The sequence below is a fragment of the Crinia signifera genome, chromosome 1 (genome assembly GCF_055691185.1).
Source record: "Crinia signifera chromosome 1, ASM5569118v1, whole genome shotgun sequence".
Classification (NCBI taxonomy): Eukaryota; Metazoa; Chordata; class Amphibia; order Anura; family Myobatrachidae; genus Crinia; species Crinia signifera.
The window spans coordinates 329,346,528-329,417,201 of NC_139217.1; the positions used below are offsets into that span (position 1 = coordinate 329,346,528).

At 43.4% G+C, this 70,674-nt stretch overlaps 2 protein-coding genes across 5 annotated transcripts; one reads left to right on the forward strand and one right to left on the reverse strand.

The window, feature by feature from the left end:
* Nucleotides 1–6,240: 6,240 nt before the first annotated feature.
* On the reverse strand, nt 6,241–49,906 carry TOX4 (TOX high mobility group box family member 4). 3 transcript variants are annotated; one of them, XM_083144853.1, is made up of 10 exons: nt 49,778–49,796; nt 37,109–37,342; nt 36,662–36,730; nt 24,243–24,485; nt 23,872–24,132; nt 22,418–22,645; nt 21,426–21,506; nt 9,079–9,780; nt 8,098–8,264; nt 6,241–7,942 (listed from the first exon to the last, which is right to left on the reverse strand). In XM_083144853.1, exons 2-10 carry the CDS (start codon nt 37,271–37,273, stop codon nt 7,882–7,884), a joined length of 1,977 nt encoding a protein of 658 aa, XP_083000979.1. In that variant the 5' UTR covers nt 37,274–37,342; nt 49,778–49,796; the 3' UTR covers nt 6,241–7,881. The 3 variants fall into 3 exon arrangements, with proteins under 3 accessions (XP_083000979.1, XP_083000987.1, XP_083000969.1); XM_083144861.1 differs by lacking the exon at nt 37,109–37,342 and having other exon boundaries at nt 49,778–49,906; XM_083144843.1 differs by lacking the exon at nt 49,778–49,796 and having other exon boundaries at nt 37,109–37,950.
* On the forward strand, nt 37,892–60,718 carry RAB2B (RAB2B, member RAS oncogene family). 2 transcript variants are annotated; one of them, XM_083144883.1, is made up of 10 exons: nt 37,892–38,012; nt 40,978–41,167; nt 42,142–42,233; nt 56,262–56,333; nt 56,614–56,681; nt 57,699–57,781; nt 58,540–58,632; nt 59,262–59,373; nt 60,310–60,378; nt 60,471–60,718. In XM_083144883.1, the coding sequence occupies exons 3-10, from the start codon at nt 42,194–42,196 to the stop codon at nt 60,570–60,572; spliced, it is 639 nt and encodes a 212-aa protein (XP_083001009.1). In that variant the 5' UTR covers nt 37,892–38,012; nt 40,978–41,167; nt 42,142–42,193; the 3' UTR covers nt 60,573–60,718. The 2 variants fall into 2 exon arrangements, with proteins under 2 accessions (XP_083001009.1, XP_083000999.1); XM_083144873.1 differs by lacking the exons at nt 37,892–38,012; nt 40,978–41,167; nt 42,142–42,233 and adding an exon at nt 49,924–50,188.
* Nucleotides 60,719–70,674: the final 9,956 nt, after the last annotated feature.

The window sequence follows — 70,674 nt, forward strand, 5'->3', positions numbered from 1 at the left end:
GAATCTGGATGTCTGCTTTGCTGAGGGAGCCGGCAGAAATGTACTCTTGCCGCCCGTGGCCTGTTTTATAATGTCCTCTAATTCAGTACCAAAAAGTAACTTTCCCTTGAAAGCTAACGTTTCTAGGGCCTTCTTGGACTCATTGTCCGCTTCCCAGGCCTTAAGCCAGAGCACTCTCCTGGCATTAATAGAGACTGTGGACACTCTGGTCGCCATTTTAAGAGCTTCCTCCTCTGCTTCCACCGTATACTCTGCAGCAGCCTTAATTTTTTCTGCTAGCAGCATTGCACCAGGGTCAGCCTGCAGCATTGTGCATAATTCACCAGCCCACTCTATCATGGCCTTAGAGACCCAGGCTGAAGCAATAAGGGGGCGTAGGGTGAATCCCACCCCTTCAAAAATAGCCTTGAGGTTTCCCTCCAGCTTTTTATCCACAGCATCTTTAAAAGCTGCACCGCCCTGTACTGGCAATACCGTGACCTTGGATAAACGTGCCACTGAAGCATCCACAACAGGCACCTTTTCCCAAAGCTCCGCATGAGACTCAGGCATGGGGTACAGACTAAGGAATCTCTTAGGCATCTGTAGCCTCTTATCAGGGGTTTTCCAAGCCCCTTCCAACAATTCCTGTAACCCCTCATCTGAAGGAAAAGTAACAGCCTCCTTCCGCTGTCGCTTAAAAACACCTTTAACAGGAGTCTTATCCTCCACAGACAGTTTTAAAGCCTGTTTCACAGCTACAATAAGATCCTCTATACCAGCAGAAGAGGTCTCTTCAAAATCATCACCCTGATCCCAGGGGATGTCAGTATACGCTCCCTCCTCCTCATCTACCACAGTAGGCATAGCATAAGACCTTTTAGGGGTCCCTGCAACATCAACATCCATTTTGTCTAGTATTTCACTAAACCTGTTGATCCCCTTAGCAGTATCCTGCATCACCTGAATAAGAGCAGGATCTGCCTGGGTAAGAGGCAAGGAGCCAGAAGACTGCTGAGATGATGGCATAGGTCTCTGTGATTCTACAAACACATCACTCTGCCTGTCCAGAAGCTGCACCAAAGCGTTTACTGACCTGCCTAGGGCACTGGCCCACGCGGGTTCAATCTGCTCTGCCCTATGGGGTTCACTCCCCATGGGTCTCACATCAGCGCAAGTAATACATAAGCCCCCCTTGGCCATCTGCTCAGGGACAAATTTCTGTGTGCAAACATTGCACGCGCTCAGTGCACTAAGGGCTCCCTCCCCCAAAACCACAGCCTGATGCTCAGACATGATGCAAGTGAAAATATATATATATACAGTGCAAACAATGTTTACAAAAAAGAGATACCAGTAGGCGCCTCTTGCACACAAGTATACAATTTATTTAGTAAACATATCATACAACCATTATTTGCATTAATCAAATTAATAAACACAGGATATAAAAATACAAATATAAATAAAAAATAAAAATAAAAATAAATATAAAAAAAGGTTAGAAAAGCAAGTACAGAAATATATATATAAAAACGGTAATCTTAAAAAGCATGTGCAATATTAGCAATTGATTGGAGTGCAGTATATAGTTACCAAGTCCTGGTCATTTAGTTTCCTTTCATATGCGCATATGAAGCCAGGTAACTGTGTCCCGATTGGGGGGTAAGTTATCCAACACTCCGGGAAGATAAAGGAAGGCTGTAGACTGACCCAGCTGGGTATTTGTAATCCACAACGTTGCTTTTCCAAAAGCTTTAAAATAGCAGCAAAAGGAATAATGTGGCACTTTAGTCGACACTGGTGTCGATGAAGGCGGCAGCTCCAGATCTTATGTAGCGGTGAATACTCTGCAGTAGATCTTGGTGAGGAAAATAGACCGTGCCGAGTGCCCTGCGTACTGTGTCAGATGTTGACAGAGCGGCTGTGCCGGCCAGACAGCCAAACACGCGCCGCTGGACACTGACGCGGGCAGGGGCTATTTGCAAGTACCGGTCTCCTGCGCTCCACTGTAAACACGGCAGCTGAGTGCTGCAGAGAGTTCAAATGGCTGCTGTCGTCTTCAGCCAAACGCCGCTGCTGCGCCTATGGATGATGACCAGGGACCGAGGTGGGGTAGATGTAATAAGATTCAGTAATTGAAGTTTACCTCCAGGTCCACTGGTTCGAGAGGCGGCAGCGGGGCTCCTATTCAAGGTTGTATGATATGTTTACTAAATAAATTGTATACTTGTGTGCAAGAGGCGCCTACTGGTATCTCTTTTTTGTAAACTCCTGTCTTTTGGGGGCGGCAACCCCCTCCTAGAGGGCAGCCATTTGCACACAGCACACACACACTAACCCATAGCGCTCAGAATCTTTTGCTGTTTTGCAAACAATGTACCAGCGTTTATACAGAGTCAATGCACCCAATCACTTAGCTGTCTGTTGGTTTCAGATGCGGGGAAACGATGCCCAGGAAATCCAAGTCACTCTGCCAGGATCAGTAAGCCAGCTCAGCCCCGCTGCAAGCGTTCTGAAAGGCGCCAAAGTCAGAGTGAGGGAAGAGACCAAAAGCCCCTGCTGCTGCGGGGTCCGTGACTTTTGGCGCCAACCACCCCCAGTCAGCCGCTCCCTAGATAGGATTTCCTAGTTCCAGTGTCTCCCCCTCGACTGGGGACCACTTGGAACATGCCTGTCACAACGCTGCTGTCCTCTCATATAGGAGCTCAGTGTGTAAGCTCTGCATAAAATGGCCGCCGCCATCACGGAGCGCCTGTCCCCCATGATCCCCACCTAAACGTGGAGCCGGTTTCAGGGTACTCCGGAGCGCAGGCAGCCTCTTAATAGAGGCTGTAAGCGCTGCACAGGGAGGCCAGACAGCGTCTCCCCTGTGCACAGTGAGCTGACAGGACGCGATTCTGTCAGCTCCTGCTGCGCTAGCAGTGTGAGGATTCACTATGAGAATCCTCACACTGTGCCTACCTAGCTAGGGTGAAAGTTAATAAAACAATAAAAATTCCCTAACTACTCTAATTCTTCGGCTGCTCCTGCAGCCCTTTTGAATAGCACCCACTCCAGTGGGCACCTAACACGAACTGAAGAGTCCGGGATGCAGTAGGGGAGGAGCCTACCCTCTAAAGCTTTAGGATAGGTGCCTGGCTCCTTCGGACCCTCCTACATCCCAGTGTTGAGCTGTGTCACCAGGACCATTGAAAGAGAAATGTATCACTTCTATTCAAGGTATCATCTACCCGGGACGGCAGGGATAGACGCTTTCTCTCTGAAGTGGGTCTTCGACCTGGGATACGTGTTTCCACCTTTCCTGGACTCTAAAGAAGATCATGGAGGAACAAGCCACAGTTTTAGCAATTTTCCCCTTCTGTCCGAGAAGGGGGTGGTTTCCCACAGCATTAAGGATGTCAACACAGAAACCCTGGAAATTGAGCAGTCAATTCTGATTAGAAAAGGAGTCTCTGACCAAGTGCCACAGTTTCTGTTGAAAGCGAGATAAAAGGTTTCTTCTAATATCTACTACAGAATTTGGCATTGTTTTCTCTCCGGACACTAAAAGGTTCAAGGTTCCTTGTGTTTTGCCATATGCACAGGAAGGCTTTGAGAAGGGTCTGGTAGCCTCAACTCTTACGTTCAAATCTCGGCATTGAGCATTCTATTAGATAAGTTGCCTGAATATAATCTGATTAGAAGATTTTGCCAGGTGCTTAAAAGAGAACGACCAATAATTAAATCACTGTTAGCTCAATGGGATTTAAATTTGATTCTGAATGCGTTTATGGTTCAACCATTTGAATGAGGTACCATTGAAATTTGTCACTTGGAAAAGTGGTTTTATTGACTGTCATAACCTCAGCTAAGAGGGTTGATGAGTTATAGGCAGAGGAACCCTACTTTTTTCCTGATAAAGCAATACTTAGAACCAATCCGAGTCTCCTACCAAAAGTGGTTTCCAAGTTCCACCTAAACCAAGAAGTAGGGTTACCTGGTTTCTTCACTGATACAAAAGATGAGAATGAAGAGAAATTGCACATGCTAGATGTTCTTCAGGCAATTTCCATTTTTCTAGAAAGAGTAAAGAAATTACATAAGACTAAACAATTATTTACTCTACATTCCGGTGCGAAGAAGGGTGAGGCTCCTTCTAAACTTATTATCTCATGGTGGATAAAATAATCAAATTACTTTAGTCTACGAGAAGAGTGGTCTGGAGGTCTGAGTAGCTAAAGGCACATTCCACCAGGGCCATTCCTACCTCGAGGACAAGGAAGGTATAAGTATCTGTGAGGGATATCTGTGCTGCAGCAACATGGTCTTCTATCCATACCTTTACCAGTTATTATAATATTGATGTTTCTGCCACCCACTTTGGGAAAGTTGTACTTGAACAGGTAGTGTTATAATAAAGTACTGGGCAAGCATTGGAGCACTTCATTTGTTGCTCTGATCGGGTGCCCATTATAGGTGACGCACGCAAATGCACTGTTAAGTTTAGCAAATTGGTTAAACCAGTTTAATGTCCTGGTTACTGCATCTAAAGAAGACTTCTTGCAAGTTATTTTTTCTCAACTTTCTCAGAGGCAGCAAGAAGTAATGTATCTGCCGCAGCTCAAAATGGGTGCTTACCTCCACCTCAGCTATTGTGTATTTTCCATACTCCGTGGTATGGGTTGTTGTTTTTTAAAGACTGTGGGCCAGATTCTCTAAGCTTCAAAAGTGATCAAATGGAGAGTGATAAACAGCCAGCCAATCAGCTCCTGTCTGACATTTTTCAAACAGTCTGTGACATGGCAGGTAGGAGCTGATTGGCTAGCTGTTTATCACTCTCCATTTTATCACTTTTGAAGCTTAGAGAATCTAGCCCAGACTTCCTTAAATAAAAACTTAAGCATAAGAATCAAGACTTCAAGCTATATTTTATCAGAAAAATGTTCTTCTTTCCAACAATGGCACTTTGCCCCCCTCGTGCAGAAGACAGTGTATTAGTCATTTTATACCACTATGGTAGGCTGGTACTGTGGTTCTCTATGGCCTAGCTTCATGATGAAGGATCAACCCTGAGATTTTCCTATTCTTTCTTAACTATGACACACTGGACTACCAAGACTGTAATGATAGTCCAAAGACCTGTTCCACTAAGAGTGGATCTGGACTATATAACTAACTGTGAGCGGCTTCAAATAAATTGCATAGCTTTAATACTCGATACTATCTCCCTGAACTTAAAGCAAAGAGCAACTAATAATTTCTTGATGAGTGTTCAGAGACTTCTTCCGTCTTTAGATTGGGAAGCTTCCCATTCCTCTGTAAAGGCCCATATAGACTATAAAATTATCTTTCCAATCTGGCTGGTTGCGATAAAAATCTGGACATTTCTGAGAGCAAATAACAATTCAGTTTGCTCACAAAAACATGGAAAACAGACAAAAGTGGTAATTCAGATAAATTGGTTAAATCTATTTATGCAGGTTTTTCTCCACCTTTTGGCAGCAAATGGTTGATTGTAATTTGTTCCCAGAAATTTCCAGATTTTCTTTCCAACCAGCCAGATTGGAAAGATAGTGTATATAGGCATTTAGAAAGGCTCTTGAAACTATGGACCCATAAAATTCATATGATGGCCTGAAACAAGGAACAACGCCTTCAGTCCAACTGTGGGAGTCTTATGGGGCTTACATGCATAGCGATGTCAGACGATTTTCTGAGCGATATTACTTCATTTAACTCCATCACTCTGTGTGTAGGGTGATAGCGATGCGCAGCCCTGCACAACGCTATCGCCCCAGCAATCAATATCCAGCATGCTGGATATAACTTTATCACCGGGTAGGGCTAGTGTGGGGTAGGGCTCAGTACACAGCGCTGGCACATCGCTGTGTGCTAAGTGATCTTGCTCAGTGTTCTGAGCAACCTAGCATCACTCAGAATAATTACTGCTTGTAGGCCCCGTAAGTCTTAACAGTTATCTGAAACTGGGTCATAAGGAGAGATGCAGATCTGTCTTTTTATTAGACGAAAAAAAAAAAAAAAGAGAGTACCACCAGCATAAAAAAAAAGTTGTTATGAGCAGTACTATGCACCTGAGACGTTTTGTGATTTGCTGATTTTAGGAAACTTAAGTTTAAAATTGTTGATATCCAAACACTGTTAAAGTATAACAAAGCATTTAGTCTTAAATTCTTACTGAAAACATGCACGTTTAGATCATTTTTTCAAAAAGAAATATCGGCATGACCAAAGTATCAATTTTACCACCTAGAAATAACAATCATTCAAAATAATTTATTGTTACCCAATATTTCACAGCTCTTGATGTCCTTAAAATACCCCATGTTAAATATGTCATAAAACAAACAAGAGTGTAAAATCTCTACAAGGCAAGTGATTTCTCTTCAGATAAGTATCCGTAACATTTGTCAAACTATTTATACAATAGGTGACATTGATCATTATAACAGTCAGATAGAATGCCAGACCTGAATTCTGACACTTTAAAGTTGTTTTTCAAGAGCCTGTTAAATGAGTTCATAGAATTCACATTTTCTCTTGTATGTTTCAAATCAGATTGGATTTAATAGTTGAAGAAGTTGGGAGAAAATACTCTTGCTAAAGTGGAAGGGGAAAAAAATACTGCTATTCAAAACAATATAGAGCACATTCTCCCCTTGCAGAATGGCCATCTGATAAAAGCATTGAACAGGCTGAACACAGTATTTCTAATAAATACGAGCTTGGCTTTAATAGTGTGCCCAGAATTATTATTCAAACTCTGCCTAACCCATGCTGGGAACATTCATTACCAATCTGTCCCCAAGTAATAGACAAAATACATTGTTACTTTGGAAAAAATAAAAAGGTGGAAAATACATCACAAATGTATTCCAGATATATACAACAATGGACATATACTGCCTTGTAGAGATATATTGGTGCATGGACAAAATGTAGCTCTTGTTCTGAGACTTTCCGACCCAGTCCTTCACTTCCGTTATTATCTAACTTGCCTATTGAAACAATGGACTGGATGCATTTCCGTCAAGTAAATAGCTGAATGAGCCCTTGTATAGGAAGAGGTGGACTGACTAATTTGTACTGTCCCTGTAAGATCACAGAACCAGCCTTCTTTTAAACATGAATATTGCCATTAAAACAAAGGCCAATGGTAAAATAAAAATAATTTTGATCTGAAAAAGTCAATAATTTGCACAGGCATCTCGAGCTCAACATAAAACTGCCCGTTTACCATATTAAATAACGTTTACTAGGCCTCTTGTGAATTAGGCATATAAAAGGCTAACTAAGACACAAACAATTTTGCCATACCTTCAAATACCCTAATATAAATCACAGACAAGACATTTTAAATCGTAAACATACATAATCAGTGTATCTGCAATGTTAACTACTTCGCTAGCCATTTAGTTGTTGGTGAGAATGCATTCTTAGAAAGTTCAGACATGAACAAGTCAGCCCCAAGCAAACAATAAACAAGACTAAGATTGTGTCCTTCACCCTTGGTTGTTTCACTGATAAATGTAGGTTAGAAAATAAGCAAAGAAACAAAAAATGATGTTCGTAAATAATTTGCTTTTCCAGTAGGCCAATAAAGCCTTTTTCTTGGTCTGTACAACTACACAAACTCCATACAACAATCCACTGCAAGATAGGGTCAGAGAGGAAAATAGAATTTGGTTCCAAAACGCAGATACAAGGCTGTTCGCTTTTGCTTCGTAATGCATCGATGACCAGGAGAGAAGTGGTTAAAGCTTGCCCCATCCTATGAAGTCCTTGCTCACATAATATTTACAAAGTAGTCAATAAAAATCTGTCTCTGGCTATTGGCATTTTCCTTGTGAGTTATCAGCCTCTCAGTTTTCCACAAAACACCCCTACTGGGGAGAACAAGGGTTATTTCACAGATGCAAGTGTCCCCTGATTTCGTGCAGCAACCCAAGCCAGGAAGGTATCTCTGAAATAGAAAATATTTCTGGTTAGAATGCAAAAACAAGAACATTAAAAAGCCTAGTTAATTGTTTTCTTCATTAGTAGGCACAATATAAATTGAAACCTCTTAATCTATTATAAAGAAACTAGCATATGTAAGGCACAGTGCAACGTACTCACCTGCAGTGTTTCACTACACACTCATTGCTGCAATACTCATTGTCCCAATCCTTGCTCTCTATTGGGGGATTCTCACATCCAGAACGTACACATTGAGGCTGGGGAGAAGGGCTGCGAGCAGGAGAACCACTCACCAGTTCCACATCCATCTGTGTTGGAGGTGACACCTAGAGAGCATAATCAGTAAAACAAAAAAAGTAATATTCTGGAATGGGTGATGGCAATCAAAAATAACCATTCAAACAGCAGAAATGGGTTTGGAAGAAGGTAGATTTGTGGCAGTTGTTGCAGACTTAATAATGCAGACATTTAAACACCTTGTTATGACGTGTGAATATGACGGAGCTCTGTTTGAGACAATGCACCACCCACCATACACTGCCCCTATATACACTGCACCACCCCCATCCTCTTTCATTTTCTGCACACCCAATCATACACTTCCCCCTATAAAACACGCTGAACCCCCCCCCCATACCCCTCAATATAGTGCCCCCCTATATACAGGGCAACCCTCTCCACCATATACCATTCTGCTACCCCAGGACTAAGCAACAACTAGCAGCATTAACCAGGAAACTGATGCAGGAACCACCAGACGGTCTGCAGAGGGGAGAAGGTGAATCTGGCCAGCAGGAAAGAGAGAGACCCTGTGAAATGTAAGCATTGCTGCCATTTGTATAACATGCAAGATGTCATCAGTGGATGAAATATGTAAATGCTTTCAGCATAAATCAGAAAATTAATTCAAATGAGAATTTTTAATTAGGTTCCACTGCCCTTAAACAATTGTTTAAAGATCTATTCTATATTGTTCCTTGTCAATAGATTATCAGAATATAGCACAAATCGATTTGGAAGCTATAACATACTTCTAAGAAGCCATATTGTAACTTCAAGCAATGAAGATACTTAATCAAATACAGGAAATAGCCAGTTATGCACAATTTCTATTTGATTAGAAAGGTATTTAAAACTTACCTCTTGCACTACTTCTGTCAATAGTTCCAGGTGTTCAGGAGAGGAAGGTGCTTCTGGCGAGGTGGGTACACTGATGATTGGAATGGTTTGTGCTTGGACTTGAACAGTCTGAGGTTGGGGCTGAAGAGGAGGGGGTATAATCTTTATCTGTAATGGGGGAGGCTGATGCAAACTGAGTCGCACTTTCTGCATTGACTGTAAAGGTGGAGGGGACTGTAGGATGGTGATTGAAGGTTGCTGGGCAGGAGCCATCTGCTGTAGCCGAGGGGGTTGCTGCATCTGCTGTAATGGAGGAGGCTGTAGGCGCGGTGGAAGTTGCATTGCTGCCTGTAACACTGATCGTGTAATTCGTGCCTGTGGACTAGGCTGCAATTGGTGAAGGGGTAAACCTCTGGACGTCACCACAGTGGCTGGGATTACGGTCACCATACCACCTTGTGACATTGCAATGGATGTAGGGATCTGCCCAGCTTGTAGCATCTGCTTGGAAATTATTATTTTAGCAATGCTTGGCTGAGGAGCAATTGTTTGAGGCTGTTGGGTGGGAGCAGGAGTTTGCATTGGCGCCTGAGTAATAGTTGGCGCAGGAGGTGATGTAACACATTGTTGAATGCTGGGGGCTGTCACTAAAGTGGGTGAATGAATTGGAGATTCCGACAGTACAGCAGCAGGAGGGTCCAAATCCAATGTCTCAACAACAACCTGTTTAGAATATGCAATACACAGATCTTTAGTAATGTACAAATAACCACACAATATCTAAATACATTTATAAATGACTTCCCATGCTCCTAGTATCTCCATATAGTGACCATAGGTTATTTAAATCAGCTATCTTTATCATGGAGAGACTTTTTCACTTCTCTAAATGAAATTTTAACTTATGTTAATGTCTTTTTCCTGAATTCATTGGACACTGAAAAAGAGCAGGCTCAGGTAGTAGTTTTGTAATCTGACAACTCTGAACATCTAACAACATTTTAAGACCAAAAGACTCTGAAAACAGACATAAAAGCTATTGCCCAGTCCCAAAAGGTGAAGGGGATGACCTTGGTGCAGAATGTCAGCCACCAGAGAAACAATGGTCATGTCCTTGAGACAGTGCAATGGACTAACTAGTTGGGTGATGGTCTGATTTGCTTTTAAACAGACTGTTTTCTATTGAGGCATCTAGAACACAACCATCAACCTGAGTAATAATCCCTACAATGAGATAATTATATCTTCTGGCATGCATAGCCTACTTCTGCCTGGTCATACAGAAGCCCTCTTTTACTAGGTTAGATTTCTGGGGCTAAATTTAATAGGGTCTACGTTGCCAAATGTGTGAATTCAGTGGTAAACTTTTGTCAACTCAATCAATGTAATAGGAGGCGGGAACATGCAAACTCCCTTGTTTCCTGCAATCCTAAAACTCACAATGGCAAAACTACCATCCAGATGTTTTGCCATTGTACACTTATCTGAACCCCCCCCCCCCCCCCCCAAATTGAAGAAAATAAAAAGTCACACACCCCAAAATCTTTGTCTGGAGCAACGGTTCTAACCATTCAAGTTAAATCACTTACGTATTTAAGAGTCAGCCTTGCTAAAGATATTGACATATTGGAATGTAACTATAATGGATTAAAGTCAAGAATTTTGCAAGATTAATGAGTCTAGACAAGGAATAATGGTGTCAATGCCTAATTTTTCCCAGCATATAATTTCCATAATTATAATTATAACCATGCCCATAACATTAATATAGTCAGGGATAAATAATCATTTTATCTCATAGGCCAGGAAATATTGCATATCAAGTTACACATTCCAGCATACATGTCATGTTTAGTCTCTAAATGTGTAGAATTATATTGGCTGTCAGATGACAGTTATTAGAATTTCATATCATATTGCACTCACATGTTATAACAAATTATAAGTTCACACTAGATTAAGGTACAGTAACAAAGGGGCGTGTCTATAGGCTATTGATAGAGTGTGATGAATGGTCCCGGGGAAAGACAAAGGGATTCACCTGAGCCAGTCACAGGATACCGTAAACAAATGTGAATGAATGGATTCTCCCCTCCCCCGAGAGTTCTCTTGGAAAGCAAGGGAAAATCAAATGGTTCAGTGTGTGTTTGTAGCAGCAGACGGAAGGAGCTATGGGACTGAATTCGCCAGGACATGTTTGAGGGATAAGTATCAAATGTTTATTTACTGTGTATCAGGCATGGCTCGGAATATTGATAAGGGATAGAGCTTATTCATGAGAGTATGGTTCAGGTATGGAGTGTTAAAGGTCTGAGAAGGTCAAATGATTGGAAGGTATGTGAAACGTGACTGTAAGAGATAAAGAAAGGATTGGAATCTGATATATATATGGGTATGTGTAGCTGTTATGATTTGTGAGCAAGGATATGCTTAAATTGGTAGAGATAGCTGTGTACGTTTACATGTGGATAAAGTGTAGGCCTATCGGCTGTGTGCCATGTGCTCAGCCATGTGCTATCATCATGGATTGTATTGTGTTTCACAATAGCTACATATAGCAGCGGTTGGTAGATTATGGATAAACATATAGATTGGTATTTGAAAGGATAAGCTGTAGTGATTAAACTGATTTGAACATGGTGGATGCTATTACTATGTAAGCAGAATGAGGCCTGGAATCAATTGTAGACATGTGCTCAGGCCCCGGCCTGCAATGTGTCCTTTGTGTAGGTAAACGGTTAACATTGGTGTTTGGACTGGCCCTTTTGTGTCCTAGTGTGGTTGCAAAGGAGTTCTGTAGTATATTGTATGGACTCTTTGTTTGCAAGTGAGTGTGTTTGCTAAAAGGGAAGCATGTATTTGAAAGCATGTGTAAGGCTATGCGTGAGCATGAATGGACGCTTTGTATTGAAGAGTGGGAATGCTTTGTGTAATATCCAGTAAGAATATCTAGATAAACTGGCGGAATAAACCAACCTATATGTAACAGGTGTTGTTAGCATGATGCTCGGATTGTGTGTGTGTAATGGCATGTGATGTGATTATGGTATGATTAGTCCTTAGATTGTATAGTGCCATTTAAGTGGTCTGTACAGAAGTACATTGTAGCTTAATGATATTCAGATAGTGTATGCTGCAGGGATAGTGTGTTTGATGAATGTGCACGTTATATTCAGGATTGTGAGTATCGCATGATGCTGGTTAGAGGTAATTTGGAGTAAATGTTGTGGGCAGAATATATGAATGTACAGGCAGTTTATGTGTGATTGCCAGGCAGCTGTTTAAGCCTGTAGATTGTTTAGGTTCTTTTGTGTGCCATGTGGAGGAATCTAAGATGGCGGAATGCCATGCGGCAGACCAACATGTGTTCTGGCTAAGATGGCCGACAATTAGTTATTCCAAAATGGCGGCTGCCTCATTGCCACGCCCCCCCCCAGCTCTGTATTCACATTCATATATATACATCACTGAGGTTAGCTTTATTTAACCCCTTCCCGACATTTGACGTACATTTACGTCATGGTCGGGAAGCACTTCCCGACACATGGCGTAAATGTACGTCATGGATTTAAACTGTCACCTCGTCTATAGACGCGGTGACAGTTTCAACATGTCTGCTGTCCCTGACAGCAGACATGTCCGTGCATGCCCAGGGGGGGCTGCGATGCCGTCCCCCCGTCGGCGATCGCTGTGATTGGCTGTTCAGTGTGAACAGCCATTCACAGCGTTTTCCTGTGTCACCGGCGAATAACGTTCGCCGGTGACACGGGATCAGAGGTGATTGGTGCTGTAAAGTACAGCACCAATCACCGCGGGGTGTAAGGGTGACACTGGTGTCACCCCACCTCACCCCGCCCGCCCCCAAAGGCCGTGATTGGTCCGTCGGACCGACGGACCAATCACAGCCAAGGAGGGGGATTTAAACTAACGGTGACTGCACTGCAGACGCCATTCCGGTCTGGAATAGCGTGCAGTGCGGTCACCGTGCCCACCTGCCGCCATATACTGACCAGAACCTTGCTCCATACTTACCTGATCGCTGCTTCATCACTGCTTGATCACTGCTTGATCTGTGCTTGTAGTGTGCTGGATGCTTCCTGGATCCTGTTGCTACTTGTGCCTTCCTGTGCTGTGAAATTGTGCTGCTGCAGTGTAATAGCTAGATAGAGAGATAGATAGAGAGAGATAGAGAGAGATAGAGAGAGATAGAGAGAGATAGAGAGAGATAGAGAGAGAGATAGTGTCAGAGAGTGCTATATTTTGTGCTGCTGCAGTGTGATATAGTTATAGAGAGAGAGATAGAGAGATAGAGAGAGATAGAGAGAGAGAGATAGATAGAGAGGCCTAGTGACAGAGTGCTATATTTTGTGCTGCTGCAGTGTGATAGTTATAGAGAGATAGAGAGAGATAGAGAGAGAGAGATAGAGAGAGATAGTGACAGATTGTGCTATATATTTTTTATATAACTGACTGCTGCCCCCTCCTTTTGTGCTGATCAGTATAAATTAACTGATCAGCAACTTTTTGGGGGCGCAGGTTTTTTTTTATATATAGATATACCTGTCAGTGCTGCTGCTGCAGTGTCATAGAGTGATAGATAGTGAGAGATAGAGAGATAGAGAGAGATAGTGACAGAGAGTGATAGAGAGTGCTAAATTTTGTGTCTGCTGCCCCCGCCTTTTGTGCTGATCACTATATCTGAGGTGATCAGCAACTTTTTTGGGGGTACAGAGGTTTTTTTTTTTTTATATATATACCTGTCAGTTGCACTGTCAGTTGCACCAAAGGTTGTGCACCTGCTGCACCTCACTGGTAATCAGTGTCGCATCACTGATCACCTTTTTTTTTTGTGTGTGTGCTGTGGGGTCTTTTTTTAATTTTTTTTTTACACACACTGTGATTTTGTGGGTGTCCTGTGGCCGCTGTGCGCTGATCAGTGACGTACATCACTGATCATCTTTTTCGGCACAGGGTTGATCTATTTTTTTTGATCAAATTCCTGTTGCCTTTGAGCGCTGTTCAGTGACAGACGTTACTGACCAACATCTGTGCTCAATTTTTGGCGCAGGACCTTTTTTTTTTTTTTTTTTTTTAACCCCTTCAATTTTTTATTTTTAACCCCTTCATTTTTTTTTTTTTTATTGGTATAAAGTATTTTTTTTTTTTCTGCACTACATACACACTACACACTACATACCCCCCGGGTTGAAATAAAGTTTGTACCCCCCCCTACACTATACACGTGTTGAAACATTTCACTACCAGTAACACAAAAATAAAAATGGCATCCCAAATGTCCTCCCAAATGTCCTCCCAGTCATCCAGGAGAATGTATTCAGTGGAGGAGGCATATGCCATGCTTGCCTCTGACTCAGACACAGCCAGTGATGCAAGCGGGGAATTTGAAGGATTCGTCTTAAGCTCCTCTTCCTCCTCTGGTGATGAGGGACCCCCTCAAAGACGCCCCCGTAGAGCAGCTGAGACCCCCCCCCAACAATTGATCTCGTATGGACCCCACCACCAGACAATTTTGAGCCCCAGGTTCCTGAGTTTTTGGCCATGCCAGGAATCCAATTTGATTCCACAGGTCTCAGAGAAATTGACTTTTTCAAATTATTTTTTTCTGATGATTTTATAAATTTAATGGTGGACCAAACTAATTTATATGCCCAGCAGTTTATTGCTCAAAACCCCACGTCATCATTTGCTAGGTGGACCCCTGTAGATGCAGTAGAGATGATGACGTTTTGGGGTCTGGTGTTTCATATGGGCATAGTAAAAAAGCCAGAAATTAGGCAATATTGGAGTACAGATGTTCTGTACAGTACTCCATTTTACCGTATGGCCATGACCCGGACTCGATTTGAGACAATTCTTAAATTTATACATTACACCGATAATGCACAGTGCCCACCCAGAGATGATCCCACCTTTGACCGGCTATTCAAAGTCAGGCCGGTCATTGATCATTTCAGTGCCAAATTTGAAGAGGTGTACATCCCTGAAAAATTTATTTGTATCGACGAGTCCCTTATACATTTTAAAGGAAGGGTTAAATTCCGCCAGTACCTTCCCAGTAAGAGGGCAAGGTATGGCATAAAAATGTATAAACTGTGTGAAAGCACCTCAGGGTACACCCACAGGTTTAGGGTTTATGAAGGGAAGGATTCAAGAATTGAACCGCCAGAATGCCCCCCCTCCCTCGTAGGTGTTAGTGGGAAAATTGTCTGGGATTTAGTGCACCCCTTCCTGGATAAAGGTTATCACCTCTATGTGGATAACTTTTACACTAGCATCCCCCTGTTTAAGGCCCTTGGTTCAAGAGGTACAGCAGCTTGCGGTACTGTGCGCAAGAACCAAAGAGGCCTCCCAAAAACGCACATTGCCCAAGTAATGAGAAGAGGTGAAAGCAGGGGAATATGCAACGAAAATATGTTGTTGGTCAAATATAAGGACAAGAGGGATGTCCTTATACTGACAACAATTCACGGAGACAGTACCACCTCCGTCCCTGTACGAGGTACCAGTACCCACACCTCCAAACCTAATTGTATCCTGGATTACAATAGGTACATGGGCGGAGTGGATCTTTCAGATCAGGTACTGAAGCCGTACAGTGCCCTGCGGAAAACAAAAATCTGGTACAAGAAGGTGGCCGTGTATATCATCCAGATGGCACTGTATAACGCTTACGTGCTATTCCGTTCTACCGGCCAGAGGGGGACATTTATGCACTTTCAAGAGGAAGTCATAAAGGGCCTATTATTTGGGAACCAGCAGGCAGAGGGCCCCAGTACTTCTAGTACTGGCCCCCGTATTGTACCAGGGCAGCATTTTCCTGATGAAATCCCCTCCACTGGAAAAAAGGGCAGGACACAAAAAAGGTGCAAAGTTTGCTATAAAAAGGGAATAAGAAAGCAAACTATTTTCCAGTGTGACACTTGCCCCGACAAACCCGGCCTATGTATAAAGGAGTGTTTTAAAATATACCACACATCTATGGAATATTAGGTTCATAATTTCACCGTGCCTTGGGGGTCTTGCTAATGCCACATAGCACCCACCATTCATTCCACCAGAATCTGAGCCGCAAAATCCAAAAATCACTCCTTCCCTTCTGAGTCCTGCCATGCACCCAACTGGTATTTTTTGGTCACATGTGAGGCATTGCCGTACTTGGGAGATATTGGGGCACAGATTTTGGGGTGCTTTTTCTCCTTCATTCCTTGTGAAAATGAAAAATTTTGAGCCAGAACTGCATTTTTGTGTAAAAAAATGTAATTTTTCATGTTCACTGCCCAGTTTTATCAAAATTGGTGAAACCCCTTGGGGTTTGAAATGTACACTATACCCCTAGATGAATTCCCTGAGGGGTGTAGTTTGCAAAATGGGGTCACTTGTGGGGGGGTTCCACTGTATTGGTGCTTTGGGGGTCTTGCTAATGCGACATAGCACCCACCATCATTCCACCAGAATTTGTGCTGCAAACTCCAAATATCACTCCTTCCCTTCTGAGTCCTGCCACTTTTTGGTCACACATGAGGCATTGCCGTACTCGGGAGAAATTGGGGCACAGATTTTGGGGTGCTTTGTCTCCTTCATTCCTTCTGAAAATGAAAAATTTTGAGCCAGAACTGCATTTTTGTGTAAAAAAATGTAATTTTTCATTTTCACTGCCCACTTGTATCAAAATTGGTGAAACCCCTGGGGGTTTGAAATGTACACTATACCCCTAGATGAATTCCCTGAGGGGTGTACTTCGCAAAATGGGGTGACTTGTGGGGGGGTTCCACTGTATTGGTGCAACATAGCACCCACCATTCATTCCACCAAAATCTGTGCTGCAAAATCCAAAAATCACTCCTTCCCTTCTGAGTCCTGCCATGCACCCAACTGGTATTTTTTGTTCACATGTGAGGCATTGCCGTACTCTGGAGAAATTGGGGCACAGATTTTGGGGTGCTTTTTCTCCTTCATACCTTCTGAAAATGAAAAATTTTGAGCCAGAACTGCATTTTTGTGTAAAAAAATGTAATTTTTCATGTTCACTGCCCACTTGTATCAAAATTGGTGAAACCCCTGGGGGTTTGAAATGTACACTATACCCCTAGATGAATTCCCTGAGGGGTGTAGTTTGCAAAATGGGGTCACTTGTGGGGGGGTTCCACTGTATTGGTGCTTTGGGGGTCTTGCTAATGCGACATAGCACCCACCAAAATTCCACCAGAATCTGAGCTGCAAAATCCAAAAATCACTCCTTCCCTTCTGAGTCCTGCCATGCACCCAACTGGTATTTTTTGGTCACATGTGAGGCATTGCCGTACTCGGGAGAAATTGGGGCACAGATTTTGGGGTGCTTTTTCTCCTTCATACCTTCTGAAAATGAAAAATTTTGAGCCAGAACTGCATTTTTGTGTAAAAAAATGTAATTTTTCATGTTCACTGCCCACTTGTATCAAAATTGGTGAAACCCCTGGGGGTTTGAAATGTACACTATACCCCTAGATGAATTCCCTGAGGGGTGTAGTTTGCAAAATGGGGTCACTTGTGGGGGGGTTCCACTGTCTTGGTGCTTGGGGGGTCTTGCAAATGCGACATAGCACCCACCAAAATTCCACCAGAATCTGAGCTGCAAAATCCAAAAATCACTCCTTCCCTTCTGAGTCCTGCCATGCACCCAACTGGTATTTTTTGGTCACATGTGAGGCATTGCCGTACTCGGGAGAAATTGGGGCACAGATTTTGGGGTGCTTTTTCTCCTTCATACCTTCTGAAAATGAAAAATTTTGAGCCAGAACTGCATTTTTGTGTAAAAAAATGTAATTTTTCATGTTCACTGCCCACTTGTATCAAAATTGGTGAAACCCCTGGGGGTTTGAAATGTACACTATACCCCTAGATGAATTCCCTGAGGGGTGTACTTTGCAAAATGGGGTGACTTGTGGGGGGGTTCCACTGTATTGGTGCAACATAGCACCCACCATTCATTCCACCAAAATCTGTGCTGCAAAATCCAAAAATCACTCCTTCCCTTCTGAGTCCTGCCATGCACCCAACTGGTATTTTTTGTTCACATGTGAGGCATTGCCGTACTCGGGAGAAATTGGGGCACAGATTTTGGGGTGCTTTTTCTCCTTCATACCTTCTGAAAATTAAAAATTTTGAGCCAGAACTGCATTTTTGTGTAAAAAATGTAATTTTTCATTTTCACTGCCCAGTTGTACCACAATTGGTGAAACCCCTGGGGGTTTGAAATGTACACTATACCCCTAGATGAATTCCCTGAGGGGTGTAGTTTGCAAAATGGGGTAACTTGTGGGGGGGTTCCTAAATTTTAGCATCTTATGGTGCCTAGAAACCTACATGGTGCCTAAAAAATAATCTCATAAAAAGGAGGCTCCAAAATCAAGTAGGTGCTCCTTCTATTATGAAGCCTGTGGTTTGGTCAACGTGCACACTAGGGCCACATATAGGATATTTTTGAAAACAAAAGAATTGGGGGAATCAATTTTTAGTCACATTTCTCTAGTAAAATGTACTGTGTTCCTTAGAAAAATGTATTAAAATTGCAAATCTGCAAAAAAAATGAAATTTTGAAATTTCACCTACACTTTGTTTTAATTCCTGTGAAACACCTAAAGGGTTAACAAACTTCCAAAATGCTGTTTTTCCATTTTTTCACGACATTTTGGTATTTTTCACAAAAAAACACAGACTGTATCGACCCAAATTTACCACTAATTTGAAGTACAATGTGTCACGAAAAAACAATCTCAAAATCACTGGGATAAGTAAAAGCAAAAAAAAGTTATCCCCACTTAAGTGAGACATGTCAGATTTGAAAAAAATGGCTCTGTCAGGAACGCAAAAACTAGCTCTGTCAGGAAGGGGTTAAGGATGCTGGAGTAATAATCGTCTATAAGTATAATACCTGTATTGTTATATTTATTATCCATGATACAGTTTCATCTGGTTACACTTATAAATAATATTCATTGATTATAAATCTGGACATTCGCTTATTGGTTGCGTGCGACATGAATAAATTAGATAGACTTTGCATATATAAATAAATGGACTTTCTTAATGGTCTTTCAACTGGACATCAAAAGACTGTTCACACATGTCATAACATTTGTTAACATCCTTGATATTGTAGCCAGAGAAAGTAAAAAAAAAAATTAAATAAATAAATGCGGGACTCTCGACTAGGGATGCCAATCCCGAGGCATTTTTTTCAATCCCGAGAATCGGGATTGAAAAAAAATGCTCAATCCCGGGATCGGCATCCCTAATAAGAAAACCACCCCACTCTCCCCCACATTGTCTTACTCTGAGCGGTGCAGGCGGCAGTGGAATGGACGGAGGCTGCTGGTGTGACACCGGAGGTACGGTAGGTTAGTCAGTGACACACTGGACTGTGCAGCCGGGAGAAGTCGGGCGGCAAGCGGGTTCAGTGCTGCGGCCTGCGCAGCGTGACCCATAGGTCACGCTGCGCAGGCCGCAGCTCTCCACCTCCGGAGTCACAACAACTCGCTCGCCGCCTGACCTCTCCCAGCCGCATAGTCACACCTGGTCACAGTGGAAGGAGGTGACATCTCAGTGAAGACTGGAGCTCTGGGACCAGTAGTACAGAGCAGCGGCGTGTTCAGTTGGCTGCACAGTGTGATGTGCAGCGTGACCTCTGACCACGCTGCGCGTCTGAGCTGCACAACCAGGACGGGAGTAGCTGGGCAGCGTCTGAGCGAGTGCTCAGACGCTGCCCAGCATTAACTAGTTTAATCCCGAATCCCGGCAATTTTGGGGCCAAATCCCGGGATTGGCCACCCTACTCTCGACTAATCGGAATGCACTAATGACAGTCACAGACTGTGAATTACAGATTGTACCATGCAAGCACGGTTTGCTTTAAGGCCATATGTATCATGAACTCTTTGCTTCATGCTATTTTTGGAAGACCTCAGAATCCATCTTAAACCTTACCACTACAATTGGCTTAGAAAAGGACAGCAGATTAACCCTTCGTTGCATACTGTTGCTAATTTGCTACATACCCAAATATCTCACTATAAAACACTAGAAGCTCAGACAGTCAACCGTTTCATGTTGGGGACTATTTGCTACAGAGAGTTTTTGTCAAAATAAATCTTTTAGTTTTTTGCCTGTGATATTTTTCATTATTTTTTCTTGTCAGTACAATACACAACAAGTATGAAAATATTTAAATAATAAAATAAATCATGCAACGAAGGATTACAACCAGGGTGCCCATCTAGTCTGCCCCTTTTAAATATGGACATCAAAAGTCAATGGTTAGCAAGCATCAATGTGCCCGATCCAATGGAAGTACTTTCTCTAGTGAATTCCAGGTTTTTGATGGTTGCAGCTTTGATACCCACGCAATGCTAACTATATGTATGCAGCTGCGGACACACTGAAATGATGCCTGCAGCTTAGTGCATGTGCGCAAAGCTCTGGCTGCTTTTGCATAGATAGTAACTACAGATGGTTATACAAATGAACGGTTTTGATGCAATGGCTAGTAACCATCACGTCCTTTGATTTGACGTCAGGCTTCTGATATTCATCTTTAAGGGGCCCATTTACTATTGAATTGTTATGTTTACCACTAAGTATTCCCTGAATGTATCTAGGACGGACTGATGCAGGAATATCCAATACCTGTTGTGATCCCTCCTGTCCTGCTCGCTGCCGCAATCTCCATAGCCCAATATCGGGCAGCATCACATAGGCTCCCGCAGCTACCGCCATTCTGAGATGGTGGTAACCCACTGTAGCTTATGGGTTACTTACCACACTGCTGGCGGGAAGTGCAGTCAACGGGGTCAGCAATGGCCGCACCCCTTTGAAGTTGTGAGATTGAAGATTTAGCTTCCCAATATATTTAGCCTGTGCAAATATAGAGCCAGCAATAGGGTTATTTGTGCCTAGTGACAGGCTGCTATCCCGTGCAGGTCTTCCTTTGACCCTCTACACACTTGCAAATCCTGGTTACTTGTGTATAGTATTGTGACCAAGGATGTCACAACCTGCAGCACTTTCTCTGCCTGCAACTAGCAACATACAGTAACAGCCTGTATGAAAGCACTCGCAGCACCTGATTTCCTGTACAAAACAGAATGAAAGGTCTGATATTTAATCTAATCAGCTCCAAACTACCATGAGACATGCGGTTTGAAAAATACCAGTTAGGAGCTGATTGTCTGGTCTGTTATCTCCCTCCACTTTAGCTCTTGTTAAGGCATAAAACATTTGGCCCACTATTTGTTAAATAGCTTAGTGAGGTTTTCACTTTTTACATATTATATGAAAAGAAGGTAAGTAGATTGTATGTTTATACTGCGTACCTGTGACATTTGGTTTTCCTTGTACAAAGCTAAAGCTTTCAAATATTCCTTCTTGGCTGCTTCAGTTTTTCTCTTGTAAACCTAGAGGAGAAATGGCCAGTGATTACTAAAGTATCCAGATGGTTGATCGGCAATGTCTAGGTTGACATGGTCAATAGGTTGACACAAGCAATAATCAACTTATTTTCCTGCTGTTTCACACTTACCGTTTGCAAGTAAAGAAAGTAATTTGGGCCGAAGCATGGCAAGCGAAGTGGACAATAATTTTATGGTCCTCGTGCTCAGGTGTCTAAATTGTCACCACAAAAATGTGAAAACTCTTTTCAACCATTTCTGTGTCAACCTAGACATTGTTGACCTAATATACTACATGATTGATACAACATCTACATATGTATAGTAAACACTACTGGAATTCTTTAATTTTCATGTCAGATTTCATACCACTCTAGAAAATCTATGTCATTAAATGAAATCTGTAAGCTAAACTGAGGGGCAGATTTATTAAGCCTGGTGAAATAATAAAGTTGCCGGTGATTAAACAGCAGCCAATTGGCTCCTAACTGCCATGTCACATGCTAGATTTGGTAAATGAGTTAGGAACGGATAGGCTGGTGCGTTATCACCGGATGCTTTATCACTCCACCAAGCTTAACATTAAGTGTTTAAAGGAGAAAAAAAGGTACTTCCTCATCTTTGCAGCCACCACTTATGCCAGTTACATTAGCCGCTTTCAGAATAGCATCATTGTCCGCTCACCACACTTTGGGCTTATGAAAGGTAATAGATGGTGGTGTGGACACAGAAGGGTGGCGTGGGCCCAGGGTGGTGCGCCGCACACTACATAAGTTCCGTAGAGTAAGCAGTGGGCGCAAAGATGAGGAGGTACCGAAAATAATTGAGGACATAGAAATGAAATGCAGGTTAGAACAAGATGCGCCCCCCCCCAAAAAATTTTTTACAAATAAAAAGAGGCATGATCGTCCAGTTACCTGCTTCTGCTCCTCACCAAGACTGTCCCACATAGAGGCCACGATTTTGGATACTTCGCCAAAGGTGGCATTGGGGTTTTGCCCCTTGATGGCTGCTTGGGTGTCACGAAAGAACAGTGCATATGCAGACAAAGGTTTTTGAGGCTCATTAGGATCTTTCTTCTTCCTTTTTTTGGAAGCTTTTGGTTTCTTTGGCTGTTCCACAACAATGTTCTTAGGAGCAGTTATCTGTAGGAAAATCAGAAAATGTAGCACTGTCATGATGCACAGTAAAAGGGCTGCTCACTGAAGAGAAGTATCAGAGTCACTGGAAAAATACTTGGGGTACTCTTTACCTAGAAGGGCGCCCGTCGTGGTGATCGCGGGTACATTTATGTCTGGCCGCGACGCGACCGACGCGATGCTCGCGATTTCCCATTGAAACCCATGTTAAACATGGAAATCGCGTCGGTCGCGTCGCGGCTGTCCATAAATGTACCCGCGACGCGATGCACCCGATTTCCCATAGGAATCAATGTTAAATGGCCCGACCGACGCGATTTTACTGTTAAATGCATCAATGGACCCGATTTGGCCATAGGAATCAATGTTAAATGGGCTACAGAGCCCAAATAGGCACAATTAACCCTTAAATGTCCCCCCAAATTTTTAACGCCACCCCACGATCCACGCCAACCCGAAGCGTGGCGAGCGCCGCGAGCCCGCGAGGGGCGGCGGTACGCGTCCTCCGACCTTTTCATGCCCTACTATCCACGTCGGCGTGGAGTTGAGAATAGAATAGTGTGGCGAGCGCAGCGAGCCACCGAGCCCGAAGCGTGGCGAGCGCAGCGAGCCCCGCGAGGGGACGCGGATACCTTCACAGTTATACGCGTCCCCTCGCGGGCTTCACAGGTGTCCGTGGCGACGCGGACACCTGTGAAGCCCGCGAGGGGACGCGTTTACCTGTGAAGGTATCCGCGTCCCCTCGCGGGGCGCGCTGCGCTCGCCACACTATTCTATTCTCAACTCCACGCCGACGTGGATAGTAGGGCATGAAAAGGTCGGAGGACGCGTACCGCCGCCCCTCGCGGGCTCGCTGCGCTCGCCACGCTTCGGGTTGGCGTGGATCGTGGGGTGGCGTTAAAAATTTGGGGGGACATTTAAGGGTTAATTGTGCCTATTTGGGCTCTGTAGCCCATTTAACATTGATTCCTATGGCCAAATCGCGGGCATTGAGGCATTTTACATGAAAATCGCGCTCAATCAGCCTTCTTAACATTGTTCCCTATGGGAAAATCGCGGTCATCGCGGGTAGCAGATTTTTATGTACCCGCGATTTACCCGCGATGCCCGCGATTTTTACCCCCGACGCCCGCGATTCCTATCGCTGGCGCCCTTCTAGGTAAAGAGTACCATACTTGGATAGCTACACTAAAGTAAAGGTTCAAATTAAGCAAATATATTCCTAAACTCACTCTTCTAAAGTCTTCCATGTCTTCATCATGTAGAGAGCTTGATGGGGAGGCAGTAGGGGAGAGATGATCCTCAGGTGACTGGACTGGAGGCAAAATCGTACCACCACCAAGGCTCAAGCCAAGTTGAGAGCTCAGCTCTGACTGGTCAATAGTAGTTAACTGAGTGTGAGCCAGAAGACCAGAAGAAATGTCTGCCATTGAGACGTCTATGGTGACTGGGGGGTTGGCGCTGTATGTAGTGACAATGGGGTGATCCAAATCCTACATGAACAAATAAAGACCATGTTAATTACCACTTGTACATAGACAATATGGAATCACACAAATCATGGTTTACTTCTATATGACATGTTAACAGGGAGGAGCCTTACCATGGCTAATCCAGCACCAAGTAGTCCCCCACTCTGCTCCATCACCTCATGTGCCATTTCTACTGGCATATCAAGAGTCTGTACCCCATACTGTGCTGCAAATCCTCCATCCTGAACTCCTGAAGGATCTCCAAGGTCATCAAAGTGACCAACCACATCTGAGACAGCCAGAGAAGGATCAGAATCTAGAGATATAGGGGGTATCTCAAACTCCTCATCCCCTAGGCTGGGAGTATGAAATGTCTGTATAGAAAAAAGAAAAACAAAAAAGTTGAGTCCATACCAATGATTTATCCAGTTGCATGATTACACTGTCTTCCCTTGCCACTATACCTTTTTTTATGCAAGCTAATACCTTGTTGGCCTTTGCTGCTGCTCCTGACTTTGAGCACTACAAATGAGTCTATGGGCACCCCCAAATCTTTCTCCATTAATGATTCTCCTAGATTTTCCTCATTTAAATAGGGTGCAAACAAATTTTTGGTCCCAAAATGCATAACCTTACATTTATCAGTATTAAGTTTGTGTACCTAAGAGACAGGGAACAACCCAATCTCCTAGGGGCCCTGGCGCTAATTGATGGAAATATATAATTATTAATGAAAACACCTCTTATTAAGTGAATTTAGAAAAAAGGGAGGTGTTCTGATTGGCTGCTGCAGAAGTGAGAAGTCTGCCAGACTTCAAAAAGTGGAAGAAAAAACTGTTTTTTTCCTCACACAACAATTGTATGTAAAGAAAGAACACGCCTTACTAACCTACAAATACCTGCTTGCTTTTTGTGCCTACTAAGCACCTGCATGAACTTCCGTGCGTGTCAATTTACACGCTAATTCAGGTCTATTTGGCTCTAAACCTTGGCTGCTATAAGTACTTTCATTATATCTACCTCAAAACGGCAATACACTGAAGGGACATTTCTACCCTTATTTCTATACCACCCCCACATCCCCGCTGGGACTCCAGCCTACGGTGGTTTATGAAATTCACTAAGTCTGCTATTTTATTCTCATTATACTGGCCCTATACCAAGAATTTTACTGTGTATCAATATATGCAATTGTGTCTATTATACTCCAATTTCAGTTGAATACCCACCTCAATCTTAGCATATTATTTGTGGTCTATGTTAAGTGTCAGTTACATTCCAGTTTTAGTTTAATTACCCACCTCAATTTTAATATTATTTGTAGTCCTATATGTATGTGTTTAGTGTTAATTATATTCCAATTTTAGTTTATTACCCTCCTAATCTTTATATTTAATTTTATGTCTACATAAAGAAATTTTACATTCAATTTCAGCGTGTCCTCTACTCATTTTGCTTGGTGTGCTTATACATATATATTTTTATTGCAATATTATTATCATCACAGTTCTGATTGACAGCGCAGTGTGTTCTTTCTTTACATATTTATCAGTATTAAACCTAATTTTTCCTTTTGCTGCCCATTCCTCCATTTTATTTAATAAAACACCATGAAAAGCCATCCACCCCGTCGCTCATCTGCTGGTAATACCATCCTTGTCTGATTTAATTACCTTACACCAGTGGTCAGGGAACTCGGTCCTCATTACCCCACACAGTGCATGTTTTGCAGGTCTCCTCACAGAATCTCAAGTGAAATAATTAGCTCCACCTGCGGACCTTATAAAATGTGTCTGAGTAATTAGTACACCTGTGCACCTGCTGGGTTACCAGCAAAACATTCACTGTGTGGGGTAATGAGGACCGAGTTCCCTGACCACTGCCTTACAGAGTTTAGTATCATCTGCAAAAATGGTTATTTTGCTCCTCAGACCATCTCCTAGGTCATTAATAAAAATGTTAAAAAGAGTTACATGTTATGGGCGAGGGTTGTACGACTACATTGCCATTCTAACAATTATGTAACAAATATTCTGCTTTGTGTATCCCCTTATTTTTGTATTATCAATTAAAAAGTTATGTTTCTAGTGTCCTTTCCAAATTACCAGGTACCTCAATAGCTTTAGATGTAATGGTCAGACTTGCTGATACTAGAACATGTGCAACTTCATCATTATACATGTATCTTAAACTAAAGCTTAAATTAGATAAACTACAAAAAGGGGTGGCAAAATTTTCTTTAGATCTAACCACGGGTCCACCTACCCACATGTCTTAATAAAACCTTAGTTAGCTTCCTACAAGGAAATGCAGCATAAACTGCTGCACAAAGCAAATAAAACTGCAAAAAGAAGACTACTACTGGGCACAGCTACCGACTCAAATGGTCTTCAGTGTGTTACACATGACGCAAATGTACTTCACTGTATGTGGGATTGCTTGGAAGTTCATGCCTTTTGGCCAACTCTAACAAGGTGCCAACACATGGTAAGATTTTTTTTTTTTTAAACGATATGGCCATTTCCGATCAATCGGAACCACCAATCGTTTAAAAACTTACTGTGTGTATTCAGTACCAAGCCTGCTGCTCTCTTCGGCTGGAGGAAAGAACAGTCATGAAGGATCATGCCCACATTGTTCCATTTTGTCCATGGCCCGGTAACCACGCCCCCCCCCTTCTCTTCTTGCAATGTATTACGCTGTATACATTATTTTGTCTCATTTGTATAGCAGTGTTATGACGTACTTACGTGCAGTTCTTTAATACATTTTTCAAACATATATTATTAAGGTGCCTTGTGGTACACCACTTAAAAATTTTCATTTGTGACTTCCGGTTCCTGCTTCCATGGGACCAGCAGCAGAGTGCTGAGCTCCCTGACCGCCCCGGCCAGCCAGCCACACTACGCCGCACAGGACGCCTCAAAACGCACCAGAAACCTGCAGGAAGCCCCTGCCGGCACCCCAACCCTGCCGATGCAGAAATTATTTGCCCAGGGGAGACTACAGCAGCACTGCCAGACTGCTGCTACGCTGGACGCCACATCCAAGATGGCCGCCGCCACACAACACTCGAGGCAGCAGCCACAAACAGCGCAGACTGAGAAGGGTGAGATGTCTGCCCAGCCCCTACAAGGTCCCACCAGCACCCCAAGCCTACCAATATCAAAATCCCTGCCCCAGGGGAAGCCACAGCAGCAGCGCCAGCCAGCTACAGCACAGGGCGCCACATCCAAGATGGCCGCCGACACACAGCTCACAAGGCAGCAGGCACAGAGAGCACAGGCTGAGGCAGAGGAAATGTTTGCCCAGCCCCAAGTAAGTGCTGGAGAGGCCCCCTTTATACCCTCCACCCAGATAGATATGTTTGCTCCCTCCCCAACACCACCCCTGGGTTCAGCATTATCTTATGCAGATGTGGTCAGAGCCAATACAGGACACTATAAACCCCATTCTGGATGCACACGCTGCTAAGCTGCAGCAATCTGTACAGGACATTAAGTCACAACTTAAGCAGGTCTCCAAAAGGGTTACTGCAAATGAGACTCACCTGGGAGAAGCTTTCCAGGACATCTCAGCTTTAAAAACCACCACGGAATATCTGCAGAAATCCTCCTATTCCATGCAGAATAAACTGGACGATCTGGAAAATCGTTCCAGAAGGAATAACCTCCGTATTATAGGACTCCCTGAAACCTTAAAGGGCCCTGACCTATATGCCTTTCTCTCATCCACCCTCCCTGATCTACTGAATGTTACAGAGGCCTGCACGGGCATAATCATTGAGAGGGCGCATAGGCTAGGCCCACCTCGCGATGACAGCACCAACAGACCCCGCCCGGTGATCTTTAAATGCCTCAACTTCCAACACAAAGAAGCCCTATGGATGGCATTTAGGCAAAACCGATCCCTTCAGTGGAATGGGAATAAGCTTCTGATTTTCCAGGACTTCTCCGCAGAAGTCACGAGAGCGAGAAAGGAGTTCTCCCCGTTATGTACCAGACTGGTAAAAGACAGAGTGAAATTTGCGCTACTATATCCCGCTAAGCTGCGTCTGTTTTCAGGAAATTCTTTTAAGGAGTTCAGTACAGTACAAGACGCAGAGGCCTACCTATTGGAGCAAGCCCAAGCCTCCTTTTCACCGGCGGGCCCTGACGACACCGAAACTGATTGTGGCCAGTGACTTCATCTGAAACCCACTACCTGACGTCCAATCTACAACTGCCTTATTGTCCACCCCCATCTCATTCATCAGGGGACACACATCTTAGTCACTCTCACGCTGGACGTGGGATAGTTACTTACTGGCCCTAACCTGGATTCGTCCCCCCCCCCCTCCCCGTGAGTCACTGGACTCTTTGGCTCTACGAGACTTATCCATGTGGACGGCAGCTTCCCCGATCACAGAACTTACTTAAGTTCTATTGCAAAAGTTCCAGGTTTTCTTTTTTGTGCGAATTTATTTTTGCATCTGATTTCCACCAGCTTTATACTGTTTGTCTTTCTTAACGTATATTGATAAGTATGTTATATTTAGCGGTTTTGTTTCGGCGCCAGTTGTGGGGCCTGGAGACCACGTTGGTCCCGACCTCAAGCTGGCCCTGAAAAATTATATCTTTTATGGCCGGGGCGAGCCTTGTGGCTCATGTATCTGTTTCGCTTCCCCCCCAGGGGGCATGGTACCCAGTGGCCGTCTCTGCCGCTGGGACTCCAGAAGTCTCTTTGTATGTTTTGCATTGTTTGTTTTCCTTGAGGAGCTAGGGTGCGGAGGGGAACCCACCTTGCCCACGCAAGATCTACCCCTTCTTACTATGTTAAACTTGTGGGTTCCACCTCCTACCCCCTGGTTGCTCCTATTCCCCCTCCTTTCCTCGTGTTCTTCCCTTCTGTCTTCTCCCCATGTCTTTTTGATAATATGTCTAGAGATGATCAGATTCATTTTAATACACAGTGTTCTGTGGCTCGGATATTGGGCGGTTGCACTGTATGGAAATTCGGTCAGCTTTTCCCACTTATTAGATGATAATGGCTAATTTGAAGGTGGTAACATTGAATGTAGGTGGCTTCCACGTTCCTTCTAAGCGTAAGAAGACATTGCTTTACCTTCATAAGCTACAGGCGGATGTGGAGTTTCTCCAGGAGACGCACCTAACCCCCCAGGAAACTTTAAAATTGAACACAATGGGTTGGTCACTTTTGGCAGCATCCCCATACAACTCAAAATCTAGAGGGGTTGTCATTTTAACTAACAAGAGCACCCCAACTCAGGTGCACTGCACTGTTACTGACCCCGAAGGTAGATGGGTACTCGTGGACGCCACCGTACACTCAACTAGGATCACGATGTGTAATGTATATGCTCCTAATACCTTTTCCAAACTGTTTTTTAGGAACTTGGTTACCCTGTTAACACCATATATGGATACTACTATTGTATTGGCAGGTGATTTCAATGTTGTGGCCTCCAATGTGCTAGATAGGGACTCAGTAGCCAAAACCAGACGTCCCCCCCCCCCAGCCATGGGATCCAATATCTGATGTCTAGTCTTCACCTGACGGATGTCTGGAGGGCTTACAACCCAGTAGAACGCGAATTCACATGTCTGTCTGCAGCACACAGAACACTGTCTCGAATAGATTACATGTTATTATCCACACAGGCCTTTCCCCGGGTTCAAGATACTAAAATTGAAACGATCACCATATCGGATCACGCTGCATGCTGGCTCACCTTACACTCTTCCCAAGACAGGGGCACATACATAAACTGGAGATTCCCTAGCCACCTAGCTAACTCTACTAAATTTAAATCCCTACTTGAATCCACATGGATGGACTACAAACAAAATAATGAATCCACGTCCATTGCCTCCCCCCTCATGTACTGGCAGGCATCTAAACCTGTACTGCGGGGTGCAGTAATCTCCTACACCTCCCACTTGCGTAAAGAAAAAACTGCGCACTATTTAGAGGCGCAGGCATCTTTAACGGCAGCCTATCAGATTTTTAAAACGTCACCAACCAATGCAAACAAAATAGCGTTTACCCAGGCCAAAGCGATATTTGATGCCCTTCTGACTAAGCTCGAGACTAGGATCTCCTTCCAGACCCAAAGCAAATACCATAGATTTGGAGGTAAATCCAATCGGCTTATGACTAATCTACTACAGGGCCAACACCCCCCTACCACTATCACCGCCCTAAAGGATGATACGGGCACCCTTCATCATAAAGGAAGCGACATCTCAGCGGTCCTACATAAATTCTACTCGCAGCTATACACCGCCTCACCTGTAGACCAGGCTGGTAAAACGGCCTTTTGGGCCTCCACCTCAATCCCGACCCTAGGGACTGACCGTGCCACCAGATTGTTGGCAGATATTTCGGAGGAAGAGGTATCTAGGGCAATTGGTCTCCTTAAGCCAGGAAAGGCACCGGGCCCTGATGGCCTGACAAGTGAGTACTACAAATTATTAGCTCCCAAACTGGTTACCCCATTAACAACCCTCTTCAACTCTTTCCTCAAAGGCACTCCTCAACCCCCATACTTTAATTCGGCACTCCTCAAGCTTATTTTAAAACCCGGCCGAGACCCCACCCTCCCCTCATCCTACCGACCATTATCACTTCTAAACACTGATTACAAGATCTACACGAAAATTCTAGCTGATAGGCTAAAAATTCTACTCCCTGAGATCATTCACAAGGACCAAACGGGCTTCATATGGGGCAGACATTCGGTCTTAAACATTAGGAAGCTCCTCACAGTCATGCAATACCACCAGTCATTGAAATCCCCATCACCTCAGGCCATCCTCTCCCTAGACGCCGAAAAGGCCTTTGACATGGTCTCCTGGGACCATCTTATCACCACACTGCAAAACTTTCAGTTCCCAGAACCATTTATAACCGCAATTATGAATCTCTACTCCCAATCTACATCCCAGATTCTGACCAATAATTACTTGTCTCCCCCGTTTAACCTGAAGCGAGGCACTCGACAGGGCTGCCCTCTCTCCCCACTCCTTTTCGCTCTGGCCCTAGAGCCCCTGGCTATTAAACTAAGAGCCTCCTCCGCGGTAACAGGAATTAAGGTTGGAGCCAGAGAGGTGAAGCTAAGTCTGTTCGCAGACGACATGCTTCTTTTCCTATCGAACCCCCCCAAATCCATCCCGGAAGCCATGGCAATCATAGACCATTTTGGATCCTTCTCGGGACTCAAGGTTAACTATGAGAAATCCTGTATTCTACCCCTAGCCTGGCCCCCATCATACCCCGATTCCTTCCCAGCATTGAGTCAGTTTAGCATTTGCACGGCCCCTATGAAATATTTAGGCATTATGATACCATTGCACCTTAATGCACTATACACTTCCAATTTTAAACCTGTATTGCAGGCCATTGCAAAACTATTAGAAAGATGGCACACTCTCCCTTTATCCCTCTATGGCCGAATCACGGTGATCAAAAGTGTAATTTTCCCTAAATTGTCTTACCTGCTGCAAATGCTCCCCCTCGCCCTCACTAAAGCAGATCTTTCCCGTTATAATACTATGGCCAATAAATTTATTTGGATGGGGAAAAAAACAAGAATGCCCCTTACCAGGCTGTTCCTTCCTAAAGCTGAGGGGGGATTTGCCTTACCCCAAGCGCAAAACTTCTCCCAAGCCGCCCACTTCAGATACGCCACAGATTGGCTTCTGAACAAGTCGTCATACACCAATGAAAACCTGGAACGTGCCCTCTTCCACCCTTTTGCTCCAGCAGCCTTGCTCCATACCCCACGCACCAAGCTTCCAAGCGTTATAAAAGACAACCTCCTTTTCAAAGAAACATACACAATGTGGATCACCATCCATAAAAGATTTGCTAGGAACCCAACTAGTAGCCCCCACGCTACGTTCTGGGGCAACCCGTCCTTTGCCCCAGGTCTAAATAATCACTTATTTCTGGAGTGGCGTCAGAAGGGCATCGCAGCTATCTGCAACGTTTTTGACCCAGGTGGAAAGATTCTCTCTTTCACAGAACTGGCCGACAAATTCCATCTCCCGCGATCCCAATTCTTTATGTATCTGCAAGCCCGTCACTATGCCCAGTCTTTACCCCCACCTTTTACATCCCCAGTCACCACAGATCCTATCCTTAGTCTACTAGCCCCACACAACGTCCTGGGCTATAGAATAAGAAATCTATACCAGTCACTCATTATACTCCCAAGAGACAAGCTCCTCCAAATGTTGGAAATTAAGTGGAAAACTGATATCCCCTCACTCCCACTGACCCAATCATTACTAAAAAATCTCCCCACCACTCTCAAACACTTGCAGTCTGCTTCTCTTCAGGAAACCCACTTGAAATTCCTTAACAGGGCCTATGTATCACAGCGGCAAAGGAGTCACTTTGTTCCGGGAGATCTGGGTCTCTGTCCTAAATGCAAGATAGTAGGTGCCACCCTTTTCCATAATTTTTGGGAATGCGGCAAGATTAGAATTTTCTGGAGGAAAGTCCTGGGTTTCCTGAATACCTTATTTAACCTGCAACTCACATATGATCCCATCCCCATCCTTTTCCTTAACTTTAAAAATTGGACACTTGGACCGCATAAAAAAAGGATAATACCACTTCTTAGCTTGATACTGGTCCAGTCTAAAAAACTGATCCTGACCCACTGGATCCACAGGGTTACCCCGTCGCTTACGGAGTTGAAACACTCATTACTGAAAATCATGTATTATGAACGTCAGGCATCCCTACATGACATTGAGAAAGGTGTGATTCGTTTCTATGCTAAGTGGGACTTCTTTATTCAATCATTAGACCCAGAAATACAGTCTTCCATTCAGAAGATTTTCGAAAATACCACTTGGATCATGCTACGCCAGATTACATAGTATTGATCGTACTCTGAACCCCCCCCCCCCTTTTTCTTTATCTCATAGTGAATGCTGTATTGTCTCATTTATTTGTCATCTTCCCTTCCTTGTCCTCCCACCCCCCTTTTTCCCCTTCCTCCCCTCTTTGTTCGTATATGTTTAAATGTTCAGTTGGCGGTTTATGGCCAACGTTATGTTATGTTGGAGGAAAAGTCCAATTTGAAATAACGGCGGGAAATGAACCACCGTTACACGGTAGGGTGCCACATATGTGGTCACCCCTGAGTTACTTCTCCATCTCTCCCTCCTAGCTGGACCTGTATTAGTCTCAAAACTTTGTACGGTGGCTTTGTCTACTACCGACAAGTTATGCTTTAGTAATTTATATTCATAGTTTGCGAGATAAGCAGACCGGAGACTGTGTGCAATGCATGCCGGAGACCTCTTCTGATGTAACAGTTTACCTGTATTTGTATTTTATTATTATTTGTTTTGTTTTCTCTATTTTCAAAAAAAAACTACAATAAAACGTTTATAAAAAAAAAAAAAAATTTTCATTTGTTGCAACTCTGTTCCCTTGTCCCCTGCCAATTTTAACCCCAGTGCAAATGAACAGCCTACAAGCACTGTATCAAAATCCTTATGAAAATATAAGTAGACCACATTTACTGTGTTTCCCAGGTCTTCATCATAGAAGCTAATTAAGTTAGTTTTACATGAACTATACCTCACAAATCCATGCTGATACCCACTAATAATTTTATTGTCCCCCAAGTAATACTGAATGCTCTAGGGTATATTTACTAAGATGTGTATCATACTTCACATGTGATGTTGCTATGGGCAAACAATCAGAATCTACTTCTTATTTATTTAGTACCCTCTAGAAGATAGTAGACCGGATCTGATTGGTTGCCCATAGCAACAGCACATGTGAAGTAGAATACACATCTTAGTGAATTTCCCCCTTTGTCTGATGACAGACTTACGGGTCTATTATTTCCTCTGTGTGCGTGTTTTACTACCCTTTTTAAATAACGGCATAACATCTGAAATTCACCAGTCCTTAAGGTGCCCATACGCGGTGCGACAGGGCAGTGCGATGAGATGCACGCTCCCGTCACACATCTCATCACACAGCTCAAAAAGTATCTGCTGCACATTTTTGTACTAGATCTCATCTCATTGCATTGCAAAACCTATGCGATGCGATCTAGTCCAAATTGTATACAATAATTGTACCGTGTTAGGGCACCTTAAGGCACAGAGCCTGATGAAATAGAATATGTGAAAATTAAGTATAATGGCCTAGCTATTTCTGAGCTGAGCTCCATTAGTAATCTAGGTTTGCATAGATGTTTATGGACTTCTTCCTTGCAAAAACAAGTATTAACTAATGGGACATTATCACTTTTGTAATGTTCCCACCATATGTTTCTCTGTAGTAAATATTAATTAAAAGAAAGCCTCCAGTTACTCTGCCTTTTCCTTAACCAATCTGCTTTCCTCACTCCTTAGGGGGACGTAAACATTATTTGGTACTTGTGTAGTATCACGGCGCCCATCGCATCGCAGACCATAAGGCATGCGATGGAATGCGATGCGATGGAATGCGATGCGATATCGCGCGATGTTCCCCAATGTCATACAATTTTACAATTGTATATGGCATACAATGCGATGGGATGTGATTATAACTTGTATAAGCACCCTAATGGGTGCTTACAATGTTAAATGAACCCCCACGCCACCCCCCCAGTATAAATGTCAACCCGAAGTGTGGCGAGCGGCGGCAACGACCTTTTCATACCACCACTATCCACGTCGAGTTGATTTTATAAAGTGTGGCGAGCCCGAAGCATGGCGAGCACAGTGTGCCCCGCGAGGGGAAGCGCATAACTTCACAGGTATACGCGTCCGCTCACCTCGCTGCGCTCGCCACACTTTATAAAATCAACTCCACACCAACGTGGATAGTGGGGGTATGAAAAGGTTGGAGGACGCATTCACGTTTATACTGGGGGGTGGCGTGGGGGTGCATTTAACATTGTAAGCACCCATTAAGGTGCTTATACAATTTATCATCGCATAGGGGGCTTACATCGCATCGCAGTGCATCGGGTGTATGCATGCGATGCGATTAAAAATCGCGCGATCAGATATCGGGGGCGCCCTGATAATACACCAGTACCCATTATTTTAACCTTTTACCATTGATATATTTAAAAAATATTTTATGGTTTGACTTGCTTTCCATTGCATAGTGCTTCCCATTGCGTAGCGTTATAATATCAGATAAACGTTTGAATCACGGCACCCAACAGTTCCAGAATTTTTCATGGCACCCCTTATTGGGTGTCCACTTGCTGAGGTGTCACCATGGACACCAAAAACCCTTAAAAAATCATGTTGACCTTTTGGTGTGTGAATGACTGTGTGTGCGTGTATGTGTGGTAGAGAATATAGACTCCACTGAGGCAAGGAATAATGTAAATGTTCAAATACTATATGTAAACCACTGCAGAACATGTGTGTGCTATATAAATAAATACAGCTTGGGAACCACTTGTATAAAGGACAAAAAATCAATTCAAGACAGATACAGGTACATTCAGAATACACACCAAGGACTATGTAAATTGTTGCTCGCACTGACATTACTATTATGTTGTTCAATTCTCTTCAATGTCAGTATGTCGACATGCATTAGGCCAAGAGTCGCAAAAGGTCGACATGACAATCGTTCACACAAGTTTTTGGGGGGTTTTATGCCACATTTTGGGGTGTGGATCATTGGGTTAACAAAATGAAGGTAGACATACATATGGTAGACAGGCCTTAGGTCGACACAGAAAAAAGGTTGGCATTGGGAAGGTCAATAATCAAAGTGAGAATTCTTTGGAAAGTCCCCTGTAGCGCCACCTGTGGTGTTCAGCTCTAATGACACAAAATATAAACATTTCACCAAAGTTTAGAAAATACACATGAAAAAAACTATTATGTCATACTGAGCGATGTATGGCATAACCTGTGTCGACCTAAGGCCTGTCAAACTTCAGTGGCCGACCCTATGTATGTCAACCTAATGATTGTATATATCCCATCTTGTATATTCCTAGTTACATTTGTGACAACCAAAAGTACTGTGTATAGTAACCATGCTTCTTGAAAGTTTACTATTCCCAGTAGAAGTCAATGTGGATAGGGAATCAAGCAAATGCTGGTGAAACATTATCGAGCTAACCTGCCACAGCTATATATTTTTCAGATGATGCAACGTCTTCAACAATTTCCACAACACTAGGCTGAAAAGTTGGAGATTATCAATACTCGCCTAAATATCCCGGGTTTTTCCACGGGAGCGCGTAAAACCTGGGATTTTAGGCAGGTAGAAATGCTCTCTGTAGAAATGCTCTCTGTAGAAATAACCCAGGTCGTGAGACCCGGCATTTCTACCCAGGTAGCGACCAGGGTTGAACACTGGTTCAACCTGGGTCACTGTGTAGGGTAACCGGGGTGGATGCGAACCGGGTCCCATTCACTACAGTGCAAAATCCGGCGCTGGGAGATGCAATTTTAGGGTAAAGCTGTATATTATATACAATACAACCATTACCATTAGATTTAGAAGAAGATTAAACTTCCAAGTTGTTCGACATGGAGTGTTTTGCACTTACCTCTGTTCCAGTCAAGAAGGGATGTCCTGACCCCGTGATGGTAAGGTAACTGTCACTGCCCCGAGGGAACTTCAAAATTACAAAAGTTACAATTAATATTTAAAAAGAATATAAATATTATACATACAGCGCCACTTGAACTGTTTTGTTAAACACTGTAAGTACTTCAAATTTGCTACAGAATTAAATTAGTGCTTTCTGGAAGGACAAAAATAAAAGTAGTCAAATCTCATTTTTGCTTTAGAATTGATTCCAATATAGATATTCATGTTATCCAAAGTGTTAAAATTATTTAAATCTAATATTTCATTAAAATACAAAAACAAACAAGGGTTCACTTAGGCACATTGATTTGGTACACCTTTCTGAGAACTAAAGGAGTTATAACCTATATTTTTCTGTAATTATCTGGCTGCACCAAGTTAAGCATGCGTTCCTATATCTCACCTTGCTGTGGCCATACATTCCAAACATATGCTGAGGAGGCAATAGGCCAGAAGAGTCCAGAGAATAGGAGTGACCCTCATCCCCTGCAAACAAATGCTGCCCAGAAAATCCTGCACCCCCATCACCATTCTCAGAATCCAAACCAGCAAAAAAATGCAGGTCCATTAATTAAGCAGTAAATGGACACTACAGAGACACATGGGGCTTCCCTACACACACAATCCTCTGTGGCAACTGTAACGCAAACAAAAAGACCAAATGCATTTTAGTGTACCATGCAAACTATTACCCAAACCCAGGAAGCTTACAGCATACATATATATTTATATTACACAGCACGGCCACTAATCATTTTATAGCGCAGTCGGGATTAACAGCGACCCTACGGTGTTTGGGGGGTGCCTAGGCCGCTCATTACACGGACCGGGGACAGTAATCCTGCAGCGACGGGGAAGAGACAGTAATACACCATAAAGTATTTCGTAGTTGTAAATGTGCAACAGACTACAGAGCAGTCACCACCGCTACTGCCAGCCTCATAGCGTGTGATGCCTGCTCGCAGCGACTCACTGCACACATCAGCTACGTATAGAGGGAGAGTCACCACACGCGGCGGGAACAGCAGCTCATTACTATGCACACGGCCTCTGGCTGGGACGCTTTATACACAGCGAACGCCTCCCCGCACACTGGTACTGCCCCCAGGCGCTGGTGGCGGCCGCGGAGAATATGAGAGTGACTGCTGCGAGATCTCTGGGACTTAAATAGCCGCCAAGTTGTTACGTCAATGCAAGCACATGACCGGACGCCAACCTCCCAATCTCGCTCCATCAGTGCCACATTCCGCATGCGCAGAAGAGAGGCAATCCGTGTACGCGGGAAAGCCGGTGACGTCAAGAATAAGGTTGGTTTCACTCGAGTTATTTGATCCAGAACATGTGAAATATTTTTTTGCTGTTACCATGGTAACTACGTCCTCACCAAGCACACCATAATGTACGTGGCTTAGCGGTATCCTAATAATTAAAATTACCATGATATTCATATTTTTTGGATTACAATACAAATTTTAAAAAAATAATGGTTTCTCAGTGTACTGTTTTTAGTTAAGTGCAAACCTGACATTTAGGAGCTTGTAGTAGGTGATCCTGTGCTTGTGACAGCTGTGGAGGAGATGGGGAAGAAGAGATAACATCCTCCTTGTATGGTGCAGACCAGTGGTTCTCAAACTCAGTCCTCAGGACATCACACGGTTCACATTTTCCTGGCAGGTGTACATGTGCACTCACTAGTCACTGACACATTTTAAAGGATCCACAGGTGGAGCTAATTATTTCACTTTATTCCAGGGTTGCCTCCCCGAAGGGCCTGGAGGATCCCGGAAATCCGGCCAACCTCCCGGGCCCCCCAGAAATGTAGGCAAATTTTCCGGAATCCAGGTAGCCTCCAGCGGCGGGGTGTCCATGGGCACAAATGACACAATTCACGTCTTTGTAGCCCCACCTCCCGCTGTGCAATGCCTGAAATACCGGTCATACATTGCATGGTGGGGACACAAGGTTGCGATCACATTGGCCACACCCCTGCACTTGTCATCCGTCGACCCACTCCCCGTGCCTCACTGAACTGGCTGCCCTCTCCAGGAGAGGGCAACCAGGAAGAAGGCGACCCTGATTTATTCTGTGAGAAGACCTGCAAAACATGCAGACTTTGAGAACTTGTGGTCCAGACCATTCTAGTGATGGTCCTTGGACCATCAATGAATCATAATCATCGAAGGTTTATGATGTAGAATAGTTTTGCCATCGATGGAGAAAAACCAGATGATTCCATCCAACGATGGCACAACATAACCAAATATTTTTTTTTTATTTTTTTTTATTCTCCTGAAGGTGCAGGACACTGAGCATAGCTCCGCCCCCAACACCCATGAAACCACACTTCCATGTTCTGATGTGCCAGACAGGCCAGTTAGTCAAAGAAAATAGGATGACCATCGATAGTCAAAAACATCAAGGGTCATCCATTAGATATTATGCTGCCATCGATGACTGTACTATCACCATCGATGATGTCAACAATGATGGCCATCCCTAGACCATTCTGGTTCTCACTACATCCCCAGGCCATTCCAGGAGACTATAATCTCTCCTTTCTCATCTACCTGGCGACAGCTGTCACAGACACTGCCACCAGAAGGGACACCACCACCAGGATGGGAAAAGCATTACAAACTCTAGCAGGGCAGATATTGCTACATGGAAAAATCTCTGAGGGTACTTTATAGGTATTAATATGCTTAGTATTTCCACATATATACAGGGGTGGGGTCCTGGGGTGCACACCAACGTCACCGCCGACGTCACTGTAAAATGAGTGACGGGCGGGTCAGGGAAGCTCCGGCGTACCGATCGCCGCAGCAAAGGTACTGGGGGGACTGGAGTTGGTGACGGGGGTGTGCTGTAGAGGTGCTGCGCCAGTGGTGCACACCTGGACACCACTGGCGCGCACCTATTGTATAATAGTGGTATGCCCGGAGATTTTCTGGGACAGCCTGATGCGGCAGCGCAGCAAAGCCCGGAAAATCTCCGGGCATACCACTCAAGTGGTTAATGCAAAAAATAAAATGTTTTTAAGGCCCCCCTACACAGGTCTGATTTGACCTGTTTTCATCCAATTCTAACGGGTTGGCTTTGATAGTAGGGTGCCTGTACAATTAGAAATCGCGGGCTTGCTGCGCTCGCCACGCTTCGGGTTGGCGGTACACGTCCTCCAACCTTTTCATACCCCCACTATCCACGTCAGCATGGAGTTTACTTTATATTGTGTGGCGAGCGCAGCGAGGGGACGCGGATAACGTGTATTCTGCATCACATGTATTCCACGTCCACTCGCCACGCTTCGGGGCTCGCTGCGCTCGCCACACTATATAAAATCGACTCCACGTCGACGTGGATAGTGGGGGTATTAAAAGGTCGGAGGACGCGTACCGCCGCCCCTCGCGGCCTCGCCACACTTTGGGTTGGCTTTGATAGTAGGGTGCCTGTACAATTAGAAATCGCATGCCATTGTAATGGCATGCGATGCGATAATAAAATTGTACAGTGCGGCTCTTAGGACCCGAAAATCGGGTCCCATCGCATACCACTAATTAAGGTATGCGATGGGCGCCGTGCTAGGAAACAAGTACCCAAAATTCTTAAATATAGTTTTTGGAGGTTTGATTTGGGTTTGTTTTTGGTTTATAAACTTTTTTTTCCAACCCTGGATTTAAACTAAAAAAGGAGAAACAAGTTAATAAATTAATTTCTAGCCCAGCTTTGTATATATAGAATTTGGCAGTGTCTAATTTATTCATAAACCGCCCTGGGCACTCATGCTATCTTTATACAACGATGGCTGAGCTACTCTGATACACGCCCCCTAGGGCCTTATTTTGGTTCATTCTTTCTGACAAAATCCTTCTTAGATGGGCAAAACCATGTGCACTGCAGGTGGGACAGATGTAACATGTGAGAAGAGAATTAGATTTGGGTGGGGTTTTACTTCAAAGTGAGATCTATATTGCAGTGTAAAAATAAAGCAGTCAGTATTTTCCCTGCACAGAAACAAAATTACTCACCCAAATCTAATTCTCTCTGCACATGTTACATCTGCCCCCCCTGCAGTGCACATGGTTTTGTCCATCTAAGAAGGATTTTGCCAGAAAGAATTAACCAAAATAAGGCCCCTAGAGAGGTGGGAGCATACTGTGAGGCCAGGCCCCTGTGGCAAGGCCTGTGAGACATGATCATGCCCCTTGTCACATTCATTAGAATGTGAGGACTATTTTAGTAAGTATTATTTATATAGCGCACTCTCTCCAACAGGACAAGGGCCCCAGTCTGTCTCTGGTATCGCTATCAGGATTGTACTGCTATTTAGATGCGGCCTAACCCACAGGCAGGTTGGAAGAGCCTGTTCTGCGAAGACAGCCCCCCTTCGCTTGTGAAGCATTGTCCTGCAGCTTTCAGCTGCTGTTGCAGCAGGTCCTGCGTTGCCACATTTGAAAGTTGTGAGGTATGGTATCGTAGCATGCATTATTGCACAATTTATTAAACTTCATGAACTAAACGTACATATAAAATATCCCCCCCCCCCTTTGTAATATTAAAAGGAAGAAAAAATATAAATAAATCAGTCACAACTTTTAAAAAATTGTGTAACTTTTGACTATTACTTTTGTTGTTACCAATTATTTTGATGCATGACCTGTACAGTCATGGAATTAAACAATTTAAAAGCAGTTTTTCACAACATTTAAAAACTTTTGGTGGCTGGCTCTTGGGCTAAATTTACTATCCATCAGTTTTTCAAAACTGCAATGATCTATGGGTTTTACTAATGCTTTCTACAGGACAACAGAAATAAATGCTAATTCAGGCTGGTTTAGCATTTATTTATGTTGCTATTTTAAACCAATCAGTCAATGCCACCGATCATTGTTGACTTTAAAAAAATATTGATGGACAGCAAATCTGTTATTTGGTCGATAAGTTGGCAGGGACATAAAGTCGACACTCAAACTCATTTAACACACCAACACCAAATGATCCACAATACATTCTTCTTGTTAGGCCAATCTATGCACACCTACACACACGAAGAAAAAAAAACCTGTATGACAATGGGGGTTATTTTGGTTCACTCGTTCTGACAAAATCCTTCTTAGATGGACAAAACCATGTGCACTGTAGGGGGCAGATGTAAAATGTGCAGAGAATTAGATTTGGGTTATTTTGTTTCTGTGCAGGGTAAATACTGACTGCTTTATTTCTACACTGCAATATAGATCTCACTTTGAAGTAAAACCCCTCCCAAATCTAACGCTCTCTGCACAATTAACATCTACCCCACCTGCGGTACGCATGGTTTTGTCCATCAGAAGGAATTTGGCAGAAGGAGTGAACCAAAATAACCCCCAATATTCTGATGTCACTGTGTATGTTGCTATTCAGAACCAATCTACTTTTTCCCTATTTCTTTCACTGCAGCAGGCCATTTGGCCAATATATGGTGTAAACACTTGGTTGCGATTTTACAACCATGACTCCCACTCAATCACATGGTGAAAGCAGCACTGAAGGTAAAACAAATAATAACCCATATTTAAATAATATCTATAAAGAAACTAGTATCTGCCCCAACATTGTATTATACATTAAACAGAGTGAAATCCCGCTCAAGTTTGTGAATGGATTACTGATCTGCAAATCCATTTGCAACTCATACCCCTTTCACATCGCACTTTTAAAACGGTAAATTGCTGTTTTTTTCCCTTTTTAAAACGTTTAAGCCTGCACTGTGAATGCACCACAGCCGATTTACCGTTTAAAGTTAACTGGCATTTCGAACCGTGTAAAAAGCAGAGTCCTACACGGTTCCTTGCCGTTTTTTGTGCAATGTGAATGTGTACAATGCTATGCATTCACAGTGCAGGCTTAAACGTTTTAAAAAGGGAAAAAAAAAAACGGCAATTTACCGTTTTAAAAGTGCGATGTGAAAGGGGTATAAACCGGTATTTAAAACGGTAATCTGCGGCAATGTTAAGGCTCTGACCCGTTTTAATTACCGTTTTAAATACCGGTTTTTAAAACGTGTCGGCGATGTGAAAGTGGTATCACTTACCAGCAACTAATTTTCCCAGTCTGTGCAAATGTGCAAAACTCTGAATCTTCCACAACTGTGCGACAGACAGGCTGATCAAGGCTGGTGCTCACATAACCCTTGGGACATGTCTGTGTTATTATGATTACCGTAAAAAAAAAAAAAAAAAGAGCTGAGAGCCGTCCAAAAGAAGCGGCTCTTTTCCGTGAGTGGAACTGCTGAAAGCCGCTTACGGAAAAGAGCCGAGTTGCCCATCTCTAAAGTTTTCACTGACACTCCCAGAAACCAGCTGGTTACCACCCCCAAATGGCAGCTTCCTTTCAGTCAAGGTGGGGGGGGGGGGGTTGCAAAAGAGAAATCCCTGATTTTTGGCAGTTTGTCCTCACATATGCAGGCTTCGATCCATATGCAGTTGTTCAATAATTGACCGGCTTGTGAATTCAAACAACGATCAGGTCTGATTAGCCCCCAGAGTGTGATTTTGAGAGGTCTGTGGGGGAAATTTATGTGAGTTGTAGTTCACATTGGATGTTGCTATGGGCAACCAATCAGAAACTACTTCTCATTTTGTTAGCACCTTCTAGAAGATAATAGATAGATAGTATCTGATTGGTTGCCCATAGCAACATCCCATGTGAAATACAAATCACATCTTAGTAAATTTCCACCTGTGTGTGGTTCCATAGCTAGATGACTGTTGTTACAGGAGCAAAGGCTGTGTTCTGCTTGGCTCTAGCACTTTCTCATTAAGTCAAATCAAACCTGTTTGCCTAGCAGCAACCTAGAGAGGGGAGGAGAGGCCAAGTAAAAGTTTTCAGTGGCCATTTCAACCGACAATTCTAGGGTGGACAGATAAATGGAAATTTATTATGTTGTTGCTGTCAGCATAGCACAGCGTGTAAGTGTCCTAAAGCCACTGGTGGGCCCCTTTTCCATGGCATACATGCTGCAGCATATAGCACAAACAAAGATATAGGGGTATATTCAATGGTGTTTAGGCAGGCTATGACTGTGAGCAGTGCCTATAGCATTAGTATTCCACTAACCCCCCCTACACTCACCATTTCCACCTCGCTGGTTCTTTTCAGTGAGGTGGAAACGGCAAACGCAGCCATCAAAACAGCAAGGCCCGCCACTATATGCAGCGGGTTCCCTACAGTTGTGGTGGCCCTCACCGTCCTCTGATGGTGAGAATTTCTCTGTAACAATGCATATGGCAAGTGGCCAGTGAGAGAGTTAGACAGCGAGGCTGGCTTGTTTTCAGCGATCCTTGCCGCACAAACCCCCTCCAAAGCGGCACTGAATACCTCCCATAGAAGGACAAAGGAGTAAATTGGCAGCATGGCGTACTGTTGGACATGTGCGTGGAAATTTTCATGCTGTGCCAACGCTGCAAGTCAAGATATAGAAGTATACATCTGTATGCCCACAAGTAACAAGGACATATGTGGTCAACCAATAAAACAAATTTATGGGGGGGGGGGGGGGTGTAGTAATGTTTCAATAGTAAACGCATGGATCCTTTACAAATATGGTGAGAAATCAAACATAAGTTTACTATGATTCATAGCAGGAATTGTTGCAACATTCATTCAAATTGGTGAAAACATCAAATAAAAAGGGAAGGCCTTCAAAAAAAAAGAAAGAAAATAGGATCTTAAAAAACCTCCACGATGCAACCCCCCCCCCCCCAAAAAAAAAACTGTACCAGATGCACTTCCAACATTAGAGGATCAATGATTCAGTGCTTCTAGGACAGGCATGGCCAAACTATGGCCCTCCAGCTGTTGTGAAACTACTAGTCCCATCATGCCTTGCAACAATTTTGCCATTAGGGAATGTTAAAACTATGGCAAGGCACGCTGGAATGTGTAGTTTCACAACAGCTGGGGGCTACAGTTTGGTCATGCCTGGTCTAAAATGTATGGAATAATTTCATTCATAGAGCCAGAAATTTCAAAAATTGATGAAATGGAGAGTGGCAAACAGCCAGCCAATCAGCTCCTAACTGTTATGCTACAGGCTGGGTTTGAAAAATGACAGGTAGGAGCTGATTGGCTGGCTTTTTATCACTCTCCACTTTATCACTTTTTGAGTATTCGGTCATCTACTAACCTGCATCCACCAAATTTCAATGACACGTCTGAACTCTATTTAGAGACATTGGGCGGTATTCAATGAGAATACCTGCGAGGTGCAGCGAATCCTTTTTTGGATTCGCTGCACATTCGCCACGTTCCGGAGCCGGCGGGCTCCGGTATTCAACGAGTCAGGGGCAGCGAGCCCCTGACTGGCGAATATGAGCTCCTGCGGCGATTGCCGCAGGGAGCCTGAGGACGGTGCCAGGCAGAGAGATGGTAGTCTCTCTGCCTAGCCCAGACCTTTGTGGGGGGTTAGGTGGGCTCCCCGGGTGCCAGGCAGCACAGGCTGCCCCCCCCGGGGGTGCCAACAGGGGGGCGTATATTCACTACACACGATCGTAATGATCGTGCAGTGAATATATGAATATGTAATGAGCGGCTCGGCTCCGGCGCCCCCTGCTGGCTGCTGTGTAAAAAAAAATATATATATATTATTTTTAAAATTAAATATATATTCATGTGCTTACAGCACATGAATAAAAGTAGCATGCCCCTCCTCAGAATAAAATTCCTGATTTTTTGACACCAAATGTAAAAAACAAAACACTTTATTTTAAAAGTTCACATTCCACTTCACCATAAAAAGATAGCGATTGCTACTCGGTGAATCATGGCGAAAAAAACCTTCAAATGTATTCGCCATGTGGTCATTGAATAGGGTGATTCACCGTTTTTGTCAGAAATTCGCCAAACAGCACAAATTCGCCATAAAAACCTGGCGAATCAGGCTCATTGAATACCGCCCATTGATACATGCTGGTTGGTTCCTGATCCCTTGATCATTCAAAGTAACATTGTGCTAAGGTGCTGATTCAGAGGTATGCACAATAGCACAGATGAAACATCTTTGTATGACATACACACTAAACAATGAGCCTAATTCAAAAATGTTACTCTAATGGACAAAACCATGTGCACTGCAGGTAGGGCAAATGTAACATGTGCGGGTTAGGGTCATAGGGTGGACACATGAAATGAAAGTTGACATGCATTAGATCAGTGGTAGCCAACCCTAGCCCTCGAGAGCTACCAACAGTTCACATTTTCCAGACAACCTAGCTGCTGCACAGCTGCACTCAATAATCACTGACACATTTTAAAAGATCCACAGATGGAGCTAATTAGCTCACTTGTGATTCTGTGAGGAGACCTGCAAAACATGCACTGTTGGTAGCTCTAGAGGACTAGGGTTGGCTACCCCAGCATTAGATCAACATAAGCATTAGGTCAACATGGGAAAGGTCGACATGGGGTTCTCATTTATTTTTGTGTTTACGTCGACTTTAAGTAAACATGTACATCCTGTTCCTTTAACCCCGGAAGAGGTTAGGGAGAATAGTCCTCCCCACAGCTCAGAACACCCCGGTGTGTTTCTATGCGCCATTCGACTCTGGGTCACCCAAAATTCCCCAGAGTTTGGCCAAAACATCCCCATGGTGATCGAGGGCCTCAGTACTCCCCACAAAGAGAATTGGCAAGTAGAGAACAGGTCAGCCCATAAGAGTGAGCCTACAGCCCATCAAAAACATGACACAGCAAAAAAAAGAAAACGTGCAAAGTGACAAACAGTGAGAGAAGAGAAAACTTGTCCCTGCGTAGCCAAATGACCCAGCGTAAGGGACGTGTAATACAAACTGAAGTGAAGCTTATTGCTAAACTGCCATACTAGGGCACGGTGAGATGTCCACACCAGTGCACATTCAGACACTCCTGGCTCAGGTAGCACCAGGAGCACAACCACCTTGCGCTTCAGGCTGCCGGCATTTTAACATCAGTCCAAGCATATCTCCGCTCCACATTAAATTGTCCGCTCCCAGCCCATGCTGAAGATGCAGTCATTGACGATTAAGGGCAGTATTCAATGAGAAAAGTTCTCCGTCTTTTGTGGAGAACTTGTGCTTTTTTCGCCGTGGAGAGAGGTTTTTTTTCTCCAAAGGCGAGCCACCCTATTCAATGTGAAATATTCTCCGTCTTTCTTAGTGATTCTCGCCGTCTCTCTCCGTGAAGAAATTCTCCATCTTTTGATGGAGAGCAGGAATGTGAACTTTTAAACTAAAAGGGTGTTTTTTTTAATTTTGGTGTCAAAAAATCAGGTTTTTTTTTCTGTGGAGGGCCATGTTATTTTTATTCATGTGCCTATAGCACATGAATATATATTTAATTTTTAAAAAAATATTTTTTTACATTTTTTTTTTTTCTTTTTTTTACACAGTGCAGCCAGCAGGGGGCCAGAGCGCTCGAGCCGCTCATTAGATATTCATATATTCACTGCACCCGAAGCACGTTCGGGTACAGTGAATACTGGGTCCCCCGCTGGCTATAGAGGGGGGCAGCCTGTGCTGCCTGGGTCCCAGGGGGGCCCCCTACCCTCACATATGTTCTGTGGCATCCAGGGAGACTTTAATCTCCCTGGATGCCACGTCCCTGTCAGCTCCCTGCTGCGGACGCTCGTCCGCTGCAGGGGTTAAGACTCGCCGCGAGTGGCGGCGAGTCTTATAAACATTGAATAGTGGCAGCAGGAGAGGCAACGAGCCCTCCGGAACACGGAGAGTGCACGGCGAGCAAAAAAAAATGCTCGCCGTGCACGGAGAATATTAGCATTGAATACTGCCCATAGTCAATATTGAGCTGCATGTACAGATGATATCGGGAGGTGGTCATTAACTTCCCACTGGTGTGTGCATCATTGACGATATTGAGCATACACAATAGGTGATTTTACAAACAATATCGCTCAGAAAGGCCAAAATATTGTATAGAAGGGGCTTAACCCTCAGGTTACTTAGGCTGTCCAGCCAAATCACACTGCTGAGGCCAATGAAGATGTGTCAAAGGATGCAGCCACTGGTTCCAACAAGCTTGGAAAAGGGAAACAGTCATATGGTCTACAGCAAGTTGATCAACATGCGGATAGGTCGACATGGGTCTAGATCGACATGGTGTTTTTTCACTGTTTTTTGAGCCGACAGGCGGTATTTCATGCCCTACCATCCCCGGGCCTAGGGCATGGTGGGAGAATAACATAGCGTGCCGAGCGTAGCAAAGCACCGTTCCCAAAGCATGGCGAGCGCAGCCATGCTAAGTTTCGCTGTCCATGTCGCCTCAAAAAAACTGTGAAAAACCCCATGTTGACTGTCGACCTAATGTTTGTGTTGCCCTAAAGACCTGTCAACCTTTCAGCATGTTGACCTAACGACGGTCGACCAACTTGCTTTCGACCAAATGATCCACACCCCTTGGAAAATGGCTAAGATATGTGCCCACCATGGTTCACAAACTCCAGCAGCCTATTAATCAGGCATCTCATCCTCAGATTTGCGCATGCGCATAATAACAGCAATCAGCTAACGGAGAATGCACAGAAGCCTGACTAACATTAATGACATTTGCATCAGATGTATCAGCGATGAAAATAATTTCTTAATTGCTAAAGTAAGAAAACAGGTACTTATGTAATATCTGGGCTCCGGTTTTTCTTATGAGACCGCGTCCCCTCGCCACACTATATAGAATCAACTCCATGCGTAGTTGGATAGTAGGGGTATGAAAAAATGGGGTGCATTTAACATGGGAGCCCAGATAATACATAAGTACCAGAAAACATAACATACTCCTAAGGAACAAAAGAAAAATTAGTACTATTGCTCTTAGGGTCCTAAAACTACCAATAGCAGTGTTTCTAACCTCGGTCCTCAAGTCACACTTAGTCCTGGTTTTAAGGATAACAATACTTGAGCACAGGTGACTTAATTAGTAATTTTGACTAGGGACATACTAAAAGGAATGACAGTGGAATGACAGTCTGGTCTGCTGATAAGGAATGCCAATTCAGTATAATGGGAGACAATGTCATTTATATGTATATTTCTGAAATTATTCAACATATCAACTATATTTTTGGTACACATCTTGCTAAGTCCATTACACATGTTCCATGCAGAATGACGCGGAATGACGGCTGCCTCCTATGGAATAACGGCCTTTTAATTCGCCATCCTGAAGCCAAAATAGCATTAAAGCAGCTCCATTAAGCGATATTAAGACCCCGATGTTACGGTGATCCCCATAGCGCACGCGCTCATCCTTTTCCAAATATGCCCACCTACACCCCTACTCTCGTAAACATGTCACCTGATCTGTGCCCAAGCATGGCTATACTTTATTCTATCTTTATATAGGCCCATGCAGGGCTGAAACGTCAACATGTAATCTTAAACCTTTGTGATATTAAAAGCTACTACTTGGTGAATGCCATCTGCAGCATTTCTTTTTATGCTGAACGGTTCAGATAGACCTATATAAATCCACACACAGAAACTTATACATACACATACAACAGAGAAGAAAATCAACAGAAAGGTAATTGGGAGGGAACACAAAGGAATTTCAATGGTGGAATCACAGGGAATGAAAAACCTAGCCTACGTGTGTTGTCACAGCAACGGGAAGGCATGATAGGATAGGACATAAGGGTATGAGTGCTATATATATATTTACATACAAGTTATCAGTGCGAGTCTTTACCACGAATTAACTGGACACTATGTGGGGTAGTCCTGATCACATTCAATGTAAAGGGCAACCAATGTATGTGTGAAGCCTCCCGAAGGTCAGTGTTAGCATTAACTTCTACTTGGTGAGCAAAGACACCTCCTCCACCACGGGCATAATACTGAGCTACCATTCCCGCATCACACCACCGCTCAGGCCCTGTAACGGATGACACGACCACAGTACAGGAGGCTGCCCACTAGCATGGCTATGTCTCACACACAACACACTGGCTCCCCCTCATCACTGCTTCGCATTCTCCACGTGCAGTAATGCACCATCACTAAACAACCCTTCGCCAAACCTATGCTAAAGAAACAGAGTGTCCCACCTCCATCTTTAGGGCCGAATCTTCCCCTTCTTTTTTATAATACTTCTCTGACTGTACCAAGATGGCGATACTTCCGCTTCCGGTGACAGGCTGGACGTCATCGTGCTAGACTAGAGGCTGGTCTACTGCTTTCCCTGCTAAACCTAATGCAAAGAGGAAGATATGTCTCTAGTGTGCTGCGAGCTGTATTTCCTCTCCAGCAACCAATCAGCGGCCACTTCCTGGAGCAATAGAGCGATGATAGAGAGGGATAGAACGTTTCCAAACAGAGAGCAGAAGAGCATAGAGAGCACATCTAGGGGAAAGAGCGCCTTGTGTGATTGCCCAGCTATTATTGTTGTAGGTGAAGTTGGGCTGCAGTCATCATGTCCTATGCTTATTTATTCAAGTATATAATCATCGGAGACACAGGTGCGTGATCACAAGCATACAGCGCTGGCAGGAAGCATGTCTGAGTGATGGCACATATGTTAGTGTGGTTCTGTGCCTTGCTGTAGTGTTACAGGATGTAACAGTGTAGTACAGGGGGTGGCCGGTCATAGCAGTGTCATACCCTCTACATGCCAAGCATAGGAACACACTAGGAAGATGGGAAATAGTCGGGGGTGTTAATCTGATTTAATGACCTGAACAATATTAGATTTTATGTTTTTGCACAATATGGAAATAACATTTTTATTTCCTTGTGAGTATTGTTCTGTATTCTCAAAATAATGGGGCGAGTAGGTAACATATCTAAAAGTTATTTATTTTATGTTCTGTCAGTGAAAGATGGAGAAAAATTGATTTTCTATTCGAATAAGATTCGATTTTGATTCTAGAAGCAAAATCAAATAGAAAAATAGTGCACATCTCACAGTGTGTATGCATTATTAGTCTGACTCTTCCACAACTCTGCGAATAAGACCGTGCCAAGGTCAGCATTAACATTGTACACCGTTCCTTAAAACGCTTGGGCATGCCTGCATTTTTTTCTGACACTACCATAAAACAGCCGGTTACCCACCCCCAAATGCAGACTTCCTGAAAATCAGAGTGAGAAGTGATTGCGAGTAGATATTTTTTGCTATTTATGTTGCTAGTATGGCACACACACAGTCATTTGAAAGAACGAATTGCGAATTTGCACAATAGTGATCAACTATGAATCAGTCTTATAAAGCCAAGCAGAAAAAGTAACACGCCAGAAACAATTTCTAGCATTTGACACAGACCTGAAAAACATCTAGAGGTGTGTACTGAACTGATTAAGACAACTTGCACATAGAAACTATAGAGCAATTTCTCTGTTGAGAAATTTGGAAATAACATCTTGACAGTTGTTTATATGGAGTAAAATCAATCCAGTTAAGAACCAATCGGCCCATGTAGTCTGCTCAGCTTGTCCAATCGTGGCTGCACAGCTGAGCTCCTGGTTTGGGTGGACAGTGGATACACATATAGCTGGTACACACTGGCCGACCGTTGGATATATCTATATATCTATCTATCTGTGCTGGGTCCGACACTCCCAAAAACCACTGGATACTTTCTCCGGTGCCCTCACTGAGACAAACATGCTGGCAAAGGTGCTTGTAATTAATAAAGCCACTGCAAAGGTGGTGGACGATAATTCAGTTTATTAAACGGTTTTCAAGTACTTGAAAACCGTTTAATAAACTGAGACGTCATCCACCACCACCACCACCTCTGTACTGGCTATATTATTTCCGAGTGCCGCACCCCCGCCAGTGTATCGTATCGGCACTCACCCCTGCTGTAACACGTGCTCTGGTACCTTCCAGCAGGTAACTTGCATGTAGTGTAGTAGATATTGTAGCACTTGGAGACTGGAATATTTCACAAGAGTTTTAATCCATTTAAAAGTGCTTATGTACCAATGTTTCAGGGATAGTTCCACTCCTTTGTGAAGGTGCAGAAGTAACAACCGAACAAAACATAACACTCTAATGGGCCCTACACACATAGTGATGTGTACAGGGCTTCCTAGCTATGCTAGGTTGGGCATTGCTGCGCTGCTGTCGCTCAGCACACAGAGCTGACAGCCCACACACAGAGCAAGCTGTCAGCGCCAGTGTTCTCTGGGGGAGAACACGGGCGAACAGCAAGATTGATGGTCACTGACCATCAATCTCGGCTAGTGACGCACATTGCTGTTTCTGTAGCCCCTACACACACACCAATGTAGGAGCATTTCTAAGCAACTTAGAAAATGCCTTAATATCAGCATGTGTATTACCTTTATACCATGCAAGAGAGAGGTGAACTATCCTCCACCATTCCTACCTTCGATACTTTGGCTAGTGTGTGGCAGCATTAGTTGCTGTGTAAGATGTGCAGGAAGCAGATGCTTGGGAGACCTAACCTCCTGACTTTTAAACAGTGGGTCTAATGCCTAAGTATCACACCTTGTATCTGCCTCATTGATCACCATAACATATGAATTGTTAACTAAATACAAGTCTGTTGTCTTTCCCACTATAATGCATTATAGGTGTTAAATCATTCAACCTTTCCATTAAGGGGCATACACATGGGGCCATTTTATGCTGTTTTCCAAGCATTCTGACTAGATAGCTTAGAAAGGAAGCATGGATCACTCCGTGTGTATACCCCCAATCGACGGCGATGCATGGTCCCATGACCACAGGTCTCAATTGTTTGACAAGATTTTGACTACATGTATTCAAAATCTCGTCAAATCGACAGCCTGCGCTAACCATCGCTATTTGTGTATGGGCGATCTAGCCACCGGGAAGCACAAATGTGATTTCCCTACCCTGCATCGCTCAAACTTCAAACATAGGACCAGACATATAGGATGAATGCTTTTTACTATAAAAATAAAACTAAGGATCTCACAGTACACCAGGGCTCGACAAATCCCGGGGGCCATGGCGACCAGATACTGCTTCCTGGCGAGCAGATTTTTTTTTACAGGGAGGAAGCAGAATCTAGTTGTGGGCAGACTAGCAGCAGCGTGTGGAGCGCTGCCTGACCCCCGGCAGTGTAGCGTTCCTGCTAGGTGATTGTGCGGGGCACCGCGCATCCGTTTTCCGCTTTACTGGAGTGCCCCTGACCTGTCGCTGATAGGCTGAGCGGCGGAGGGGGCGGGATGCGGCTGTCAGAGCTGTGCTGACAGCCGCTCTCGTTAGAGGTCAGGGGGGGCGGGACGCGGCTGGCAGCATGGAGTGACACACTGCTAAACCCCCCAGCGCGGCGAGTTGCTGCTACTACCGCTGGCTGACACGCTGCTAAACTCTCAGAGCAGCGTGTAAGCTCCATTCACACCCCCACCCCCCCGCGGGATGCGGCTACTACCACTGGCCGACACGCTGCACACACACTGCGCTGACAGGCAGGTGGTGCGCCTGGATCTGGCTGACCCCAGCTCTCTTTTCACGTGTGACTGACTGTGCCCCCAGCTTCTCCTTCTACAGTACACTCTATGCCCAGGCCAGATATTATGGGATCTTATTGGGAGGGAAATGGGGGGGGGGGTGCTACGGCAGTGATTGCAGAATGCTCGCTATAAAGCAGTGAGGGTCCCCATTTTTAAAATTAAGCGGGTCCTGCAGGATGCACTGCAACAGCCAAAAAAAATCCCCAGCGCCACCCTAACCAATCACCACAGCCAGCAATTTCTTAATTTGTTCACTGCCTAAGCGGTCTCACCTCTGCCCGTGCCCTTCCTGCCCTGCACCAACCTGATGCAGACGCCGGACACAAAGTCCCTGCAGAGCTGCCACTCCCCTGGCTCTCCAGCTACCTGGACCTGAGCCTGTACAGCAAGGTAGGCAGCAGCTACTGCTCATACGGGGGCTTAGCAAGCGTCCCCACAGTCACCTGCCAGAACACCTCCACTTATCCGGGGCACCATTCAGCCCCCAGCAATGCTCCTTGCTGCTAGATGAGCGGGGGCTGCACGGCTTCCAGCCCCGGATCTGGACACACGGGGTCACAGGCGGCACTAGGGCACACGGGGTCACAGGCGGCACTAGGGCACACGGGGTCACAGGCGACACTAGGGCACACGGGGTCACAGGCGACACTAGGGCACACAGGCGACACTAGGGCACACAACAGGGCATTGACTATAAATAGGATGCATGTACTACACTTGCTCAAAAAACACACAAGTGTGTGGGTAACAGTAGAACACAATAGGGCACAGGTGACATAAAGGGACATGGGCAACATGTCCCTAGTACACAAGAGGGCATGTGTGAGAGTAAGCCGCACAGGGAACACTAGGATGCAGAAGGCAAAGGGCGACACTAAGATGCAAGAGGGCATGTGGCAGCCCAGAGATCTGGGCAGCATTGCATTCCCTAGAAACCTATGGGAGATGCTGCTGGCACCAGGACAGGAGGGATCGCAGCAGGAATCGGAGATTCCTGCTGTGCTCCCTCCTAATACTTAATATTTGAGGCTAACCCATTTTTGGGGATATAGCTGCAAATATTATATGATAAATGGGCCCACTTTTTGTACTATGATAAATGGGCCCACTTTTTTCGCTCCCGCGCATCGCATCGTGTATGGACACCCTTATTTTTGTCTGGCTCCTACAATTTCATCCTGGCTCCTAGATTTTAAAAAATTTGTCAAGCCCTGCAGTACACCTAATACTTTCATGCATTACATTATAGTTTGATAGGCATTGATAATGCTGCTAATTCCAAATAACTTACTAATACTGCTTTCACCTGCTTTGACCCGGTTTTTTAAACGTTTCCTTAACCGGATGAGAGCAAGTTTTACCCCTTTCACATTGCATGTTTTAAACGGTATATTACTGTTTTTTGTATTGTTGAACCCGTTATGAAAGGTACAAAAATGGTAATACAGTAATATACCCCCCACCCCTGGTACTTGCCAGCTTGTATGCGAGCATACAAGTTGGCAAGTACCAGGGGAAGGGGGGCGGTTAGCATATGAGCTGACAAGTACCAGGGGAGGGGGGGGGGGGAGTGGTGTAGGATCCAATATACCGGTTCAGACCCGTTCACACTGCACAAATAACGGGTCGGAACCGTGTAGGATCCTTCTTTTTACCTAGTGTTCATTCTAGCACCCGCTATCTTTGGAAACCCATACCGTTCCTTTTCCCTGCCTGGGGTGTCACTGCCTGCTGTGGTGTTTCTAGCACATGTCTGGTTTGGATATCAGTGCTGTTATACAGACCACACTGTGCTAGAAGCACTACAGCAGACCGCGACACCCCAGGCAGGGAAGGGGAACTGCATGAGTTTTCAAAGATAGCAGGTGCTATAAACACTATTACCCATTTTGAGGGGCAGATTTATTAAGCTTGGAGAAGAGATAAACTGGAGATAAGGCAAAAGGACATAAAGCTCCAGCCAATGAACTGTGTTTGAAAATGACAGTTGGGAGTTGATTGGCTGCTGCCTTTTCTCCTTTTACCTTATCTCCAGTTTATCTCTACTTCAGGCTTAATAAATCCAGTTTTCTTGAACCGGTAATTTAAAACTGGTGCTTTCACACTGCAGCTCTAACCGTTTTAAAAGGCTAAAAAATCGGCACTATACCCTTTTAGAGCTGCAGTGTGAAAGGGGTATAACTCTGCTTATAACAATACTTTTAATTAAAGACACCTTAATCCTACATATTGCCAATGTAGACTTGCATAACAATAATATATATTCTAACAACAGCAGTAGTGAATACATTTTAAAATACATTTATGTAAATAGGTACAGAATAACTGATTTGCAGTGAGCCAATACTTCATACATACGTAAACAACTGCCGACCCTCCTTCTGCGCTTTCTCCTCTAATCTGTAACTGCTTTACCTTCTATCTCTGCTCATATTTATGCACTATTTTTTTGTTTGTTTATAAGTCCATTTTTTTTATTTTTTTTGCGTCTTAAGTCTTTACTGGCCATCAATGCCTTATACATAATTTTGACATATGTCTGTTTTTTTGCCCTTCATTTCTGATTTTTGCAGTTAAATGCTATCTCAGTTTACTATTTGTTTATGAGAAAACTAAAGGTGCGTACACATGAGACCATGAATGAAACAATGTGCATGATAATGATATCCTTAACAATATTTTTGTACAAATCATTTTGTGTGTACGCACTATATAGTTAACGCTGCACACTCTCGTTTGCCGTTAGGGATGTCCTTCGTCGTTTGTACATGCAGGGTGACATCTGTCACCCTGCATGTATAACACTATTGTATGGATACTATAACCCTACCTATATCATTTATGGGAAAGTGTACCAATCTCAGTCGTACACTAATTTGGGGTCCATGTGTTGAAATCTATAAATTGACACCAGAACAAAACACCATGTCCACATTTTCATGTGCAGATCTTTTGTCTATGTAAACCTATTGCCTGTCCACCTTTTGGGGGTCAACCTAGACACTGTCAACCTAATTACTATTAATTAATTAATTACTACAACGCCATGATCCACATCCATATATTTTTTTTCTTTTAAAGGTGTTGGAAAGTCCTGTCTCCTGCTACAATTTACAGATAAGAGATTTCAACCTGTCCATGATTTGACTATAGGTAAGGTCCAACTTAAAACTTTTACTATTTACTATTTTTTTGTCCCAGTGATATATATATATATATATATATATATATATATAATTTTTTTTTTCATGTGCGCTTTTAGACAAACATGGGTCGCACATAACTGTTTAAAATAAATCTAATCATTTGTTTTACTTATCATTTTAGCATGGACAACTTGGCATCAATACTCACACATGATGCTATTACATGACCTCATTTCACTTACAGAGAATTTCTATGTCCCGTAAACGCTGCTTTTTCTCTCTCACAGGGGTGGAATTTGGTGCCCGAATGATCAATATTGACGGAAAGCCCATCAAACTGCAGATATGGGATACGGTAAGATATTTGCTTTTGCACCACACTGCAATATACAGTTCGTTCCATATATATATTTAGCAAGCATATTGATTCTGTATTTCACCAATCTGGATTACAAATGAAACAATGGAGATCTTCTTGAAATGCAGAAGTTCAGTTTTAATTCAATTGGTTGAACAAAAATATTGTATGACGTTTTTAAGAACAACTACTTTTATACATAGTTCCCTATTTTAAGCAGCTGAAATGTAATTCGAAAAAAATAACAATCTTAAATAGATTTTGAATTTTTAAAACTTTGTTGAGAATCCCCTGTAGGCATTGGCTGTCTGAGGTGTGGAACCCATGGATGCCACCACATTTTGAGTTTCCTTCTTTGTCCTGCTTTGCAATACCTATACTGTAGCAATCTTCAATAAATGTTTGTTTGTTGGTCTTTCTGCCTATAGTATTGTCTTTAACAAGTGAAATTCAGATTAAATTGGGTTACAATCAGCTGATTAATTTGGCTATTACAGAATATTTCTTTTTTTTTGCCCTAAATTACTGGGTTGGTTTTGCAGTACGTATAGGGCAGGCATGTCCAAACTATGGCCCTCTGGCTGTTGTGAAACTACACATACCAGCATGCCTTGCAATAGTTTTTAGCATTCCCTAATAGCAAAAGTGTGCAAGGCATGATGGGACTTGTAGTTTCACAACAGCTGGAGGGCTATAGTTTGGACATGCCTGGCAATTTGCGAGCAGGGCCCTCATAATGTTGACTGTCTGTGAATACCCAGTTTGTTGTTTAACTGTCTCCTATTGTAAATCGCAACGGAATATGCTGCGCTATATAAGTACCTGTTAATAAATAAATAGGGTTTTTGTCCAAATGAAGCACTTGGATTAAAAAAAAAACCTTGTCTTCTATTCATTTTGTGTCAAATACAGTATTATTGGTGTTTTGCATTTCTGTCAACAGCATGCACCATATGTGTTGTTATTAGTATTCTAGCCAGCTGACACATTTCTGTTTCCATTTGTTCTGCTCAGGCTGGACAGGAAAGTTTCCGCTCTATAACACGGTCTTATTACCGAGGGGCTGCAGGAGCGCTGCTTGTGTATGATATCACTAGGTGAGAGAAACCAAATGGAAATGGTCTTCTACCTGTCCAGATGCAGGGTTAACTCTCTGTATCTGTTTCCTTAAACAGGTCCATATTTGCAAATTGTTCTGGGCGGGTATGACCTGCTATCATTTTTAAGTGCGGAACACTCTCTGTCTCACACGTAATATTATTGGTGCTTTAAATTTTCAGGTCAAACCTACCCACAACCTTATTGTAGGAATATTTTTTTTACTGTGCACGGGTGCAAATGGCAAGTTATGTACAGATAAGATTTTACACGTTATGCAGAGCCGCCCTGGCTTGTGGGAGTGTCATGGATGTGTATTAAAATCTTCATGCGATTCGGAGTTGTGAATAGGCTAAGGTTAGTGCTGACATAAAATGAAAGTGTGGGCTGTCTTTCTGCTTACAGATGCATTAGCCTAAAGGGGTGGACACCAGGGCTAGGGCCAGGATATTTTGACAAAGCAATTTGGCTAAAGGCTTGTACATACTGGGTGATTTTGAGCTGAAAGCAGCTCAGTTTTGCTGTTTGAGCTGCTTTCAGCTCAAAAGCCACCCACTGTGTATGGGCCAGCAACAAGCGCTGATGCGCATTCCTGCATTATCGCCGGCAGCCGACACTCATCTGCTGGTATTGCCTAAATCATGTCAATGACACATGAAAAACTCTCTGGCTGATCTTCGCTAAATATTGACATTGTTTGACACCTTTGATTGTGGCATTTCTTAATATAAAACCATTTATTCAATTTGATTTTCAGACGGGAGACATTTAGTCATCTTACATCTTGGTTGGAAGATGCTCGACAGCACTCCAGCAGTAACATGGTCATCATATTGATCGGAAACAAAAGGTGAGCCTTCTATTCTTTTGCATATCTCAAGTACCTAATGCATGCACATTAAGTCCAGTCATCTCGCCCCTGCCATGTATAGCCACACTTATTCTCATCCTGTATTAAATCGCAGTTAGTAGGATTGATTGCCAACGTCCGATGCAGATTTGAGCATGTGACCACTCTCTCTCTCTCTTTCCCTGACACCCCCTCTCCCCCCCCCCCTTTCTCTCCTTGACACTCTCTCTCAATCTCTCTCTCTCTCCTTTCTCCTTTTCGCTCTCTTTTCTGAACACCCTCTTTATCTCTCATGCCACTTTTCTTCTGTCACTCTAAGGAGCATTGTAGTGACAGTGTGGGGATGGGGGGTGGGGTAGCTGAAAAGCATACTATGTGATGGAATCCAGAAACAGTGGAGTAGGACACCAACCTAGGGGACACATTTTTTTTTTTCTCTGAGCGTGATCACTGTTAATGAGCTATAATGTTTTTCCATCGAACAGTCTTCAAAATATATTGACCATAACCATGCTTATGCCTTGAAGATCATCTGTGCATATATACCATAAGGCAATTTAAATTTTGTTATATGGCACAATTTGATAAATGTGTTGACATACAGTTTGTGTTACTTTATATTTCCTAAGTGACCTTGAGGGTCGTCGAGATGTTTCAAGGGAGGAGGGAGAAGCCTTTGCTCGTGAACATGGACTTATCTTTATGGAAACTTCTGCCAAAACTGCAGCCAATGTAGAGGAGGTAAGAATATGACTTAATAATTATGATACAGTTTAAGTTGCTAGTTTTGCTGTACTAAGGGCCTGATTCAGAAATGCGTGCAAACCTGATTTGGTTCTCAATTGGGCAATTTATAGTTAGTCTCTGCATGTGTCTAAAGGTGCCCATACACTACTGCGATGTATCACAGCAGTGTATGGGCCACCCTCCTTGACCTGACCTGGGACCTTCCTGGGCGGCAAGATCGCATGTGATACATTGCATGCGGTCCTTTCACATGCGATGTATCACATGCGCCCCCCGCCGCCAGGAGGGGGGCTGAGTCGGAGGTCAGGCGGGCAGCAGGTCTTGATGTGCACAGAATCGCGCATCGGACCCGAAGGGGACATCAAACACATCCAATGTGGGCAGATTTCTTGGCCCGATCTGTCGGGATCCGGTGAAATCAGCACCAAAATCATATAAGTCTATGGGCACCTTAAGTCACACTTCACATGTGTGGGGGATGGTTGGTCTTGTGGTTGCAGAGAGAATTTATTTGTAAAGTGATTGACGGCAAACTTTTGGGTAGCTAACGGAGAGTGGTAGGAAAAATACAGGACGCTGTTTTGAGGGATGGTACAGTTTGCAACTCCCACTGTTTGCGACTGTGATCCTGTACACAGTTGCAGTGTCTTTGTTCCTATGGCCCTGTTCCGCAACCATAGGGCTACTCAGAACATCTATAATTGACTGATCTACAAAGGATGCTGTGTCTTTGTACGCAAATGCCAGGATTGGGTGTCTCAATACAAATCCAGGTTGCAGTGATAGTGCATGTTTATGCACAGCAGCTGCAAATGCATTTGCATACATATCTGAATTGGGCCATAATAGTATTTTTTCCAATTTTACTTTTTGTGATTTGTTTACATGATGTTCTCTACAAATGTCTGATTACTCCTTTTTCTTCCCAAGGCTTTTATTGGCACTGCCAAAGAGATTTACAAGAAAATCCAACTGGGGCTGTTTGATGTAAACAATGAGGTAAAAAGGAAAACAATATTTATTATTGTGAATCCTAAAGTTACCCCCTAGTTTCGCACTTCATTTGTTTTGGGTTTTTCTCCCTTCTGAAGGCTAATGGAATCAAAATTGGACCCCAGCAATCCTTGCCTGAGCCACTAGGGGGAGAACGGCAAAACCCGTTGGAAGGGAGAAGTTCATCTGGATGTTGCTGAAGAGGATTAAACGGTCAAATGTGAAAAAGGCTCAACTTCTGGCTCGCAAAATTATATTTGCATCTCTTCCCTATTTTAATCTTCTGTGTTTTTCTTCCTGTTTCAGTTGGAATCATAGCCTGTTATTGCACACCCAAAAGGGATTTCATTCTGCTTAATGTAGCAAAAATTAATCTTTGTTTATAAAGGTCAGAGATATGAATGCAATGTTCTAGAAAATAATTGGTTCACTTAACCCCTTCCCGACATTGGACGTACATTTACGTCATGGTCGGGAAGTACTTCCCGACACATGGCATAAATGTACGTCATGGATTTAAACTGTCACCGCGTCTATAGACGCGGTGACAGTTTGGAGATGTCTGCTGTCCCTGACAGCAGACATCCCCCCTCGCCGCCCGGGGGGGGCAGGAATGCCCCCCCCGGTCGGCGATCGCTGTGATTGGCTGTTCAAATGTGAACAGCCAATCACAGCTATTTCTGTGTTACCGGCGGCTATGCCGCTCGGTAACACAGAAAACGGTGGTGATCGGTGCTGTTAAGTACAGCACCGATCACCACCGATCCGCGGACACCCCCTCCCTCCCACCCGGCAGCACTATGTGCTTACCCGGCACCCGGCAGCCGCTCTCCTCCCTCTGTTATGCGCCGCAGCGCTGCCTCCCCCCTCCCTCCCTCCCTCCCTCCCCCCGCCAGCAGCAGCAGCACTAGGGACATAGTAAAAATGAAAAAAAATAAAATGAAATGATTATATATATATATATATATATATATATATATATATATATATGTGTGTGTGTGTGTATATACACACACACACATATATATATATATATATATATATGTGTGTGTGTATATACACATATATATATATATATATATATATATATATATATATATATATATGTGTGTATATACACATATATATATATATATATATATATATATATATATATATATATACATACATACATACATACATACATACATACATACATACATACATACATACATACAGATAGATATTCCCGACCGAAGACGTATATATACGTCATGGTCGGGAGGTACTTCCCGACCGAAGACGTATATATACGTCATGGTTTTAAACTGTCACCGCGTCCATAGACGCGGTGACAGTTTGGAGATGTCTGCTGTCCCTGAGCCCCGGTCGGCGATCGCTGCGATTGGCTGTTCAAATGTGAACAGCCAATTGCAGCGTTTTCTGTGTTACCGGCGGCTAAGCCGCTCGGTAACACAGTGATCGGTGGTGATCGGTGCTGTTAAGAACAGCACCGATCACCACCGATCGCCAGCCCCCCCCCCCTCCCACCCGGCAGCCCCCCTCACTCCCACCCACCCGGCTGCCGCAGCGCCAGCACCCCTCCCACCCCCCCGCCAGCCGCAGCGCCAGCCCCCCTCCCAAAGCTGGTGACCAAAATGGGGTCACTTGTGGGGGGGTTCCACTGTATTGGTGCTTCGGGGGTCTTGCTAATGCGACATAGCACCCACCATTCATTCCACCACCAAAAATCACTCCTTCCCTTCTGAGTCCTGCCATGCACCCAACTGGTATTTTTTGGTCACATGTGAGGCATTGCCGTACTCGGGAGAAATTGGGGCACAGATTTTGGGGTGCTTTGTATCCTTCATTCCTTGTGAAAATGAAAAATTTTGAGCCAGATCTGCATTTTTGTGTAAAAAAATGTAATTTTTTACAGAAAAATGCAGTTCTGGCTCAAAATTTTTCATTTTCACAAGGAATGAAGGATACAAAGCACCCCAAAATCTGTGCCCCAATTTCTCCCGAGTACGGCAATGCCTCACATGTGACCAAAAAATACCAGTTGGGTGCATGGCAGGACTCAGAAGGGAAGGAGTGATTTTTGGATTTTGCAGCACAGATTTTGGTGGAATGAATGGTGGGTGCTATGTTGCACCAATACAGTGGAACCCCCCCACAAGTCACCCCATTTTGCAAACTACACCCTTCAGGGAATTCATCAAGGGGTATAGTGTACATTTCAAACCCCCAGGGGTTTCACCAATTTTGATACAACTGAGCTGTGAAAATGAAAAATTATTTTTTTTTATTATCACTGCCCAGTTGTACCACAATTGGTGAAACCCCTGGGGGTTTGAAATGTACACTATACCCCTAGATGAATTCCCTGAAGGGTGTAGTTTGCAAAATGGGGTCACTTGTGGGGGGGTTCCTAACTTTTAGCATCTTATGGTGCCTAGAAACCTACATGGTGCCTAAAAAATAATCTCATAAAAAGGAGGCTCCAAAATCAAGTAGGTGCTCCTTCTATTATGAAGCCTGTGGTTTGGTCACCGTGCACACTAGGGCCACATATAGGATATTTATGAAAACAAAAGAATTGGGGGAATCAATTTTTAGTCACATTTCTCTAGTAAAATCTACTGTATTCGTTAGAAAAATGTATTAAAATTGAAACTCTGCAAAAAAAATGAAATTTTGAAATTTCACCTACACTTTGTTTTAATTCCTGTGAAACACTTAAAGGGTTAACAAACTTCCAAAATGCTGTTTTGAATACTGTGAGGGGTGCAGTTTTTGAAATGGCATCATTTATGGGGGTGTCTCACATACAAGTCCCTCAAAGTCACATCAGAACTGAACTGGTCCCTAAAAAAATCAGTGTTTGAAATTTTCTTGAAAATTTGAGAATTTGCTATTCATATTTTACGCCTCCTAGTGTCCAAAAAAATGAAAAGGAAGTTGAAATAATGATGGCAACATAAAGTAGACATATGGTCTATGTTAGTTATTAACTATTTTGAGTGGTATGATTATTTGTCTCACAAGCAGAAAATTTAACATTTTGCAAATCGCTAAATTTTCCATTTTTTCACGACATTTTGGTATTTTTCACAAAAAAACACAGACTGTATCGACCCAAATTTACCACTAATTTGAAGTACAATGTGTCACGAAAAAACAATCTCAAAATCACTGGGATAAGTAAAAGCAAAAAAAAGTTATCCCCACTTAAGTGAGACATGTCAGATTTGAAAAAAATGGCTCTGTCAGGAACGCAAAAACTAGCTCTGTCAGGAAGGGGTAAAAGAAAAGAAATGAGAAATCTGTTTACATTCCATTATTTTTCCCATATAATATGTGGAATTTTAGAGGTAAATAAATAATGAAACTGGCTGTCTGGTAGCATATCGGCAGTTTTGTGCTCACTTTTTGGTGACCATTTCTTATAAGGCAAATTGACCTCAGAGTAAACAATGGTGTGATATCCGTTGGTAAACATAATATTGAAACTCCGATTGCCTTCACCTAATGGTCTTATTATTTATTGTATTTACATACAATTTGAAAAATTGTTTTTTGAAAAAACGTTTTTGATTATATATTTTTCAGACTGCATTTTTTTTGTTTGTTTATGTTGTTTTTATGTACATCATTTTAACTTTTATGTTTTAGCACTTTAATGCCTGTCTGTAATAACCAGAAGATACCATAAAGTATATAGCACTTTATGTGTTTGTTTTCTGGTTACCAATGAATGTGGTAATAAACTTTTTCCCAAGATAAATTGTAATCATTTTTAATGTTTCCAAGCGAGTAGGTAGAAGCCATCTATTACAATTAATTATGCACTACATGGCAAGGAAGACTTTCTACTGTTGTTCAGACAAGCTAATACCATTAGATTATTTTTTCATAACAGTAAACAAATATGTCTTGTTTCAAGTTTTTTTTTTTTTGTGTGTGTGTGTTTTGCTTTTTAAAGTGCCTACACAGGGTGGGTTTTTCGGGTGCGATGCAGTGCTCTCTCCCGCGCACATCATGACACATTGCACAGCACAAAAAGTATGTGCAGCCTGTACTTTTTGTATTGGATGGTATCACATCTTGTACAAAAAGTATGAAGCGCATTGCTCAGTGTATTGGCATCTTTAGAACTGCAAAATACACTTTGCAAATTTGACCTCTATCTTGTTTTTATGTTTACACTCTTTTTAGTGAATCTAACACATTACACAATCCCCTGCCTTCTTTGGATAGCTGGTCATCTTTACTACTTTATAATTTTCTTTGGCTCTATACCTGATAATAGCATGAGTTTTAAGATAGTTGTTTCATTTTCTTCAGTAAATTTTAATAAAGCCAATAAAAGTAATGTTAGCCTTTTACACCTTTTTTATTGCTATTCCGTATATAGAGGTTTGCAGAGCGGCAACACTTTTATGCTAGCTGTTACAGATTTTGGTATCATAGGATTCTGGACCCGTGGACTGGATTGATGAGTGATACTGGAATCAGGGTATCTGATGCTTACTCGTGGATAAGCCACAGAAATAGGAAGGGACCTAGAGTCATGAGAGAGGTGGGCACCCACTGAAGGGAGCGGCTGATGGCGAGCAGCGCCGTTAGCTCGCCGTCCGTATTCAATGCTTCCACCTAAGGTGAGGTGGAAACGGCGAGTGCGGCTGTCAAAATGGCGAGGCTCACTGGTATATGCAGCAGGCTTCCTGAATTTGCGGTGAACCTTGCCATTCCGGGGAATCCTCGCCGCCCTCGGACAGCAAGGATTTACCCGGAACATACAATACGGCGAGGGGGTTGGACAGCGAGGGTGGTTTTTCTCACTAAAAAAAGCCATCCTCGTCGTACAAACCCCCCTCGCCGCCGCTTGCTGAGGGCATTGAATACCGCCCATTGTCTACACCTGGAATAAACTTAAAGTAACTCAGCCACAGATCTGAAACTCAGGACTGTGGGTCTGGAACCAGTGCTTGAGAACTCAGGAGCAGAACAGGGGATAAAACAGATCGTAACCTATCTGGAATCCACTAGAAAGGGCACAACCCAGATAGCAGAGCTGGGTGACTGGAGCCTAAACTCTCTGTGAGATACATACCTTCAATAACCAGTCCCCTAGACCCAGAGGTGACCACACCAGAATGAACCCCATCACTCAGAGAGTGGACCCTCACAACAAAACCACCATTGATGGTATACTGAGCAAAGATTCCCATAGACCATCTTGGAGCTGTGGAGCTTAGAAAACAGTGGGGAGATATATAACTCGGGGGTAGATGTATGAAGTAGTGATAAGGGAGGTAGCTGATACTTTATCACCGGTCAATCATCTCCTGACAGTTAAGTTACAGGCTGGACTTTAAAAGTGACAGTTAGGAGCTGTTTGGCCAGTGATAAAGTATAAAGGTTGCCATACACATGCAGATTTATCTGCAGATCTGTCTGGTTGGAACAAAAACATGGTTATGGTTGAGAGCAAATGATAGTTGACCATTTGCTTGGAAATGCTGGAAAACTGACAAACTGTCACTCATCCATAACCATGTTTTTGTTCCAACCAGCCAGATCTGAAGATAAATCTTACTAGTGTATGGGCACCTTAAGAAACGTTATCACTTCTCCCTTGTCACTGTACATCTACCCCTCACTGAGCAGTAGTGCAGACTGAAGTATTGAGCACTAGACGCCGTTCACTTGAACCTGCAATGAGCCTGTGATTTGTACTACAGAAGAGGTACTTAAAGTCAATCACTGAAAGTAAACTTGGAGACTTTGCACTTGATTGCACTAAAACAGTTCATATTTAATTTCTCCATCATCCATCTGTGATTCGTCAGAACGTATGGGAGAAGAGAGGTATCCACAGGAGACAGGCACATAGAAGCTCTTTGACTGAGTGTACTGGCTCCTCCCCTCTACTTCCTCCCCACAAGCCAGCTTAAGAAAATGTGCCCTCAGGAAAGGGTGCTCACTGTGAAGCTCCTGTTCTGTCTGATGCCCAGAAAAATCAGGTAATCCGGCTTCAAAGCAATCTATTGCTCGGTGGCTTTGTGCTTCTATCAAACAGGCCTATGCCGTGGCTGGCCTGCCCGGCCCTGCAACAGTTAGGGCTCATTCTACCAGGGCAGCGGGATCATCCTGTGTGGCTGCCCATGGTGTTTCGGCTCTGCAGCTATGTAGGGCAGCTATATGGTCGAGCCTACATACCTTCGTCAAGTTTAAAAAATTTGACACTATTGCCAAGGAGGACATTCAGTTTGGGAAAGCAGTGCTGCAGCAATCTCCGCACGTTCCCATCTGTTCTTGAATCATGTGTATAACTCCCATACGTTCTGATGAATCCCAGTATCCCATATGGATGATCCTTTTCTTGGAGTCCATATAGGATACTAGGCACCTGCCTCAGTGCGGTAGCTTGCTGCCTTGTTGGTCCTGAATATTGGGTCCTGTTACTGTTCTCTTTGTTACAGTTCTTATTTGCCAAAAATGTTCTTAGCCATTTGTTTGTGTTATGGTTGTGCTGGTTGCATATAACCACATTTTTTATGTTAACTGGCTTGTGGGGAGGAAGTAGAGGGGAGGAGCCAGTACACCCAGTCAAAGAGCTTCTATGTGCCTGTCTCCTGCGGATACCTCTTTTCTCCCATATGTTCTGACGAATCCCAGTATCCCATATGGACTCCGAGAAAATCCTATTTTTTTTATACCTCGGGGTACTGTGGTAAATATGTTGGATCATTCTCAGGCGGGGATTTATCAAACTTTGGAGGGAGATTACCAACCAATTAGCTTCCTTGTCATTTGTATGTATTAAACCTTAACAAGAGATAAATGCAAGGGTGATAAAGAGAGATGTACGTCCAGCCAATCACCTCCTAACTGCCATGTTACAGGCTGTGTTTGAAAAAGTCTGTAAGGAGCTGATTAGCTGGACGTTTAACTCTCTTTATCACTCTTGCATTTATCTCTTGTTAAGGCTTAATGCATCTGCCCCTAAGAACCATTGCTAATCACAGATGTGCATCACCCGATATGCCCTCCTTAACACACCCACGTCCAATGTAAATGCAGGCTTTGACATCTAGATTAGGGACCTGCATGCACACACATTTTACTTTTTTTTTTAATATTTTTTTTTTTATTGAAGCATCAAAAAATTAGTATAGCAAACATATCGTGTACAGATGGCAATATACAGATCATAAAAACAAGGTGTTGCAAATAAAGTAATAAATTATCACAATATCAATGTAATAGTATTCTGTCTAAGAAATCAATATAAGAGAGGACTGAGACCGTGCCATCCATTACCTCTATGACAAACACTGCTCATGCAGGTATTTAACATTTTATTTTAACGTAATATTTGATCAAGTATAGCACACTGTGATATGTAAATGTAATTACTTGGCTGTATTCAGGAGCCAAAGATCCTCCTGTATCTCTAGTAGACGCCATGACTTTTCCTTGGCAGTTCTGTCTAGGCTACATCTTTCCAATAATTCCTGTAATTCTCTGTGTTCTCAGTTCAAGAAGGAACCAATTCCATGGTTTCTCGTGGTTCTAGATTGGTTGAGGAAGTTTTGCTATGCAGCTGGAAGCAGAATCTTGTAGGAGCAGTGGATTTTCTCAGTAAAGATCCCTTCTTTCATCCAGACATAGCTTGGGTGGCTTTAAAGACATGGATGTGAATGCCCTGAATCTCAGCACTTTTTTACATTGGGACATCCAAACGATGATCAATATTTCACAGTGTTTGATAGATAATCTTTGGTGCAAGCGTTAGATTCATGCGTCTATGTTCAATTTTATCTTTTCTTTTGTATTTTTACAAGAGCATTCGGTGGGTGAACACGAAAGAAAGCCAGTTTTCTTTGAAAGGAAATAAATAAATGGATCCATGACATTCAGTGAGGTCAGTTGAATTGCCTCAGAAATTCCTCTCCTGTAAGGTCAGCTTTATTTTTTTACACTGAAGTTTATAGTTCTTCGTGGGCATACCCATTCCCAACTATAAATCTGCATAGTTGCTGACAATTCTGCTGCTGCTTTTTGAAATGAGCCATCAGAAGGGAGAGGTGCTGGGTTCATGGGGTAGTTTGATGGGTGGCTGTGGTGCTGTGATCTGTTATGCAAAGCTGTTATTCCCAGCCTTATAGAACAGGAGCAGGTGGGACCAATTATGTGATACAACATGAATCAAGCCTTCCAGACCACCAATTTCACTCAGTATGGGTTGCAACAGACAGCAATGAGCCACTTCGAGAAGATTTGCCTAGTCTTCCCATGATCCAGACAAGATTCAGAAGGCTGGCATATGTCCATGCCATCTGTTCCATAACAAGATTTTGACAAAATACAGAATCTAGATCTAGTATATAGTGAAAGTGTGCGTGGACTTGCCACTTTGCACAATTGTTCAACAAAGTCCCTATTACTAGCTGTCTATGATGCACCGCCTGATAGCGGAATGAGCTGTTTTTGTTTTGTTTTTTTGAATCTTGGTCACCACATTGGTCTGAAAAATGTAATTCCTAATCTACCAAGCAATAAACTTTTTAGAAGCTGAGCAGTCCCTTTTCCGGAAATCATAAAGCACAAAAATTCTACCCTTACAACTAATTTATTTTTGTCTTCTGAATATAAATGTTTGAAGCCCTATCAACATCAAAAGCAATGTAACCCTTTCATCCTGAACATCCACAGAAAAGGCAGGGATTACAATTTCCCGATTCACATGGAATCACCTTATGCTAAAAATGCATCCCTATCCTTGAAACACCATCATCATGAAAACCTGTGGGCTGATTAAATAGTCAAAAGGAACACTTCTTTCCCAGTCAATATCTTCAAGTACAGTCATACTAAGGGTTCAAACTGGCCCCTCTGGAAAGCCCACAGGGCCATATATAATTCCAACAGAACCACTGGAGACATGCAAGTTGGCTGTATATACAAGACACCTTGCAAGTATGTAACATAGTATTTAAGGTTGAAAAAATATGTTAGTCCATCAAGTTCAACCTATTTGACTTGAGTAAGTCACATCTATGGGATTCCCTTACTGGCCAAAAATGTATCCAGTTTTTATTTAAATTTATGGTACTTGTGTAGTTTCACGGCGGTAGAACTCGGAAGTAGCATGGCGCCGTGAAATTACACAAGTACCAAATTAATTAACAGTAGCTGCTGTAACCACCCCCACCGGCAATGAGTTCCAGAATTCTACTGCTCTAATGGTGAGGAATCCTCTTCTTAATTCAGTATGTAATTTATTTTCCTCGAGCCTCAGTACATGCCCACGTATCCTAAGTATAAGCCTGTTAGTGAACAAATCACCTCCCAGTTCCATATGATTCCCAATCCTGTATTTGAACATACTAAATGTGATAATAAAGAAAATAGATTTAATTTTTCCCCTCACTTATTTGCTGACCATACGTCCAAACAGATTATTGCACACTAAATCCGAGTGTTCCAGCAATGCAACTCACACTCCGACACATCTACCCTGAACCACTGGTGCTCTCTGAAAGCAGTTACCAGAGGAGCAGCGATCCAGACGGGAGCTAGGCTTAAAAAATTACACCAACAAAAAATAGCCGACCTTGAATCAAGCTTAAAAGATCTGGAGAATCAAAACAAAAATAAACCCTCAAAACTTCTCCAGAAACAGCTCACGGAGGTCAGATCCCAACTTCAAAAATTTCTCCTAGCCCACACACAAGCTGCTTTAAATAGACTCAGGCAAAAGTTTTACCTAGTAGGTAATAGAGCAGGGAAAATGCTTGCCCATAAACTCTGTGTACAACAGGCTAAAAATAGAATCCAATGCATCACGACACCCTCTTACTCATGGGTCTTCAACCTGCATTGCCACATTTTTTCCTATAAGAGCATGCCAAAACTGTCAGGGAATGCTGGGACATATAGTTCCACAACATCTGGAGGGCCACAGGTTTAAGACCTGTGCTCTAACTCGAAAATTTCCAATCCATCTGAAATATCTAACCCATAGGTTCCCAAGCGCGGTCCTCAAGGAACCCCAATGGTCCAGGTATTAAGTATATCCATGCTTGGCCACAGGTGACTTATGCTAGGTACACACCAGGACGACTAGGGCCCGATCAGCACAATCTAGATCCAATTCCGATCAATTGGATGTAGATTGTGTGCTGATCGGGCCCTTTTCTGACCTGGTGTGGAGCGATACCGATCCGATGCGCGGTCCCGCGGGTCGGTCGGTCGTTAGTGAGATCCTACCTGCTGCAGGTAGGATCTCAATGACGACCATACAGCCGG

Coding starts and splice junctions, on each gene's coding strand:
- TOX4 (XM_083144853.1), bottom strand. CDS start 37,273: ATGGACCTGCATTTTTTTGCTGGTTTGGATTCTGAGAATGGTGATGGG. Junction 36,731..37,108: donor GAATGTATGGCCACAGCAAG/GTGAGATATAGG, acceptor GTAATTTTGAAG/TTCCCTCGGGGCAGTGACAG. Junction 7,943..8,097: donor TGTGTAGTGAAACACTGCAG/GTGAGTACGTTG, acceptor TTTCTATTTCAG/AGATACCTTCCTGGCTTGGG.
- RAB2B (XM_083144873.1), top strand. CDS start 50,143: ATGTCCTATGCTTATTTATTCAAGTATATAATCATCGGAGACACAG. Junction 50,189..56,261: donor TATAATCATCGGAGACACAG/GTGCGTGATCAC, acceptor TTTCTTTTAAAG/GTGTTGGAAAGTCCTGTCTC. Junction 60,379..60,470: donor TGTTTGATGTAAACAATGAG/GTAAAAAGGAAA, acceptor TCCCTTCTGAAG/GCTAATGGAATCAAAATTGG.